This window comes from Helianthus annuus, chromosome 14 (assembly GCF_002127325.2).
Source record: "Helianthus annuus cultivar XRQ/B chromosome 14, HanXRQr2.0-SUNRISE, whole genome shotgun sequence".
Classification (NCBI taxonomy): Eukaryota; Viridiplantae; Streptophyta; class Magnoliopsida; order Asterales; family Asteraceae; genus Helianthus; species Helianthus annuus.
The window spans coordinates 87,411,084-87,483,172 of record NC_035446.2 but is presented as its reverse complement, the minus strand read 5'-3'; the positions used below and the strand labels follow the sequence as shown (position 1 = coordinate 87,483,172).

The 72,089-nt window shown below is 38.5% G+C and overlaps 2 pseudogenes; both read right to left on the bottom strand.

Annotated features, from left to right (window-relative positions):
• Positions 1-4,633: 4,633 nt before the first annotated feature.
• LOC110905561 lies at positions 4,634-5,841 on the bottom strand (annotated as a pseudogene).
• Positions 5,842-43,226: 37,385 nt separating this feature from the next.
• Positions 43,227-44,402, bottom strand: LOC110905560 (annotated as a pseudogene).
• Between the last annotated feature and the right edge of the window lie 27,687 nt (positions 44,403-72,089).

Sequence of the window (72,089 nt, the reverse complement as noted above, 5' to 3'; positions counted from 1 at the left end):
GGTTTGAGTGATGTGGAGGGTGTAGAGAGTGGCTTGTGAGGCTCGGTTTATATAGTGAATCGAAGGCGTCTTGTAAGTTTGGAAATGGTCTCGTAATCTTGGAAAGTCGATCGTGATTGATTCGAATAGGGGAAACGCGGAAACCTCCGCCAATTCTCGAGAAATCAGAGAAGAATTGGAAACAGATTGGGTCAACGCATCTTGCTGAATTTCTGGGCGGCAAATAAGTTCAAATGGAATTCGCTTAATCGAGTATATAATTAAATAGATAGAGAGTTTATACCAGCAAAGCGATGATGGTAGCCCATCTGGTTAGTGCGCGTGTGTGTGAGATGTGGGACGGCGGTTCGATCCGGGCTTAGGCTCTTCTTGCCGATTTTTATCCTTTTTAAGTTTTATTAATTGCAGTTTAGTCCCTGAAGTTTCATCAACTGAACTAACTGTGTTAACTGACTTTATTAACTGATTTTTCTTAATTAATTTAATTAACTTAGATTTAAACTAAAAATATTAATCTAAATCCATTAATTAATTTAAACAATAACTAAATAAATTATAACGAATTAAATTAGGATATCTTTCCACAGTTTTCACAAGTTTGAACTTGTTTAACGTGTTTTCAAATGTAATAAGTCGTGCGCACATAACATAGAATTATAACATGAATATGATCAACACCAATAAGTTTTCATTATGATTTCAAGTCTCGGATTACAATTTGAAACAAAATAGGATATAACGAGAGTACAAATGTCAAAATAGGGAAAGTATAATACGACTAGCTATAATTAGAAGGTACGAAAATGCGAAGCGTTATAGAGGGCAAGCAGGGGCATACTCACATAGAGTGGGTCGGGGGTCCTTGGAACCTAATGTTTTAAAAAAATCTTATAGAACCGCTATATTAATTTTTTAAGGACCCCATAAAAATAATAAGATAGACATCATATTTTTCAAGATTATGCCTTACATGGTGGTAAATCCCTTTATTTTCCAACAAAGAGGTCAGAAGTTCTAGTCTTATAATACCTGCTTTATTGGTATTTGTAAATTCAAAGTAACACTAATGGTTTTTAAAGAATGCACAACAGCCTCTCTAAGCATTTTCCTAGTGCATAGCATGTCTCCAAAGTAGAATCTTGATTTAAATGGTTGAAGAAATGAAGGATTTTTGTGCCTTTCTTGTGTGAAGATGGTATTAAGGAAGTGAGGCTTGTATTTAAGAGAGTTTTTAAAGAATGCACAACAGCCTCTCTAAACATTTTCCTAGTGCATAGCATGTCTCCAAAGTAGAATTTTGATTTAAATGGTTGAAGAAATGAAGGATTTTTGTGCCTTTCTTGTGTGAAGATGGTATTAAGGAAGTGAGGCTTGTATTTAAGAGAAGGACAAATTCAAAGGTAATCTCGGTTGTTTGTTTTGACTTTTGTGGGGGTTAAATTTTCAATGCAATAAAGTTATTAGGGCTCGAATAAAAGAGTATTAACCATCAAATAGGTAATATTTTTTTTTCCCAAAATAATCTACACACTAATATATAATTTTTAATGACAAACTCACATACCAACTAAGAGCATTCTCATCGAATCCATCAAATTATACATACATTCCACTAAAAAACAACTCCTATATCAATATATTTCCACTAAAAACAAATACTTTTTCTCTCTCATTTTCAATTAAATGATATTATCATCACATTTTTTCTCTTTCATTCACTCACAACCACTTTCAATATATATTAAAAAAATTATACTGGGTGAACAGTGTCCCCCCAAATATACAAATGAACAGTAACATTTTCTCTCTCCTCCACTCACAACCACTTTTTAAACCCTTTACAATATAAAAACTCACCCTCACAAGTTTTGATGAATTGGATGAGAATGCTCTAACTCTTAAATTTACACCATTTGATAGAACTTAAACAATATCCACTTGATAAGTGTACGATCACATCTACACATTAATTAAAAGAAGTTAAAAACGTTACAACGTTCATCACTGGGTATTAATATCAGTTGTTTGTTAGTGTAAATAACACAGACATCATATATACCATATAGACTCACACTAACTACCATACATATGTTACGCATCAAAATTTATCAAAAGATTGTAAAATCAAAGATAAATCAATTAAGCCAAGATCTAAACATTTACTTTTTTTCAACTTAAGCATTTGAGATTTCATATGTGTTTATATCTAACTGCTTATGTGTGGTTAGTGACCATCATGGTCGCACCACCAAGACATGTTAAAACCTCTCCTTTATAAGGTGCACCATCATAGTCATTAGGAAAAGCAAATGTATGATGTAAACTAATACAAATGCAAACTCAAAAAAAAAAAAAAAAAAGAAACAGTTATGTTACTAAATATCACAACATTGAGGCAAGTAGGGGCAGACTTATATAGAGTGGGTCTAGGTCCCCGTACCCTAATGTTTCTAAAAAATCTAGTAGAACTGTTATATTTTTTTTAAGGACCCCATAGAGAATTGGTAAATCATTTTGCTTTCCTAACATGGTGGTAAATCCTTTTTTTTTCAAACAAAGAGGTCAAGAGTTCTAGTCTTATAAAACTTGTTTTTTTTGGTCTTTTTAAATTCAAACTAACATTAATGTTTTTAAAGAATGAGATTGAAAAGAAAAAAAACAAACACACGCATGCGCAACAGCCTGACTAAGCGTTTTCCTAGTGCATAACAGGTCTCCAAAGTATAATCTCGGCTGTTTGTTTTGAGTCTAAAGGATACAACCAAATAACTGAATTCTGATGGAAGTAACTTTGCTTGGTTTGTTACTTGTTTAAGGAAAGTAGGCAAACATGTAATCATGTATCCTTACGCAGGGAACAACTTATAAATGTTTTTTTATTGTTTTTGTTTACATTTCGAATTTTGGCATTGTACTTTTATTGTGTGTTTAAAAAATGAGTAATGATCATACGTTTTTATTATGATATTGTGTTTTATTATGTTCATCGCCCTGCCCCGACCCGATCGCCGACCGACCCAAAAGTTCTAACGTCAGTTGGTGAAAAGTCTTAACACTGAAAATGAGGACCCGATTGAAAAAAAAAATTAAAAAACTTTGGTCAGCCAGCCCACTGAGGACAAGCGATCCAAAGTCTAGAAAAGCAATAATAATGGTACCTAAATATGAGTATTTGAAACAATGATAGGGCTCAATGATCGATTTATAGTGTGTTTCTTAGTACCTCTAGCTATATTGCTAGTGGTAAAAATGGTGTCGAACTATAAAGACTTTGTGGTTAGTGTCTAGATTTTGATTGCAAAACTATGACTATCGGTTGCTTGACCTCTCCGAATATGAACATGAGCGTACGAAAGCTCTTCATCATCATTATCATTATTCGGGACACTTTTTGATCTTCTTAGCCGATGATTTAACTAATTTGTTCACAGGTGATGGAACTAAACTCAATTAGTCAAAACTGAAACAAGTGTGTATGAGTGTAACAATGGTGAATGAATTCATAAAACAATACAAACATATTTCTCTCGTTCCTTCCGCTTCGTTGATTTTGATACAACCAGATCTCACAGATTCGGTGACGAATTATGGAGCAAATCGGATTCAGACGGCTCCTGTTTTACCAAATTGGATGTTGTGAGTGATAAATGGGTGGTGAGTGATAACCACCCCTACCCCCCTTAGGGCTGGAATAAAAGAGTAATACCCATCAAATAGCAAATATTTTTTTTTTCAAATTATCTACACACTAATATAGAGTATGATTTTTAACCATAAACTCACATAACCCTAAACCAACTCTTAAATATATTCCATTCCATAGAACTTAAACAATATCCACTTTATAAGTGTACGATTGCATCTACACATTCATGACTAAGTATTAATATCAGTTGTTTGTCATTGGGCATTCAAAACGTCATTCAATATTGATTAACTAGAACAAACGTCATTCAATATTGTTTGTCAAGTGGCGGATATGCATATACATGTGCGACAAGTGGCAAAGAGACTACGCATCCGCGACAAGTGGCGATGCAAGTGTGCATGCGCAACAAGTGGCGTAGCACAGGTGCATGCACGACAAGTGGCGAGATGAGTGTACTTGTCTCACCTGGTCCATGTACCCGTCTCTCAGTTAATACCCGCAACAAGTTTATTAATAATAATAAATAAATAAATAAATCCCACCCCCACCTCCAAGTATAACGAGTTATATAATAACGAAAACCCGTTTTCGTTATTTTTGTAACGCCGTGATGGTTTTTTTTGTGAGTGTACTGTTGGTTGGGGGGAAATTGTTGGGTGTACGGTGGTGAGTGATGACCACCCCCACTAAATAAGGTTGTGAGTGATGGAAAAATGGTTGCTGACATGACGGAAGATGATTGGATATTGTGAGTGATGGAAAAATGGTCACTAGTGACCACCCCCCTCCCCTAAGGAACAAGTCTTTTTCGAACTACTCCACCACTAAAAAAGAAGTTAACAGCTACTCACAAATATTGTTCAGTTCCGTATGTTTCTGGACAAGTAAACTCACAAATTTTGTGTACAATTCCGTATGTTTTACATTTTAAGTGTCATCAAATCTTCTAATAAAAAAACACATGTACTAAGCATTCAAAACGTCATTCAATATTGATTAACCAGAACAAATCCAATACAAATTAAAACCCTATACACAAAGTTAACCTCAGTTCCATATACGTTCAGGGTATTTCGACTCTATTATATCCAAAACATCTTTTACTTCAAAAACACAAATGGATTTAACAGGAGCTTGTGAATCGGATCTTCACTTGCATCCACTCTTTCTGACCCACTCACACAACTTCTTAAGCTTCTTGTCTCCTTCAACAGCTCTCGTTGCCTAGCAATTCTGAACACGAGTGGTACGGAATTAAGAATGTTACAACATGTGTCTTCAAGGTGGACGGTTGGAGGCATGCGATAACACCCATGAAAGAAAGGATGTTGGAGCGCTTGCATGGCTGTGGGCCTTTCACAAGGACACCATGAAAGTAGTGAAGCAATAAGATTAACCGCATCAGAGCTTGCAGTCGGCAATAGTTCAGAAAACCGCACACCAGGGAAATCAGGAAACCGATAACATATGTTTCTAGCAAGATCAAGTCCCGAGAACCATGTACTTTCAGTTGGGGTGCCTAGCACTCGGCAGATTTTATACATTACATCTGATTCAAAAGAACCTTGAAACAATGGTTGGTTGGTAAATAACTCAGCCATGATTGCACCAGCTGCCCACATATCAACCGAAGAATTGTAATATGGCGCACGTAGAAAGACCTCCGGGGCACCATACCACAACGTTGTAACATTATGCGTATATGGCGGTTTACCATTCATCTTGCGTGCCATACCAAGATCACTGATCTTTACCAGATTGTTAGATACAAGAAGGTTCTCCGGTTTGAGATCACGGTGAAAGTATCCTTTGTGGTGCATGTGTGCAAGTCCTTGAAAGATTTAGAAACACAAGTTCCTGATTTCTGTTTCGGAGAAAGGTTTCATTCTTGCAGCCGTAAACTTGTAGAGATCGCATTCCATGCATTCGAATATCAAGAACAATGTGTTGTTTTCTCGTATGATCTCCTTGAGTTTTACGATATTCGGATGATTGGCCATCTTGATGAGTGATTTGACTTCCCTCAGGTTCATGCACTCTTCCGCTGTGTGATATTCTTCGATGAGTTTCTTGATCGCAACAAGTTCACCAGTTTGCTTATTCATGGCTTTCCACACAACTCCATAAGCCCCACGTCCAATTTCCATGATTCTTTCGTATTTCTCCATAGCGTATAGATAGTGAGTTTTGAAGCAATTTATTTAGTAGTATGGTGAATATGAAATTAGGGTGTGTTACTTATTTATACGAATTTTATTGTGTACAGAATGTCGGTGTTTATAAAATAAGTTCTATTATTTGTAACTGAAAATTATTACTGTTTAATATAAGTTCTCTAAATACGTGATAAGTATATCTACAAAATTCAAATTTACAATCTGAGTCGTTGTTTCATTTATTTTTCAAGATTTTATACTGATTCGTTGATTAATATTACGTGCGTAGAAAGGTGAATCCCGTGATTTGTCATTAAACGATTTGAATTGAGGGAACATTACTTGCACTAGTTCGTTTAAGAAAATAAATAATCTGATTTTTAAAATTAGTTCATAATGACTTTTATTAGGGCTAAAAGGGTGTTTAAAAAAGGCTTTGGTTATCCACACATCCCCTCAATTTATCCACACATCTCCTAACCCTATACACCCGTCATTGCCCTATACGTCTGAAAATGGACCCACCTGATAATCCCCCTCATTGCCCTATACGTTTACTTTTTGGTTACTTTTTCACACATCCTATTAATTGTCAATGAGTGGGTGTCAGCCAATGATTGCCCAATCATTGGCTCTTTTATGTGGAATTTAAAGGGTATGGAGGGTTTTCAAGTGAGTGAAATATTATTTAAAAAAAACTTTATATATATATATTTTTAAATTGTTGTTAAAATAAAAAAAATATAAACATTTATATTTATTATTATTTATTGTTATAAGAGGAAGGTATATAAATGTGATTTTTTATTTAATATATTTAAAAAAATGGCAACATTTTTATTTGTTAATTATTATTTAAAACATCAACATTTTTTTTAATTAGTATTATAAAACTTATACATTTTTTATCAAGTGTTAGTATAAAACCTCAACATTTTTTTTAATTAGTATTATAAAACGTCAACATTTTTTTTAATTAGTATTATAAAACTTCTACATTTTTTTATCAAGTGTTAGTATAAAACGTCAACATTTTTTTTAATTAGTATCATAAAACTTCTACATTTTTTTATCAAGTGTTATTATAAAACTTCAAATTCTCTATAATCCATAACGCAAGAAGAAACGTAATTACAAAATGTAAGTGAACATTGTTTGATAAAATAACACAAAACACAACACTTTCGTAACAACCCGCACTTTCGTGCGTTGTTACTGCTCGTTACACTCGTTACGCCTAACACCAGAGATTCGGATCATAATGTAACAATATCAGGTACATCGCTATATCGAAGTATAACCGAATAATTACGCATATTCTATCGCTATTACAAGCTATTTTCGTAACTAACAACCCTCACGATGATGTTGAGTGAGGGCTTAATCCACCCTCCTCGATAGCCGTGAGGTGTCAAAACATAAACAATCAACGCTAACAAAGACTATCGGGTGAGTACCATGTCTCCAGCCATCGTGACGATGACGGCAATACGAGCAAGTAGTGCCCCGATAATCATTGTGGCACATCACATCGAAGAGCGCATTCGAAGGCACGCGTAACTCGATCACCGCACCGAATATCAGAAATATAGATACGTATATACGACCCTTTTGTGATTAATAATAATAAATAAATAAATAAATAAATAAATAAATAAATAAATAAATAAATAAATAAATATGAATGAAATAAGTGCCCGAAGCTATCGCGACGCAAAACACCCGACGAAACTGGCCAAAGCACATCCGAACGGACAGGTCGTCCGAACGGATGGCCTAGCCGATCGGATGGGCCGTCCGAACGGACAGGCCAGCCGATCGGATGGGCCATCCGATCGAACAGGTCGTCCGATCGAACGGGCCAACCGACCCAAATGCCCCTTTCCCTTTTCCTTCCCTCTCCTGCCTATAAATACCCCACTCCACTCACCTTTCACTCTGATGAGAAGCTCCCACTCGACCAACAAGCTCTTGGACTATTTTCTCTCGATTTCTCGTGATTTCTTGTAATTTTCTAACCTAAATTTTGTACTTCTCTAATATAAACTCAATTCTACACCTTTCTATCTTTCAAATCTCCACTTTTAACCGTGAAATCTCTGGATTTTGGGTATTCTAGGGTGATGTCACCATTGAGTTCTTATGAACTTCAAGGGTAATGTCATCCCATTAAGGAACGACCTGGATCTGGGTGATTTCCATACGTTTTTACTCAAATCTAGTCTAAATCCATGTTTCCTAATCAAGAAGTTGTATGATTCCACGAATTTGAGGTGGTTTGAAGATGATGTCATCATAAGTTCACAAGAACTTCAAAGAGTGACCTCATTTTCACCATAAGCAACACGAATCCAAGTAATTTCACCTGTTTTATAACAAATCTCACCAAAATCATGTTAACTAGCCAAGGTGTGTGTGTTTTCGGGTTAAACATGGGAAAAGCAGTCAAGAACGGCCAGATCTGATGGAACGGGGTGGTTCCCGGCCGTTAGAACGGGCCGGAATTGATGAAATTTCAGTTGTAACGCCCGGCTCTTTTGTACTTTCCATTTATAGAAAGTTTTGTTCGTACTTCTATTTTTGGAAACTTTATGTTCTTGTAATCGTTCCATTCCTTGTAATCATTATCAAACCGAGACTTGGATCATTAATGAAGCTTGTATTTTGTTACATTTATGTTATACACATTCTATGTATGCTCGTATGTTCGACTTCGTGAATCAATCGATGTTTAATCGTTATTCTTGGAAACTATGTGCGAAACTTGTAATTAATCTAAACTTATGCATGAAACGTGTTTTGAACGAGAACGACACTTGATTTGATACTTATACGCTTGATTATACTTGGTTTATACTCCTCATACTTAATCATATCTTAAACTATGCCTTTGTGGCAAATATGGCCCTTAAAATACCTTAAAAGCATCAAATACACAACTCCATGGGCCAAATTGTAAAAAATGAAACTTATATCCGGAACCACAAAGGGCTCGCGGCCCGCGTGGACTTAGCCTGATACCTCAGGTGGGCCGCCTGGGCCTCATGTCTGCAGAAAAGATGGACAGTCGCGACCAGCTTCATTTTTGGGCGGGATTCCTTTGTTTAAACCGAGTTTTAGCCATAGTTAACCCCTCAAATCAACCCTAATCACTCTCCTATAAGTACCCAAGGTCCTCCAAGCACTTGGACACTTTCATCACTCTCAAATCTCTCCAAACACTCTCAAATTCAAGCAAGAATCTGCATTTTCGGACAGATTCATACTCTTGCACTAAACTTGGTATAACTTGCTCATTTCTTAACGAAATTACTTGATTCTTCTTCCTACTTGCTTGGTTAATCATGGAGTTTGATTCCTTGGCTTCTCCTTGGAGAAATCAGACCTGGAATTGCTCTGAAATTGACCAAAAACTTTCTGTTTTGTTACATACTTGTTTAAACTTCATCCAACTTGTGTCTAACACATCTCACATCAATGTCCTAATGCTTACAACCCCTCTTATGGTTGGTTAAGCTTAAAAACATGGTTGAGACACTTAAATCAGAGGATTAAACCTCATAAACTCTCTGTTTTGTTAGGGTATTTAACCCACAAGTCATGTCAAGCTTAGACTTTGATGAATGAGTGATTGTGGAACAACTTGGGTTGTTCCAACATAAAATCCTCACATGATTTGATGATTTCTTTTAGTTTAGATTATTTACATACTTGTATTAACCCTAGTTCGTGACCCTCCTTGGTTGTCTTTACATCAAGTGAAGTGGTGAACATTCAAGGGGTCCCTAAATGGAAGCATGTTCTTCCTACCCCATACATGACATTCATGAATAACTCGAGGTGCCTAAACAAAGATCTTAATCTTCTACCTCCTACTTGAATTATTGAACTTAATAATATGTAATACTATACGTAAATATATATATATATATATATATATATATATATATATATATATATAACTCATTCGAACCTTTAATATTAAACTTGTGTTTATATGTTAAGGTAGTAGAATACCATCTAAGACTCAACACTCCAAGTATGATTCTAATGGGCATACTACCCATGAAATACAATATAAGCCTAGTGGTTACGTAGTGTCATATAAGAGTGTAAGTTAAAGATGATTATTTTGATATCATACTTTATGTTATGTTAAACTCCAAATTTATAATCTTCCGTTGTACGCCAAACTCACACACCTACGTTTCCTTGTGTAGAAGGACTAGGTGCTCCAACTTAATCCATCCACCAAACTCGCTCGCGGGATTTCAAGTGGGAAAGCTTGCAACCACCGTGAGTATACTCGATCCCTTTTTCCCCTTTACACTTTGGGATGCAACATGTATAATTATGCAAACATCTTTAAACTAAACTAAACATACTCAATCCTTGTACAAACATGAAACTAATGTGCTTTACTTATGATCCTTGTATGCTCTATTTGAACGATTTGGAACGTATATGCTCATTAACTTTGCTAGCCCACCTTAACAATTATAGCGCTACGGGATTTACGCACCGCCCGTTAAACTTGGGGTATTGTTAAGTTAAACATTTACCATCCCGCTATCAATTGGGATTAGGTTATTTTATGCGTTGGATTCTTGGGTTTGATCATAGTGTACGCCAAAATTGCATACTAGTAATTCACATATTATGAATCATGTTGGATTTGAGCTTTTATTCTATTATGCTATGTAAACAAACTTGTATACTCGCTCATTGCCTTTGCATTGAAACTCTATTTTAATACATGTTGCAGGTTGATTAATGAAGTATGGATGATTGATGAAACAAGTTTAGGGTGGACTAGATACACACCTTTAATCTATTTATCTTTTAATGTTATGTTATTTGTTGAAACAATGTGGTATTTTGTTTTGAATATTGTATGACAAATTAGCACTTGCAATGAAATTTGAATTTAATTAAATATTGTCACATAGTGTTATGAAGTCTCTAGCAATCTATACACACTTCGTCTCATCCCAATGTTTTCGCCATCGGTTGGGGTGTGACACCTTTCACTCTGATGAGAAGCTCCCACTCGACCAGCAAGGTCTTGGACTATTTTCTCTCGATTTCTCGTGATTTCTTGTAATTTTCTAACCTAAATTTTGTACTTCTCTAATATAAACTCAATTCTACACCTTTCTATCTTTCAAATCTCCACTTTTAACCGTGAAATCTCTGGATTTTGGGTATTCTAGGGTGATGTCACCATGGAGTTTTTATGAACTTCAAGGGTAAGATACCGTTAATCGCTTTTCGACGAGAGTATCTTACTTATAGGCCAAAGCACAATATCTCTAATTCGAAAGAACTTTCGACCCACTTTGGAATAGTCGACGTTTCTCTACCCGAAACAATCCAATGTTTTATTGAGCCTCTCTTTTATGCGTCTCAATTTATATGTGATTTTTATACTTGAACGTTCATTCATTTTCAAATGTCGTTTTAATCATTTCGCACGTTATCGCAATCACAAACAATAATAATCCCTCGTGAACAAACTAAGTTTACAATGCTTTCGTTTATTCATGTTATGCTATGTGGAATTCATGACTATGCTATATGAAACGTTTAAACTTTTATGCTATGTGAATCAAATTGAACCTTTTATGCTATGTAAATCAAATTGAACCTTTATGCTATGTAAATCAAGTTGAACCTTTTATGCTATGTGAACCTTTATGCTATGTGATCAATTTCGTTTTCTTAAACAAACATTATGACCAAGTCTCACCTATTCGTTCTTTTGAATCTTAGATGTCTTCTCGTCACTCCAACGCGTCTAAGAAGTCAAAGTCTCGCTCCACAAAGAAGATGATGGCTTTCATGGCCGATCAATTTGCTCGCGTCATCCCAAAGGTCATTTCCGAGATTCGAGCCTCTGAAACTCCTCACTCTTCCGTCGACTCTAAGGTTGAAACACGCAAGCCCGTCTCGTTCAACTTCAAGCACTTTTCATCGTGCAATCCAAAGCCATTCACTGGCAATGATGGGGTGACCGCCATGCTCGAGTGATTTGACAGCATAGAGGTCACATTTATCAATAGCGAGTGCCCCGAAGAGCTCAAGACGCGCAGCGCGACTGGGGTATTCCAAGCCCGAGCTCTCTAGTGGTGGACGAATGAAAGAAACATCTGTTCGAACGAGTTGGCATATGCATTGACATGGGAAGAGACCAAGGCCCTGATGATGGATGAGTTTTGTCCTCCGCATGAGCAACGAAAGTTGGAGGAAGAATTTTGGGTATTAAAGCAAATTGGTGACGACAACCTAGCCTACACCACCCGTTTCAAACAACTCTGTTTCATTGTCCCTCACCTTGTCTCGACCCCTGATCGCAAGAAAAGCAAGTATATCAATGGTTTACCCCCTAGCATGCATGATACGATCGAGGCAGCCAAACTCGATAGCATCGAAGCCATTTACCGTCTGGTCGTGTCCTTGAACAACAACCGTGTTCGCGATAAGCAAGCCGCAAACCCCGTTCCTTCGAAGCCAGCCCATCAAATCACCCAACAATCGAATAACAATAGGGGAAAGAAGCGAAAGCAATCCAACCCCGTTTGTAACGCGATTGTGCCGCCTGTTAACCCGAACCCTGTTGCTCCTGTGCTTTTCGTTAAAAAGAAAGATGGTTCTTTCCGCATGTGTATCGACTATCGTGAGCTCAACAAACTCACCGTTAAGAATCGTGATCCTCTTCCGCGTATCGACGACCTCTTTGACCAACTTCAAGGCGCTACCTGTTTCTCCAAAATCGATCTTCGTTCTGGTTATCACCAACTTCGAGTCCTCGAAGAGGACGTTACCAAAACCGCTTTTCGCACACGCTATGGACATTACGAGTTCGTGGTTATGCCTTTTGGCTTGACCAACGCACCCGCTGTGTTCATGGATCTCATGAATTGTATTTGTAAGCCTTACTTGGATTGCTTTGTGATCGTCTTCATTGATGATATCCTCATTTATTCTAAATCTCGAGCCGATCATGAGCGTCATCTCCGCCTTATACTTGAACTTTTGCGTGTTGAACGTTTATATGCTAAGTTTTCTAAATGCGAGTTTTGGATCAAAGAAGTTCAGTTCCTTGGGCACGTTGTTAGTGAAAAAGGAATCCATGTCGACCCTTCAAAAATCGAAGCCGTGAAGAATTGGACCGCGCCTAAATCTCCTTCTGAAATCCGTTCTTTCTTAGGATTGGCGGGTTATTACCGTCAATTCATCTCGAACTTTTCAAAGATCACCGTTCCTCTCACTTCGTTGACTCAAAAAGAGAAACCTTTTACTTGGGGTTCTGAGCAAGAGGAATCTTTTCAAACTCTCAAGGACTTACTTTGCAACGCTCCTATCCTCGCACTCCCTGATGGGAATGATGATTTCGTGGTGTATTGTGATGCATCGAATCGTGGTCTTGGTTGTGTGCTAATGCAACGAGACAAAGTCATCGCTTACGCCTCTCGCCAACTCAAAATACATGAGAAAAATTATACTACCCATGACCTCGAGCTTGGCGCAGTTGTTTTTGCGTTAAAGATTTGGCGACACTACCTATATGGTACTAAGTGTGTGGTTTTCACTGACCATAAGAGCCTACAACACATCTTTGACCAAAAAGAACTCAATATGCGACAGCGACGTTGGGTGGAGTTGCTCAACGACTACGACTGCGAGATTCGCTACCACCCTGGTAAGGCGAATGTCGTGGCCGATGCACTTAGTCGTAAGGCTCATGTAGATGTCATTCGTTGTTTTCATATCTCGAGTGATCTTCACAATCGCATTCGTGAAGCGCAGTACTCATCTATCAATGAAGGTTCCATGGCTGTAGAAATACGTGGAGCATCTGAAGTCAACTCATTTCGAAACCTGATGGCCTCCTCTATTGTTGTGGTCGCGTCTGGATCCCAGATCGCGACAATCTTCGTGACCTTATCATGAACGAGGCACACAAATCTAGGTACTCAATTCATCCTGGCGCTGACAAGATGTACCATAATCTACGTACATCCTATTGGTGGCCCGGTATGAAGAAGTACATTGCTGTGTACGTTTCCAAGTGTCTCACCTGTTCGAAAGTCAAAGCCGAGCATCAACGACCGTCTGGCCTACTCGAACAACCCGAAATTCCCGTTTGGAAATGGGATAGCATTGCGATGGACTTCATAACTAAACTCCCACGTACACCTTCTGGTTACGATAGCATTTGGGTAGTTATTGATCGTTTGACTAAGTCCGCGCAATTCATTCCCATTCGCGAGGATTTCAAGGTTGAACGACTTGCTCGTGTCTATAGCAATGAAGTCATACGTGTAACAACTGTCACTAAAATCATTAGTTAGGACAATAATTAGTCAATAAGAAAACCTTAATTAAGACACCCAATTAATTCTGCACTAGCCCTAAAATTTTCAGAATAATCGGAATCAGGATCAGGGCCCCTAAAACTAAAGGGGGGCAAACCCTAGCTGATAATTATCTAAATTAAAACGTTGCACAGTCCTGATTGGTTAAATTCTTGAGTCACCAAGGCTAGTCCCGAGTCTAGCACAGATAAAGCACGGTTATCCGACGAGAACTGCACTTACAGACTCCTGTTGATGCATATTTGTGTGGATGCAGCTCGGTTCAGTTCAGTTCGGCTCGGCTCAGTTCAGCTCGGTTCGAGACTGAAGTTGACGACATTCCTCCATCATACGACCCGACATTCGCGATACGAGAACCAAGATAACGGAAGATGTCACACCCCAACCGATGTCGGAATCATCGGGGTGCGGCACTGAGCGAAACAGATTGTTCAGGAGAAATCCATAACAACTAATATTACCAAATACTTTTAAGTTACGTCCCATACCATAACATATCAAGCAATTTAATTATTAGAGACCAAATATCTCAAAGACAAATAAAAAGCTGTTCCGACAACTCATAATTATAAATTGTCTGTTTCTAGACTCTTCCTACTTGATTTCCACATAGCAAGCATCCTAGCATCTCAAACACCTGTCACATACGTTAAAATAGAGGTCAATACACATAGTGTAAAGGTGAGCATACAAGTTTAATAGTATAATAGATAGCGAAAACGTTTTACGCATAACCAACATGTAACATGTAGCAAAGTGAAGCTAGTAGGTTATCGAGAATGAAATATGCACAGACGTGACTGCGAGTTGTAGAATACGCAACACATATCACCACTGTGACACGTGAAATAAAGCCCTTAACAACCCTTATCCACGACAGGTGTTGAGTCCAAACTATAGTACTATCGTTGCTAAGGTGTCAGGAAACAATCACTGTGTAAACATAACGTACAAGCATTCATCGAATAACACGTATAACATGCAGTTGAGGTCAACGTATAAAAGTGTTTGCGTTGTGTGTCGATTGTGATTTAGATAAGTAACGTATGTAACACCCAAAAGTGCGTAAAGCAAAAAGGGTTCGAGTATAGTAACAGATTGTGTTAAATGAATAACACAATCTTGGATTGGACTGAAGGGAGCGCTGGAAAGTTAGCTTGATTACAGAACGATAGCGTAAGCGATGAACAGTGCGGAAAACGGTGTCACGTGAACTGAGTGACTAAGTGTCATTCGATCGGATGACAATCCGGACGGATGGTCATTCGGTCGGATTGTCATTCGTTTGGGATGGATGTGTTTGTGTATGATAGCTTTGAAGTTTTCGTTGTAGCATTTTAAAAACAGAGAAGTATCTCTACCTTTCAGGTCGTTCGATCGAACGGTCATCCGGACGGATGGTCGTTCGATCGGATGGCGATCCGTTCCAGCGAGATATTTCTAAAACAAGTCCACAAAAGAGGAAAGGCGGTGCAGTGTAACGGATATAGGTGACAAAAGAGGAAAGGCGGTGCAGTGTGACGGATCGGAGGAAAGTCCGATCGGATGGCCATCCGGACGGATGACCTTTCGATCGAAGGGCTCCGGCGAGTTAGGTTTCGATGTTTCGTTTCGTGCGTTGAGCGTTGCGATGCGTTTAAGCGAGTGTCGATTAAGCGATGAGATAGGTTTAATTTATAGTCACACAAATACCATAACTAACATACAACAACATAAATAAACTTGCATTTCCAATTCACGATGAGATTGCGTTGCGATAGAGTTGTGATTGCATTTTCGATTAATCACCACCAACATATAATAAACATGCACAAGTAACATGTAAATGGCACACACACGTAAAACAATATTCAGAATCTACGATTCAAGTTGCGATGCGATAGCGACGCGATTAGCGATAAGGCGATTAATAGATTAATGATAAACATGCTTGCAGACATCCCCTTGCCAGATGGTGTGTATATTGAACCACAAAAAGATAGTATGCTTGCAGACATCCCCTTGCCAGATGGTAGTAAAAAGGTTGATGTGACCACAAATGCACTTGCTGATGCAAAAGTAAGTGTAAAAAAGGATAGGGAGGCTAAGGCTAAAGCCAGGTGGGAACAGGAGAAAAGAGCTTTTATGGAGCTGAATGAGCAGGGTATTTTTGAGCCTAAGGATGATGAAAATCCTGAGCCGAAAAGAAAGCAGCCCAATATAAAAGTGAGGCAACCCAAACACACACCATCCAGACCCACAAAGAAAACTTCCAAACCTACCAAAAGCTCCTCAAATCAATCTTGCCCCCAAACAGCTATTGCAACACCTGCTGTATCAACAACTGTTGGTACTTCAGTGGTTTCAGCAGTTGTTAACCAAACAACCACCATTTCAAATACAACAACTGCTCCCACTGCCCCACCAAAAACAACCTCATCACCACCATCACATCCTGCCAAAAAGCAGAAGACAGCTAATGACACATCATCAGTTGTAATGACAACAGAGGTTGAAACACCAGTTGTTTCAACAGCTGTTAGTCAGCCAACCACCACTTCAATCAACACCACTTAAATCACCATTTCACAACCATCCAAAACACCACCAGCCTCTCCTATACCAAAACGGAGAAGGCTAATTTTAAAAGATGATGATTCTTCACCACCACCAACAACTTCACAACCTTTGTCACTTGTTACTATACCAAGCCCTGTTCCTCTCTCTTTTATCCAAGTTTAAAAACCAAACACTGCCATCACTCCTGCAGGTGCTTAGTATCCTTTAGAGCTTATAGCAGTTAGAGAGGAGATCAAATCCTTCTATACTGAAGATGACCCTGCTAAAAGGAGTTTACCATCTGTTCAAGGATATCCAAGGCCTAATAATATTGAAGAATACTTGAAGGTCAAAGCTCAACAAGCAGAGGATATCTCTAAAAGAAATTCACATGGTAAATCTGACAAGCAAATTCAAAGGCACTATCAATTCCTGCTCACACAAGTCAGAACTTTGGAGCAGTTTGCAAAGAACCTTTGTCAGCAATTATCAGAAAGGGCAGATGAAACCTTGAGAAAAGACTATCTTGATAACATCATGGCTTACAAGAAATACAAGGGTGAAAAGTACATGTACAAAGAATGAACCATTCAAGAGCTTGAAAGTGAAGCAGCCAGGATTCAAGATATGATCAAAAACAAGGTTAAACATACTCCTCGAGATTGGGCAAAATACAAGAAGAATGTGCCAGATAAAGTGTTAGAACTGAAGAGAATGAAAGAGGAACTCATCACAGCAGATTTTGGGTCAAGAAACCAATTGTTAAGGTGGAAAGAAGACAAGGTCAGGGCAACTTACAAAAAGTTGGAAGAATTTAAAAAGAAAAATCTAAATGTTCCACAAAAGCCTGACTACCCTGAAATAGTGGCTACAGAAAAGCCACAAAAGCAACAAGTCAAAAGATCCATAGCTCCACCTACTGCCATCCTTTACCAAAGAAGGAAACAAAAACAAATGGATAAAGAAACTACAGCAGATAAAGAAGCAGGGGATTTTGTTGTGAAAGAAGGGCTTAAGCTTATGATTGAAGAAAGACTTGAGTCTACACAAACTTCAAACACTGCTCAACCAATTATTACAAGGCCACAATCTCCAAACTCCTCATCCAATAAAAATCTCCCAAGAAACCCACTGGACTCAAAAATACTAAAGTGGAAAACTGACAAACAAACCCATGTATTGACTCTGATCAAGTCTAGTGGAGAAGTGAAGAAAATATCAAGGCAACAAGCACTAGGCCTGAGTGTTGAAGATCTGCAAGATCTCCTTGATCTTACACTGTGCAGGGATGAGGATGATACAGATGCCTTAGACTTTGAGTTACAACTCAAAGGGCAAATAAGGGAACTGTTGATGAGGCAATAAAGTTCCACAATAATGAAGGGTTTTAGCATCATCTGTTCCATGGGGAGATTGTCGAGATTGAACCCTACCAGAGGAACAATTGATTAAAGCCAAAACCGGATCAGAGCAGTGGATCCAGAATAAGCAGAGGATGTATACAAGTCTCCCCCCTTAAAAGTGATTCTAACAACTGATGGCCTCTATACACTGTCCATATACAAGTGTTGTTCTACAAACAATTGCTGTTCATATAAAGACTGATGAAGATTGAAGACCTGTTGATTAATCTACTGTTATGGGTCAAGCACTGCTGATAATACAAGTACTACTGGAATCACAACAGTGGAAGGAGAAAGCAATAGTTTAGTCTTTTCATTGTAATGTATTGTTTATCAGTAGTTAGCTAAACAATGTTTGTATTAGATCAGTAGTTAGAGTTTGTTAGGAGGTAAGATGTCACTTTCATGTTGACGTCGGCCAAGATGCTTCAGTGGTTTGAGCGTGCCTATAAATAGAACAGTACCCTGTACTGTTCTATTAACTCTTCATCACTTTTCTTCCTGTACGAACAAACATTGTGAGCTCAGGCTGAGGGGGAGTTTGTTACATGCATGCAAAGTTGTAATCGGTGATTGGAATAAATTTAATCATTCGGTTCAATGTTCAAAATGTGTGTTGAAAACATTTCTCCTGTTTGATTGTGTGCAAAGTTTACTTCCATTTATTTCCGCTGCAATTACTTGTTCATTTTTCATCTTAAATCAAACGTAAAACACAATCAATCAAAACTCAGATCCTAACAAAAGGTATTCACCTTTCTCTCGAATTTGGGTTTAAACACCTCGCCTGGAGCGTAAGTTATCCGGGGATAGTTCAAGATAGCGGGACCAGTCCATGTAAAAGTGGCTGACGATTTCGTTATTGTTGGCTATATCCTGGATCCTAAAGGTATATGAGGATTGATCACCCTCTCTCGCGAAAGGGTATTTTCATACTCTCTAAGGTTTAAAGGTTTTCACCTTTCTAAGTCTTGGCGTTTATACACTCCCGCCTGTAGCGCATGAAAACTTGGGATTTTCCCCAGAATACCTATGGGTTTATCCCCAGAACACTAAGGATTTATCTCCAGGATATTTTAGGGTTTATCCCCTGTAATACAAAAAGTATATAAACGGTTACAATTGATGTCCAGAAAATTTCTACGTATTCAAAGACATAATGCACAGGGGACATTCCTACTGAGGCAATTGTGCAAAGTTCGAAGGATCAAGCTTGGACCTAGTACACTAAGTGTCCCAGACTGGGGACATCTTCTTTGAAAAGATTGCAAGAGGATTGAAGTTTGAGAATAGGGTTGCACTCTACCTCTGGTATGATCTTTCCTTTAAAAACCTTATCTAAATCGTTTAAATTTTTGAAACTATCTTTGACAAAAGCATGATTATAACATTTATCAATATCCTGATTAGGATATGTTCTCAGGATATATTCTCAAAATATATTTTCAGAATATGTATCAGGATATTTGGTTGGAATGTTTGGGGCATGTTACTTGGATTAAAAATTGAAACTGTATTCGTGTCAAACAACTGTTATCAAAACAAGCTTTGTAAAAATAAAATTGAACAACAATAAATAAGGCCAAAAGAAGGTTATATTATTAACATAGCAAAAATTGTGCATTTTTGGTTTCATCTCAAACTGAGATCCATCCACCAAAAGCACGATTACTTTCTAATCATATTTACCTAAAAGTTGAAGGTTTCATCTCAAACCGAGACCCATCCGCCTCCAACTATTATATTGTTCAAAACAAACCATACTAATTGATGACCAAGGGCTTCATCCTGAAACTCAGGACCCATCCACCTTTGGCCATCATATTGTTTTAAGTGCAGGAAAGTAAATTGTTTAAAGGACGAGAAACGAAATTGTTCAAACAAATACAACCATCAAATTTAAAAAAAGGGCTCCGGCCTCGGCATCACCATCCATCATTGCCCATTTTGCTGCTCTTAAGGGGCAGCACCCTCTTCTACCATAGCTTCATCAGCAGCATCCTTCCCAGCATCCTTTCCAGCATCGCCACCAGCATCCTTTGTAGCATCAGCATCAACCACCTTCTCGACTAGCAGGCTCCTCCGCAGCAGACTTCACAGGAGGCTCCACAGGGTTACCACTAAGATCTTTCAACCTAATCTCCCAAGCTTCGACATTCCATAAAGGGCATTCGAAGCCCAGGGTCTTAGCCTCAAAGGCCATTTTCAGTCTAGCCTGGAGGAGGGAGACGACGACAGAATTCTTGAGGCCTTTTCGATATGAAGCCAGAAACCTGCTCGTGTTGAACTTGGGCAGCATCGGACTTGGCTTGGGCTTCGTGGGTGATCTTCTTGATGGTAGATTGGTGCTCTTGGGTCATCGCTTTATACTAGGCTTTGTAGTGCTCTGATTTGGTGGTGGCAATCGCTGCTTGGTTCGCAATGGTGGCTTCAGCCTTTTTCAGCTTGCTCTCTAGCATCGTATTTAAGCCACATGCGTCTTCATAGAGGAACACTAGGCATTCCAAACCCTGCGATCAAAGGGACATGCATCAATATATAGATATAGAGTATGTGTGTGCAGGATACAGGATAAGAATACCAACCTAATTAAGGAAGCCGGTCATGAATTTGCTGGACTCGATAAACCCGTGATTCTCAAAGGGGAACACGTCGGATGAGGCTGGAGAATCTGCTTCCTTCCTCTTACGAGACCTGGAGGCTCGAGACTTGGGTGCTGTTGGAGCTTTGGGTGCAGTAGCGGTTTTTGAACGAGTAGGCTTTGACGTAACTACTGGCTTAGGGTTGGTTTCTTGCTTAACAGGCGTAAGGCCAGAGTAACTATCCAACTCATCAAGCTGGAAGCCTTCAAGGGTGATAACCGGCACTATAAAAAGGGAGAAATACTTAACTCTTAATGCTCATATTATGTAATTAGTCTAACAATATACTTACCAGACATTTCTGAACTTGATTTTTGACTCGAACTTATGAGCAACAGGGAGAAGGTTCTTTCAATGTCAGGAAGTCGATAGATCTCTTTAATCCTGAGCTCCGATTCTGCACTTGGAGGGGCTAGATCTTTGAAATTTGCTGCACAAGAAATGAAGATGTCAGTTAAAGATATAGTTTTAAGATATATTTGGGGATATATTCCTAAAACCCTAAATCCTACCCGAAGTCAACCATTCAACTGGCATGTCAAAACCCTTGACGATAGAATCCCTTTTTACGAAAAAGAACTTTCGTTGCCACTTATCTTCGTTCTTAGTGGCCTTGAGGATTAGCGGGTTCTTAGAAGTGGAGAATAGAAGAAAATGGCTATTACCATGAGACCTCAGTCGATATGCTATGGGGAGATCTTCGACACAAAAATCAGGGACATGACGAGATTTAATTTGATCTAATACCATTAAAACTCTCCAAACCATTGGCATGGTTTGAGCATAGCTAAGACCAGTGAGTTCGAAAAAGCGGGAAATGAAGGCTGGAAAAGGATACCGGAGTCCCAAGGAGAAAGGATAGGCTAAAAAAACACACCCACTCGTTTGATACTGCGTCTGAATGGACCTCCCGGTCGAAGGGACGAATGATCACCCAGGCAGGAAAGGCACTGGAATCTTTTAAGGCGGAAATATCGGCGTTATTAAAAGAGCAAATCTCCTTTTCGGGTTTTTCTCGAAGAAGGTTTTGGCTTTCAAGGGTTGGGGTTGACTTGTTTGAACGTGATCTTGTTCGTGAAGCCATGGAAGATTTCAACTAAAAAACGAGAGATTTAAACGAAGAAAAACAGAGAAGAGAAAGTATGAGAATACCTGAAAAATTGCTTGAAGAGTGATGATCAAAATGCAAAATAATCTGGCTAAATATAGGCTGGATGTAGGGGGTATTGAGTAAATATCGCATGGGGAGTTGTAGCGTGTCACTTCAACCGTCGTTTCAACTTAATAACCTCAATTCACGAGATAAGCTTTAAATATTCGTTGGAATTGGTACACCAACAGATATATTTTGGGGACAATTGTTATGGGTGGTTTTCTGCTCATATATCCTGAATAATATTCTGACTATGTTTCTTTTGTTGTGATCAGGATACCGAATCAGGATATTGGTAACATCCTGATACAGTATCCTGGTAGTGACTAATTAATTCACGTGTAGATTAATGGTGCAAGTCTAAATGGACTTCGTCTCCCAAAGACTCGGGCAAATCTGTTGGAATATGAATGTTGAAGCCGGAAGACGTGGACTACAACGTTCACAAAGGGAACATTCGTTATATCCCGGATTTGTAGGCTAGTTAGTTAGTTTTATTATACTATAAATAGGATTGATCGGATCAGATAAGAACACATACAATCTCTCGAACTCTCTTGCTCTCTAGCTGCAAACACTCACAACACACTTACACTTGTATTCAAATCGCATTGTAACACTTAGTTGATCCACATCATATCCTACACTGTATCTTGGTATTTGAAGTAATAAGAAGAACAAGGCAGCTGCGATTGTCAGCTCCCGAGGTTTTGTTCCGGCGATCTAGATTGATCAAGGGCTTTCCTCGTACATCCCGTGTCACCCTTTACCTTTTTTGATCATTGTTTGATTATAGATACAACTCGATACCCTGAGATGTATCCTGAAAACTGTTTTTACAAACAACTAAATTAGCATATTTTCGATACACATTCTTAGCACACTACCTCACTTAACTAATTTGATCACTTAATTGCTTCGGTAATTTTTAACCAAAACATCTGTCGGTTTCATGAAAGCAGTATCCTCCAGGTCCGAGGGTTCCATTTGGATCTCTTGGAATCCTGAGGAGGCATCCATGAAGGTCAACATCTCGTGGTTGGCAGTAACATCCACCATTAAATCAATATGAGGTAGAGGAAATGGGTCTTTGGGACACGCTTTGTTCAAGTCTGTGTAATCTACACAAACTCTCCATTTCCCATTTTTCTTTTGCACCACAACTACATTTGCTAGCCATTTGGGAAATTTCACTTCCCTAATCATCTTGCTCTTTAATAATCTTTCAACTTCTTCCTGAATGATCATGTTCCGTTCTGGAGCAAACTTCCTTCGTTTCTGTTGGACATGCTTGAAAGACCTATCAATTCTGAGCTTGTGAGTTATAATATCCTTGGAAATACCTGTCATATCCTCATGTTTCCTGCGAATGTTGACATCCTGCATTTCAAAAAGTTAGTTAATTGATTCTCAATATCCTGAGGGATATTGGTTCCTACGAGCACTGAGATATCTAGATTATCCTGATCCAGGATAATTTTCTTAACATCCTGTTCTGAAGCTTCCGCGATATCCTGGGCTTACATCTTTAATTGCTATGCTGCATTGGGCATTGTAGAGGATTTCATCAAAGAAGAATAACACTCCTTTGCTTCCTGCTAATCACTTTCCACCTTGACTACTCCCCAAGGGGTAGGGATCTTGATGCATTGATGATAGGTTGACGTCACAGCTTTCATATCATGGATCCACGACCTATCCAATATAATATTATAGCAGGATAAGGAGTCCATCACACAAAAGCATTGCATTGAGTTGACCCCTTCAACATAAACTGGCAATTTTATCTCTCCCACAGTATTCCTGGCTTCTCCACTGAACCCAACAAGCACAATGGATTTCGAAGTAATATCCATCGGGGATACATTCATCCTCTTCAATGTTTCCAGCTGAATTATGTTGACGGATGTAACACCCCAAAAATATAAAACTTTATATTTTATTATAAAGTATTAATCAAACAAGAACTAACTAACTAGAAGCCCATAACCTCGTTAGCTACAAGTCTAGAAGTAACTTATAATAAGGTTAACACTTAAAATTTATAGTTAAATGATAAGTGAAGGACCAAACTAGTCAAAAAACTAAAAGTTAAATGCTAAAAAAGTAAACAAAACACACCAACCACACACTTGTGGGTGTGTATCGATCGAACAGAAGGAGGGGCGACCAGGAGCTTTCTCCAAACCCTAGTTTCACACAAAAAATTCACAAATTGAAGCCTCTAACGAACATAAATTAGTGATCACCTCATAGTAGGGATCAAAAGGTATGTAAAATTACGATATTTTGTTTCATCTTGAATCCTAGGTTAATGTGAAAAACGAAAATTTAGCTTGATTACTTGATGCATGGATGAAATTAGAAGTGATATGAGTTTTAGGAACAAACCCTAGATGATTTCTTTACAAATCTTGCATGATACTTGTAGGATTTTGAAATCACCATTGTAGGTGATTGAGGAGCTTGAAGAAACTTGATAAATACTAGAATTATAGCTCTTGTTCTAGCACCATTTGAATTTAAGAAGTAATTTCAGAAAATATTGATGTTAAGACAGGAGTAGAATTGATTAATTGAAGTGAAATTAGATGATAATTACAAGTCGTGATCTTGGTAATGATTATGTGAAAATCTGACCCGCTAGGTGTTTGTTGAAATGCCTAAGTGGGGATTTAAATGTAAGAAAAAAAATAGAATGAAAACGCAGATTTGATTATTGTTTATAATGATGCATTAATAAACATGAAAAGAGTTCTAAACCAATTGTAAATTGAACTCTCTAGGCAAAGAGTCTGGATTGTCAAGCGGATAAGCTGGAGGGAATACGCGTAGGAAATGTGTGCTCTAAAGGTACGAAATTTACCGTTTCGTCACATTATGTTTAATTGTTAGTCTTATGTCGTCATAGCGAAACATGGTAAACAAGATAGACCAATATGTCACGGAAGTGACTAAGTGTCTTAAACAAGTAAAACGGGTCAAAACAAGTGATAGAAATGGATTTTTAAAATATCTTGAATGGTGGCCTTAATTTTGGCATCCAAACGGATCAAAACAAGTTGAGTAGTAAACTTTGAAGTTAGTTACCATTACTTGATGAATGGTTATAAACAAAGCCTAAGCCGTGTAGCGGACACGCTAAACTAGTTGAGAAATTTAACCCCTAATACGGGAATTAAAGTTCCGAAACTTAAGCATGTCAAGTAGTATTAAAAGGCAAGTTTGAAACCTTGGAAATAAGCATGTAGATTATTGCGTAAGCAATCCCTCGAGAGGGAAGCGAAACGCCATAGTTGGTAAAATCTAGATATGAGTAATTAGCCTTAGTCATGTGATAAACGTGTTAGAAATTAAATTACGGTGACGTAGGAAAAGAATCGGCAAAACTGCAAAACAAGAAAGAATGCGTAGTACCGTAACTTACGGTAGCAAGAAAAATGTTACGGTGGCTTTCTACTGCCTTACGGCAGACCATTGTTACCCCGCTGCCACCGTAACTTACGGTGGCTACCGTAAGTTACGGTAGCGCCCGATCATGAATGCTGAATTTTATATTCTTGGTTAGTCGAATTTGTTTTTGAACATAGTTTCGATTATGTTAATTTCCAAGGACTCTAGTACTAATGTTTATTCAAATTTTTAGTTTCTAGGTAATACAAGTATGTGGATGAAGATCAAGCAAATGCCTCCGAACCGAACACTCAAATCAAAGCTTCCGCACTTGATCTATTTTGTTTTTAAGAATATGTAAACGCTTGTAGTTCTGTCATGAATATTAGATTAGTAGGGTTATAACTTGAATATTATGATCATGTATGGTCTTAAAATCTTGAAAGTTTTTTTGTAAACTCTAAACTTTTGTACTAAATGCAAATTTTATGTCATTAAACTAGTTATATTAAGCCGGGGTCTTACAAGTTGGTAATCAGAGCTAAAGGTTGTCAATAAAGTGTTCGGTTCAAGCTTGTTCAAGCATCCGGTAAGAGTTAATCGTTTAAGTAGATTTAGAGAATATAGAAATAAATCATGAACAAATATGCATGTAAAGAGTGTGTAAGCTCACTCAAACACAAGAAATGCATGAAACAAGAACGGTTGAATCAAGTTATGAACTTGATTAAATCAAAACAAGTAAATCATGTATTATAAATGAAATGTTTAACAATTAATGTAAACATTTCAGTAATAAAGATGGCGGATGGAGGTAATGATGATGCGGTGCCAAGAGTCATCGAACAAATGAGAGAAGTGATTGCCGAAGAGGTTGGAAAGGCGATCGAAAATAGTTTGTCGGGCTTTATTGATAAAATTCAAAACACGGTTCTATCGATAGTAGACGAGAGAATCAAGAAGTTGGAAGATAGTGCTAATCTAGCAAAGGAAAAGCCCGGAGGACGAAAGCCTTGTTCATACAAGGAATTAATGGCGTGTAAACCACCAATATATAATGGGGAGGTTGACCCAATAATGTGCCAGTGATGGCTGAGCGATATTGAAGGGGTATTCGAGAGGACCCGTTGCGATGAAGATGACTACGTAGCCTATGGTACGGGTCAATTAAGGGGTCAAACGAAAGATTGGTGGAATAACAAAAAGAGAGAGATTCGTAGTGAAGCGGCAAAGGTCATGACATGGGAGGAGTTTAAGACGCCATTTCTTAAACACCATAGCCCCAAGGCGGTCGTTAATAAAATCAAAGAAGAGTTCATGCAACTTAGGCACAAGGGCGAGACCATAGACAAGATCACGGCAACGTTTATGGATAAGATGAAATTTTGCAATGAATTGGTGCCTAACGAAGAACAAAAGATATACTACTACTATAACATGTTGAGTGCCGAGTATAGGGAGTTTATGACTCCTTCGAAATACGAAACCCTTACCGAAATCATAAATGTTGCTCGGGAACGGGAGATTGAACTGAAAAAGCAGGTTGAACGGGGTGAACGAAGGGCACATGATGTTAATCCAAGCCCTACCAAGAAAGCACGAACAAATGAAACGGTGAAGAAATCGGATGTAAAAGGCGGGTCGCCAAGTTGCAAAATCTACGGAAAGGGTCATAAAGGCGAATGCCGTTTCAAGGATAAGCCTTGTCCCATATGTCGAAAGACGGGACATATGGCTACATCATGCCTGGAGAAAGTGACGGTTTGCTACAATTGTTACCAATCAGGTCACAAAAGGTCTAAATGTCCAGAGCTAGTTGGAAAAAAAGAGGGGCAAGACGCGAAAGGTGAAGCCCCAAAAGCAAAGGCAAGATCTTTCCAATTGACTGCCGCCGAAGCAAAGGTTGAACCTGAAGTGGTCTCAGGTATATTTGCTGTAAACTCAATTCCTGCACGTGTATTTTTGATACGAGTGCGAATAAATCCTTTATTTCATATGGATTTATTCGACATCCTTCATTTGTTCTAACAAAATTACCTATGCCCTTAGAAGTAGAGATAGGTAATAACAAGAGTTTTATTGTTTGTGATGTATGTGAAAACTGTAAATTGAGCATTGATGACGAAGAATACACAATAGTTCTGATCGCAATGTCGATGGGAGAATTCCAAGTGATCGTGGGGATGGATTGGTTGTCCCGATTCCACGCGAAGGTGGTTTGTTTCCGAAAGGAAATAAAAATGACGTCTCCTAGCGGAAAGCACGTTAAGATATAAGGTGAAAAAGGGGGTAACACGGTGGTATGCTCAATGCTAGAAGCCCACAAACTTATGAAACATGGATGCAAGGCCTACATGTTATACGCAAGCGAGTCGGAGGAAGAATCCCTCAAAATTGGAGACGTGCCGGTGGTACGCAATTATGAAGACGTGTTCCCGGAAGAACTACCGGGAATACCACCAGAACGGGAGGTAGAGTTCGGAATCGAATTGATTCCGGGCGCAAAACCTGTAGCCAAGGCGCCGTATCGGCTCGCGCCATCGGAGCTACAAGAATTAATGTTTCCAATCCAAGAATTGCTCTACAAAGGGTTTATCCGACCGAGTGTATCCCCGTGGGGCGCACCAGTTCTATTCGTGAAAAAGAACTGGCAATTTTATCTCTCCCACAGTATTGAGTTGACCCCTTCAACATAAACTGGCAATTTTATCTCTCCCACAGTACTCCTGGCTTCTCCACTGAACCCAACAAGCACAGTGGATTTCGAAGTAATATCCATCGGGGATACATTCATCCTCTTCAGTGTTTCCAGCTGAATTATGTTGACGGATGTAACACCCCAAAAATATAAAACTGTATATTTTATTATAAAGTATTAATCAAACAAGAACCGACTAACTAGAAGCCCATAACCTCGTTAGCTACAAGTCTAGAAGTAACTTATAATAAGGTTAAACACTTAAAATTTATAGTTAAATGATAAGTGAAGGACCAAACTAGTCAAAAAACTGAAAGTTAAATGCTAAAATAGTAAACAAAACACACCAACTACACATTTGTGGGTGTGTATCGATCGAACAGAAGGAGGGGCGACCAGGAGCTTTCTCCAAACCCTAGTTTCACACAAAAAATTCACAAATTGAAGCCTCTAATCTGCTCTAAATCAAGTCTCGAACATAAATTAGTGATCACCTCATAGTAGGGATCAAAAGGTATGTAAAATTATGATATTTTGTTTCATCTTGAATCCTAGGTTAATGTGAAAAACGAAAATTTAGCTTGGTTACTTGATGCATGGATGAAATTAGAAGTGATATGAGTTTTAGGAACAAACCCTAGATGATTTCTTGACAAATCTTGCATGATACTTGTAGGATTTTGAAATCACCATTGTAGGTGATTGAGGAGCTTGAAGAAACTTGATAAATACTAGAATTATAGCTCTTGTTCAAGCACCATTAGAATTTAAGATGTAATTTCAGAAAATATTGATGTGAAGACAGGAGTAGAATTGATTAATTGAAGTGAAATTAGATGATAATTACAAGTCGTGAACTTGGTAATGATTATGTGAAAATCTGGCCCGCTAGGTGTTTGTTGAAATGCCTAAGTGGGGATTTAAATGTAAGAAAAAAAAAATAAAATAGAATGAAAATAGAATGAAAACGCAGATTTGATTATTGTTTATAATGATGCATTAATAAACATGAAAAGAGTTCTAAACCAATTGTAAATTGAACTCTCTAGGCAAAGAGTCCGGATCGTCAAGCGGACAAGCCGGAGGGAATACGCGTGAGAAAGGTGCGCTATAAAGGTACGAAATTTACCGTTTCGTTACATTATGTTTAATTGTTAGTCTTATGTCGTCATATTGAAACATGGTAAACAAGATAGACCAATATGTCACGGAAGTGACTAAGTGTCTTAAAAAAGTAAAACAGGTCAAAACAAGTGATAGAAATGGATTTTTAAAATGTCTTGAATGGTGGCCTTAATTTCGGCATCCAAACGGATCAAAACAAGTTGAGTAGTAAACTTTGAAGTTAGTTACCATCACTTGATGAATGGTTATAAACAAAGCGTAAGCCATGTAGCGGACACGCTAAACTAGTTGAGAAATTTAACCCCTAATACGGGAATTAAAGTTCCGAAACTTAAGCATGTCAAGTAGTATTAAAAGGCAAGTTAGAAACCTTGGAAATAAGCATGTAGATTATTGCGTAAGCAATCCCTCGATAGGGAAGCGAAACGCCATAGTTGGTAAAATCTAGATATGAGTAATTAGCCTTAGTCATGTGATAAACGTGTTCGAAATTAAATTACGGTGTCGTAGGAAAAGAATCGGCAAAACTGCAAAACAAGAAAGAATGTGCAGCAGCTACCGTAAGTTACGGTAGCTATCGTAACTTATGGTAGCAAGAAAAATGTTACGGTGGCTTTCTACTGCCTTACGGCAGACCACTGTTACCCAGTTGCCACCGTTACTTACGGTGGCTACCGTAAGTTATGGTAGCGCCCAATCATGAATGCTGAATTTTTGTATTCTTGGTTACTCGAATTTGGTTTTGAACATAGTTTCGATTATGTTAATTTCCAAGGACTTTAGTACTAATGTTTATTCAAATTTCCAGTTTCTAGGTAATACAAGTATGTGGATGAAGATCAAGCAAATTCCTCTGAACCAAACACTCAAATCAAACCTTCCGCACGTGATCTATTTTGTTTTTAAGAATATGTAAACGCTTGTAGTTCTGTCATGAATATTAGATTAGTAGGGTTATAACTTGAATATTATGATCATGTATGGTCTTAAAATCTTGAAAGTTCTTTTGTAAACTCTAAACTTTTGTACTAAATGCAAATTTTATGTCATTAAACTAGTTATATTAAGCCGGGGTCTTACAACGGCGCTGCCATTACCCACCAGTATCCTGCGCACAAAATGATTAGCAACATATAAAGTTATTACCAAAGCATCATGGTGAGGATCCTGGACAGTATCCCTGTCATCACTATCGAACGTGATCAATTTATCAGTCGTGAGGGTTGACATCCTGGTTGGCTTATCTCCCTTTTCTGCCTTAGCCTCCTTCGCGTGCCATTTTTGCCGCAGAATATGATGTTCCGCAAATGTCGGATCCTCCTGAAATGAAGTTAATTATTTTGGCATCCGTAGGAGGTGATGCTGCTCGTTCAGGATCCTTCTCAGTATCCTGACCCTTATTCTTCTTTCTTCCCAGGAGATCCTTCAGATATCCCTTGCTCAGGAGATAGCTTATTTCTTTCCTTAGAGCAATGCAATCCTCAGTAACATGTCCGAAATCCTCATGGAAGGCACACCATTTGGACTTATCCTTCCAATCAGCTTTTTGTTGATTCTTCCGGGGCCACCTTGCTTTGTCTCCTAAATTCTGCATAGCATACATCAGTTCAGGTATATTTACAGAAAAACAATATTCTGACAACTCAGGATACTCCTAAGAATCCTCGTCTTCAACAACATTCACTTTCTTGCTGTCATTCCTGCCATATGGCTTAGAGCGATATGGTTTGTACGAGGATTCTGATTTTCTGTTGGTTGACTCATAGGTTGTGGATGATTTCATCCTCTCTTGCATCTTTTTGTCATCCTCCAGTTGAAGATATCTTAAAGCCCTTTTTCGAGCTTCATCCAGGTTCCTGCAGGGATTCATTACAAGATCCTGGTAAAATTGAGAATCTTTTTACAATCCCATCTGATCCTGTATAATACCAAGCAAAGTTAGAATGTCATCATTAGAGTCCAAAACAGGAGCAGAACCCTGAACATTCTGAGTGGGAATAACATCCTGAGCCACATGAATTTTGGTTCCTTGTGAAGAGACTTGCATTCTCGGAGGAGGTGGTGGAAGCACCGAACCAATTGTTGCAGAGGTTGTAGCAGTCATGGTAGAAGAGCTCATGTTTGATCTCGAGGCCATTGAAAATAGTGTAGCAAAAAGTTTTGAAAATAGAAAACCAAGTAATGATTTTGCAAAAGCTTTTAGTATAAATAGCACCACTTGCCCCAAGGTGGGCGCCAAATTGTTTTGGTCAAAAATTACCGAAGCAATTAAGTGATCAAATTAGTTAAGTGAAGTAGTGTGCTAAGAATGTGTATCAAAAATATGCTAATTTAGTTGTTTGTAAAAACAGTTTTCAGGATATCGAGCTGTATCTACGATCAAACAATGAGCAAAAAGGTAAAGGGTGACACAGGGTGTACGAGGAAAGCCCTTGATCAATCTAGATCGCCGGCACAAAACTTCGGGAGCTGACAATCGCAGCTACCTTGTTCTTCTTATTACTTCAAATACAAGGATACAGTGCAGGATATGATGCGGATCAACTAAGTGTTATAATCCGATTTGAATACAAGTGTAAGTGTGTTGTGAGTGTTTGCAGCTAGAGAGCAAGAGAGTTCGAGAGATTGTGTGTGTCCTTATCTGATCCGATCAATCCTATTTATAGTAAAATAAAACTAACTAGCCTACAAATCCGGGATATAACGAATGTTCCCTTTGTGAACGTTGTAGTCCACGTCTTCTGGCTTCAACGTTCATATTCCAACAGACTTGCCCGGGTCTTTGGGAGAAGAAGTCCATTTGAACGTTACAGACTTGCACCATTAATCTGCACGTGAATTAATTAGTCACTACCAGGATACTCTATCAGGATGTTACCAATATCCTGATCCGGTATCCTGATCATAACAAAAGAAACATAGTCAAAATATTGTTCAAGATATATATGAGCAGAAAACCACCCATAACAGATACCACTGAAGGGATTCGTGGTACAATAATTTTTTTGAACCCGGTTCATATATATATATATATATATATATATATATATATATATATATATATATATATATATATATATATATATATATATATATATATATATATATATATATATACATATATATATATGTATATATATACTTATATATATTTATTATTACAAAGATTAGTCAAAACACTTTTCACAAATATGTATCCATGCATATTTGTTTGTTAAATAAACTTTAACTATTGATGTGTCTTAGTTTGAATTTTCAAAGTCTTTATTTATAAACTTTGACTTTAATTATATATTTTTTGTGTTATATAAAACTTGATGAAAATTAACCCGATAAAAACACTTGTAAAACACACTCAAATCATATAACTTTCATCAAGTATTATCTAACACAAACAAAATTATTTAAGGTCAAAGTTTATAAATAAAGACTTTGAAGATTCAAAATAGGACACTTTTAATGGGACGAAGGGAGCATATATATATATATATATATATATATATATATATATATATATATATATATATATATATATATATATATATATATATATATAGGAACAAGATCAGGAGAGAAGCCCTCAAAGTGTGAGAACGATTCTCAGCCACAAGATCTCAGTGGTTTGTGGCTGAGATTGATGCGGTGACATTTTTCTAAATAATAGGGACCTTGGAACTTCCAGGAGGGGTAAAATAGGAATATCCAAACAAAGGTGCACATGCCATTTTCCCCCATCATATTTAAACGACAATAACTTTTTTATACGTTATTATTTTTCAAAAAAAATTACACAATAAAACTCAGCATTTTTTATCTTTCCAACGAGTATACTATTGATATACTCTTCGAAAAAAAAATTAACTTGGTTTTATGGCATTTTTCTGAACTGGGTGTTTTATGGCATTTTTGACTAGTTATTTTCATGGCGTTTTTATGAACTAGGTGTTTTTATGGCATTTTGTCACACCCCCAAAATCCACATGCGGAGTACCAACGCTTGGAGGCGTGACTGACCAGGATCTTAGCCACCAATCACGTTGAACTCATGAGTATATCGAAATAAAACTTTCATTTATTAACAATAGTGTTACAACGTTACAATATTTCACAGTTTACAGCGGAAGCATATACTATTCGTTAAATGTTTATAAACGACATATAAAGGCTCTTAGTCTTGTGTTGCGTTTCCATGTATCTCGACCCATGACCACTCCAGCTTCCCAGACAGCAAGTTCCATTGTTATGCACCTAGAGGCCTTAAGGCATGTAACAACAAATCAACAACAAAGTTGAGCGAGTTCACAGGTGGGTGTTCTTTTTAAGTTGCTTACGAAAACATAGTTTGTCTTTAGTTGGCTTAGTTGCCGTGGGGTTTACCCCATTGTTGAAATATGATTAACCAGTTTACCCTGTTTCCCAAACATATCCATAGATGGTGGGGGCTTCCCATGTGAATTACCAGTTACCCTGTTTCCCAAACCTTAACCATAAGAAGTGGGGGGCTTCCCCTGTGAACCACTAGACCATACCATATCGACTACTAACGAAATATAAGTTGTGCCCTGCATCAGTGTCTATCATCACTGACAGTTTGCCATAGTCCATTAGTACACGCCCGTTCGAACGACACGGTGTGAGGTTTGTTAAACCTAATAGCGCTATTAACTAATGACCCGCTCGCCATCGGCCTCGGCGATTAAGTCGATATAAAGAGGAGGGACTTCATGATAGAGTTTTGTCTAGTAAGTTTAAGGTTGTTGTCCTACCCAAGGAGGACGAACGTACGTAGTTCTACTCAAGGAGAATACGCAGGATTTATAGTGGCATCCTACCTAAGGAGGATGGCTGTAGATATCCTACCCAAGGAGGATATGTAGATTCCGTTTTAGTTTATTAACCCATTCCCAACCCTTGGGAATCCCATGCCTTGTAGAAAGTGTGAACTCACCTCGGTTTGCTCGGTTGATTAACTACTTGTTTCCAATTAATCAGTCAAAGCCTATTGTGATTCATGTATACAAAAATCAGTTTCATTCAAAATATCTCTGTATCATTAAAAGTCATAGAGTGTAATCAATCAGAAATCATCACATAGTACATAGAAGTTATACCAACTCATTCAGAACTCATAATTCTCATGCACGACTCATATCAATGCTTAACAGTTAAGTGTGCCATTCAAGAAACCAAGTCATGTTATTTGATAATTCCATATAGTATTAGCAGAAGATACCATCACCTAGTCATTCAATATCTTACATGCAATTTATACAACCATTACAGTTCACTGTTCGTGTAAAGTCCTTCGGAGAAAGGAGCCCTTCAACGAAACCCTATGTGACAAAACCACACTTGTTTCGTCGGGTCAGCAGGTGGTGAAACCCTTCAAGTTTCATTGGCGTCAGAGTTCGACGAAACATAAATGTTTCGTCGTGCCGGAATATGCTAAGTTTCGTCGAGAGTCAAGTTCAGACGGCTATAGTGTGTTTACAGCCCTAATCATCAGATCATCATCATCATCAATGATTATTATACATTCATTACTCAATTAACAGTTTTCGTCTACGCATCTATTCGATCAAATCACAAATTTATTCAATGGTTTAAAGGGACCCAAATCATGCACTACCCTAATTCACATAACATACGATCATGGATTATAATGCAAACCCTACATTCACAGAACTTCATATCATCATTATTATCATCAGTACTCCAACTAGGTTCATGGATTTCATATAGTGGCTGACAACCATACACCTAGTCCTAATACTATTGGGGCGAAACCATCAGTGAGATTACATTTAAATTGGATAGCTGAATTTATCATGCTGATTGCATTTAGTAGGCCAACCACTTTACTTGTTCATCGAGACACACAACTCAAGATCAAAGAAACCAATACATAAAAATCATCACTGTATAATCTAGTAATTTAATAATGAACGATCATCGATTAGGACAATTATTAACAAGAAAATCATGCTGACATCACATATACTCCACATCAACAGTTAACATGAATATAGAATTACTAACCAAAGACTTAATCGGCCAAGATGATGTCTCGAATTGGGAGTTTGTCCATAGCCGTCGCACAAATAGGTGGGGAAGTAGGGTTTGGTTTGCTATACAATAGTTATAAAGCCAAGGGATCACACAAGAGGGCCGCATAATTGGGCCAAAGCCCATTCTCAACGGAATTAATGAAGGCGACGAAAACACGGTGTTTTCGTCGAGTGGGTGTTCGTCGGGTGGGGGTGGGTGTTTTCGTCGAGTGCATGAATGTAAGGTTAGCTTTTACAGTTTATACACCAATCATCTTAAAACCAACATTTTAAAACATAGGCACGCACAACTACAAACATCTCCAGTATATAATATAAACACATATAATTACAAAGCATCTAAGTCACACAAGCATCATCGCAAAACAGGTTACGTGTTTGGAAACTCGAGTTGTTACACGTTTTAACTAGGGCTGGCAAATCGTGTCTTAGCAGGTCTAACAGGTATCTGATAACGCGAACAACAAAAATTTTAAACATGAATATGACTCGTTTAACTACTTTATATCCAATGTCTATAAGGCAGATGTATATTGTGACAACCATCAAATTTGCATGCATCCGTACGTTTATTTAATAATTGATTTATGCTTAATGATTGTGCTACATTACAACCGATGACTTAAACTGCTTTATGATTTCTTTATCATACATACATATGCATCATAATCATACAGTCACTCCATTCATTGCATACAAACTTTAGTGACATACTTGATGCACATAGCACAGTTAGCACACCTAGTGGATAACTCATAAATATACAGACAGTGCCAGTAAAAAGACAGACAGTGTTTTGAGGCCCAGGAACAAGGTATTACACTAGTATGATGTGTAGGGAAGTGAGGACTATAAAACTGCGTCACTAGGTGATAGTGTGAGTGCCGGGAAGTGCCTAAAACACACTTTAAGTGCAGAATTCTGCATTTTCAGCAAAAATTCAGCATCTAATATGCCAGTAAGGTGCCAAAAATATGGCAGAATGGTCCTATATGTTTCCCTAAGTGTCGGGAATTAAAAGTGTTACAAAGATATATATATATATATATATATATATATATATATATATATATATATATATATATATATATATATATATATATATATATATAAGACACTTTACGGTATAATTAAGCACTTTAACAGAACGGTTTCTAACCAAATAACCGGACATTACCAGGGACACCAAATTTTGGCCAAACACATGTAAGTATATACTTGTAAATTAACTAGTATTTACCAACTTCCATCAAAATATTACATCTAACTAACACATGTAAGTATATACTTGGAAATTAACTAGTATTTACCAACTTCCATCAAAATATTACATCTAACCCCCCCCCCAATTACCCATTTTTAGTCACAAGGACCCACCCAAATCACCAACAAATCTCACTAGATCTCATTCTAATATTTTATTTGATATCTTACTTGATCTACTGGCCATAATATTGAGTAACAATCTTACAAGTATGGTGCACTAGATATCTTTATCATTCCTTCACAAGTTCACACTCCATCTCCTCTAACTCTCTCTCTCCCTTCTCGGCTCACTCCATAACCGCCACCACCGCCACCTCAACACCACCATCTTCATCCATTTTCAAGCTTGAGTCAAGTATTAGGAGGTGCCTTGTGAAGGTGGAAACTTGAGGAACTTGAAGGAGCTTCATTACTTGCTTTCATCATCCATTTTCACCATCTTTTTCACTAGAAATCTTCCATAGAATTTGAGCTATTTGTAAGTCCTTGTTTAACCCTTGATTATTTCTATTTTGAGTAGTTAAAAGTTATAGTATGATGAAATTTACAAGAACACTAAAAGAGTTAAACAAGAAACTTGAACATAAAGTTTACATGAAGATGAAATGTTACTAGTAGGATGTTGATATGAATATGTTGCTAATTTCTTAGTGATTCTTGGGTATGTGATGTTAATCACCATATGGAGCTTGTTAAATGATGTTTAGAAACTTGATTTAACAAGACTAGGAAGGTGATTATGTGATACATGAAGTAATCACCTTCTAATTTAAGCATTAACTTGAATGAAATAGATTTCTTGAAATATGAGTGAACAAAGTAAGTTGATGATCATGTAGATCCGAGTTCTACAAAAGACTTTTCTAAATAAACCAAGTTTAAAAATCGATTTTAAAAGATTATGGCTTTTACATACACTTACACCATTTTTGGAAATGAAATAAGTGTAGAAACCTTTTATTTACAAGAAGAGTTCAAAAGATTAATTTTTTTAAAAATTGTTTACAAGTTGTAAACACTAAACTTTTGTAAGAAAATGATTTTTAAAGAAATAATTACGCTTTGAAAGGTAACTAAGTCCACTAAAAGCTTTACCAAGTTACTACGCATTTTCGGAATGTATCAAGTTCATGATTAAGATGTAACGCACATAGTTTTCGCTCTTGATGATGTAAAATTGTTTAAGGATTGATTGTTGATTGATTTTGAAAAGAAAATGATATGCTTAATAGCATGGACACCTCCGTTTTTAGGAGAAACTCTGGCGAAATTTTCTAAAAATCCCAAGACTTAGAAAATTATTTTCTAACAAGTGTTTACAAATGTGTTTAACTTTGTTTTTCCGAAGTAAACTTCGCCATAAGTTTTGTTACAAAATTTCAAAGTGTCGGAGGTGGGTTTTCGTAAGTAAAAGCGGACAAATATATATCTAGAATATATATTCTATACTAAAACGCTTGTGTGAATAATTGTTTGATTTGTGAACTACTTATATTATTTTAGGGCAAAATAATGTTACTTAGCGAAATACCATCACAATTATAACTCCAGAATAATACCAAAAATTACAAGGAATAAATATTTAAGTTACACGCTCGTTATTGTGGAACCAAACGCTAAAACATAACTTACGAAATATTCCGAAAGACGTCAATACACTATATTTTTGGTAAATACTATTTTGGAAAACGAAAGAAGTAAAAATATGATTTTTGTACATATTACCAGGTATATCATATTTTCGACAAGGAGAAAATATATTATTTTTGGGAAATAAAAATATACTTTCTTAGCATATTATAAGATATATGATTTTGGGAAAATATATATGTTTTCTGGACGATACATTATTTATGGGACAAAATGAGTTATCATATATTATCTAAAAGTGGGACTTGAAAATATATTGTTTCGGAAAAATATAATTGGGAATACATTGGCATATTTATATTTGGAATACTACACCGGAATACGACGCCAATACATGGCAAGTTTCTCGAACATAAAAATATGAATACACAAGTATGAGATACTTCCATCCTTGGGAAGGAAATACGAATAACAATACTTGAGAAGTATTATTACAAAAATATTGAAGACACTTTAAAACGTAACTCAAAGGCACTAATCAATACTAGGACAAGGCACGAACCGTTCGTCTAATAGACCATAGTACGCATGTAGGTAGTCGTGCGTTCTAGAGGGAGCTTCGAGTTACATTGGATACGAAGACACAAAACAGTGAGTTCATGTCCCCCTTTTCTCTTAACTATTTTCAGTTTTATACTTCGGGGGTGAAATACATGTTACAATTATTACAGACATTTTATACATGGTATCGTTAGCTTAAGGAGGGTTACTACTTAGATCATGTGAGTGGGTAGGCGGATACTTAAGGCCATTAATCCTCGTTGTAGGACCGAGGGACATGAGTGATAGATCTATTTAGGTGTAGCGAGCCCCACTCCTGAGTCCGCTGAGTGGACAATGTGGTGACTATGTCTTACAGCCGGAAGCTCGATGCGAAATCTGCTAGGTTTGAGTTTTCCTACATCACTTCACACATATAAATGGCCTTGCAAACCATTGGTGATCTCTTTTTCCTTATTGCTACATACCAGGGACTTACTTATATACTTACAACGTTTCAAAGGTTTATACATACACACAAACGAACACATGAACTCGCTAAACTTTTGTTGATGTTTTTCAAAGTACATGTATTTCAGGGAATCTGTAAAGAGGATCTGGTGGGCGTTGGAAGTTTTTATGCTGCGTTAAGAATAAAGAAGTCATCCATGGTCTTTGAGTTTGGTCAGTGTGTCTTATTCCTGGACGAGACACGTCTTCCAAACCTTGGTGTTATGCATTAACTTTTTGACAAGTCTTTAATGAACTCAAAATCAATTTGTAAGATTTGTAAAGCTGGAATCTGAAGTCGACGTTTTAAAATGATTTTGTTATGTTTTACACTTATGTAATGGATGGCAAATCTATGGTTTATCATATAGTTGATGTTATGATTGTTCCTGTGGTATTAAGAAGTCACACCAAATAAACCACGCTTCCGCAAAAGTCAGGGTGTGACATATATTTTATGCACCTAGAAGGAGAAATAATGGATCCTAACTTTCAAATTTTGATTATTTTTAAAAACGTAAAAAATCACATGGTGTACTTTTCTGTTATCGTGTCTTAGCAGGTTAAATACAGGTTACCTATTGCCATCCCTAGTTTTAACTAGTTATTTTATGGCGTTTTTTCTGAACTGAGTGTTTTATGGCGTTTTCAACTGAGTTTTTTCATTGTGTTTTCTGAAGTGGGTGTTTTATGGCGTTTTTACAGTACAAATTATGATTTTTCTGAGCTCAAAAGATATTAATTTAGGCAGTTAGACAAAAAAAAATGTTTTTTGAGCTATATGGCTCAAAAAATGTTTTTTTTTTTTTTGAGCTATTGTAAATTATAGCTAAAAAATAGTTTTTTTTTGGCGTAGCGTTTTAAGTGGGATCTTATGGCGTTTTTTGAGCTACATGGCTAAAAAAATGGTTTTTTTGAGCTGTTGTAAATTATAGCTAAAAAAATGGTTTTTTTGAGCTGTTGTAAATTATAGCTCAAAAAAATAGTTTTTTTTTTTTTTTTTTTTTTGTTATGGCGTTTTAATGGGAGCTATTTGAGCTGTTGTAAATTATAGCTTAAAAATAGCTTTTTCTGGAGTGGCGTTTTAACTGTAGTTTATGGCTTTTTTTTTGAGCTGTTGTAAATTATAGCTAAAAAAATAGTTTTTTTTTTGTTATGGCGTTTTATTTGAACACCCAGTTAGTTCACGTGAGTGAGTTTTTTGACAATATTACCCCTTAGTGTAATTTAACATCAATGCCACATGTCATCACCAAAATTGTTCTCACCGTTCTCACACTTTTCACCGTTCTCTCTAAATCCTGACCCTATACACACACACACACACACACACACACACATTTTTAAGCAACGGAAGCATAGGTAACAATATATAAATAATATGAACACTTTTATAACAAGGAGTATTCTCAATGGAACAAGATCACCGACATGCAAACACGAAATAAAAACACAAACCATAGGGGGTTTAGATATACCTTCGGTTAGTAAATAACCGGTTGAGACATCGAGGTTCAACAAACAGGTGTTAGTTACACGAACTAACGAAACGCGGGTATAGGCCTGTGTAGCGGCGACGGTGGCCGGCTGTAGGTCCAGGTTTCGGGACTGAAACCGTGATTTTATGTTTATGTTCAAAGATGGAAGAGATAAGAGAGATGATAACAAACAAACTTTGTATTAATCCGGTAGTAAACATTACAAGTCGGCCCGATTACATGATAACCGAACTAATACCAAAGAAGTATACATCCAGGGAGAAATCAAGTGGTGATTTCTCCCGGTGAGGACTCAAACCTCCATTCACTCTCTAGCACACACTTGTGCTCTCACTCTTATGTTTTACAAGACAAGGTGTTGGTATTTATACCAAACACAGGTTGCACAGTCGAAGGATCAAGCTGACTGGTCGACAGATCATCTGTCGACCATCCAGCTTTCGAAAGACACATACATACCTCGAAGGATCACATATCCTTCGAGGTCCATCCTTCGATGGATATCTTTCGAGCTCATCGAAGGATACACAATCCTTCGATGCCTTATCCTTCGACACCAACATTAACAACCATAACTTGTCTTGCAACAACACACGGTCAACCGAATAACCCTCTCGTTTGACCACTTCAAACGAGCGGGTCTATACACGTTCGATAGACCGTTTCACTAACTATTACAAATTCAGCGTAAAATAATAACTAATCTATTCGACAAGCATCGGACACAAAATCTGCATCAACAAATTCCCCCTTGTCCGTTGCTGTCGAATGCTGAACATGCAACTGCAATCGATCTTCAGTCAAGTATTCATCTTCTCTGTGTTAACCAATTCCCCCTTGACCGATGATCCAGGTAAGTAGTATCTTGATGCTCCTTGTATAATGTTTCCCCCTTAAAGTACGCGTATCCGTGTTGAGTGTTGTGCAATTTCCTCAAAGGACTCAATTGACCGATCTTCCGCTGATCTTCCAATACTCCAACCGGCATTTGATAAGGGTTCCATTCTTTAAAAGCTGCATCAAGTCTTGATCTTCAAGCATACTACATTGATAGAGATTTCTGGTGAACTGTCTTCTGTAAACCGTCTTTGTGAAATCGACCAAGTAATGCACTTTAATCTTCAGCATCAACACTCAGGAAAGTCAGCTTGACCAAGTGTATCCCTTGCAAGCTCAACCAAACGGCACGCTTAGTTGAACTACATCCAGATCTCATTGTCTCGCCTTTGTGAAGTCGACCACGTAATGCACTACGGATCTTCAGCATCAGTACCCAGGAAGTCAGCTTGACCAAGTACATCGTTTGCAAACTCAACGAATTGAGTTACCCCCAGATCCCTGTAAAATCCCAAAGAAACATCAAACCCAAAACTGAATCCTGCAGGTCTTCAGCCTTGAATTATCAACTTCCATAAAGATTCCCCAGGTCTTCAGTAAACAGCGCTTTGAAACAACTGTCGACTTTAGATACCTGTATGTTTCCGTGCAAAACCCTTCACGCTGGCTGGAGAATTAATTAAAATCCTCAAATATGTGTCTGTGCAAAACATTCCACGCAGAACCCCCTTGTCTCACCAGAAAATCACAAACTCTACCACCTGTGATTGCGTTTAGAGATTTACCGAAGAAATTCAACAAATGAAAATTTTATCCCCCCATTTCTTTGGTAAAATCTCTAAACCTTAACAGATTCTTTCCACTTCAAAGAAACTGTCGTCAAATGTTCACCAATTCCCTCCACTGAGCGGAACTGTCATCAATCTTCATTGAATATTCTCGGTTCCGAAAATTCACGAACATGACTTTCTTCTTTGCATAATCTAGTTGAATAAGAGCGTCCCCTGGTACCCCGTAGGATCTGAATTGTATCCCTCCAAAGAATTTGTGAACTCGTTAGGACCGATATTGACATTCTAGGTTCATTCATTCGTTACCAAATGCGAGAATATGACAATAAACAAAAAGATTTCTTCGTTGCATATTCTAGTTGATAAAGAAATTTCGCCTAGTACCCCGTAGGATCCGACTTGTATCCCTCCAAAGACTTTGTGAACTCGTTAGGATCGGTATAGACGTTCCAGGTTCATACGTTCGTCTTCAAATGCGAGAATATGACAATAAACAAAATCCTTTCGAACATTTCCGAATAACCGGTAACAATCATAAATACTGATGTGCGGAAGCGAACATACCGTGTTGTTTTTGGCCCATAATAGTCGCGTTACCATTTTTGTCATTGCATCGGTAACCGTGACTACCCCACATTTTCAAACATCAAGTCTTCATCATCTCTTGTGTTCATCATGCTGCATCACCCCGCGTGTTCCCAAAGCCCGTACGAATTTTGATGTTGAAACTTTGAAGCCCGGTTTGAATAATCCTTGCGAACACCCGACCCGACTCCAAGTGAATTAAATGATTAACCCCAACAAACTGTCTGAGCTCATAAAATTCCACAACATCTGGATCCTTCGAAACATCTGCATCAAACGAAAGATAAACACCAAGACAGCTTCGAAAGATGATCTTTCGAAGTCTTTCGAGCACATGTCACATATCTTTCGAGCATCTTTCGAGCACATGTCACAGATCTTTTTGAACACCTTTCGAAGGTCATTCAATATTGATTAACCAGAACAAATCCAATACAAACTAAAACCCTATACACAAAGTTAACCTCAGTTCCATATAGGTTCAGGGTATTTCGATTCTATTACATCCAAAACATCTTTTACTTCAAAAACACAAATGGATTTAACAGGAGCTTGTGAATCGGATCTTCACTTGCATCCACTCTTTCTGACCCAGTCGCACAACTTCTTAAGCTTCTTGTCTCCTTCAACAGCTCTCGTTGCCTAGCAATCCTGAACACGAGTGGTACGGAATTAAGAATGTTACAACATGTGTCTTCAAGGCGGACGGTTGGAGGCACGCGATAACACCCATGAAAGAAAGGATGTTGGAGCGCTGGCTGTGGGCCTTTCACAAGGACACCATGAAAGAAGTGAAGCAATAAGATTAACCGCATCAGAGCTTGCAGTCGGCAATAGTTCAGAAAACCGCACACCAGGGAAATCAGGAAACCGATAACATATGTTTCTAGCAAGATCAAGTCCCGAGAACCATGTACTTTCAGTTGGGGTGCCTAGCACTCGGCAGATTTTATACATTACATCTGATTCAGAAGAACCTTGAAACAATGGTTGGTTGGTAAATAACTCAGCCATGATTGCACCAGCTGCCCACATATCAACCGAAGAATTGTAATATGGCGCACGTAGAAAGACCTCCGGGGCATGATACCACAACGTTGTAACATTATGCGTATATGGCGGTTTACCATTCATCTCGCGTGCCATACCAAGATCACTGATCTTTACCAGATTGTTAGATACAAGAAGGTTCTCCGGTTTGAGATCACGGTGAAAGTATCCTTTGTGGTGCATGTGTGCAAGTCCTTGAAAGATTTGGAAACACAAGTTCCTGATTTCTGTTTCGGAGAAAGGTTTCATTCTTGCAGCCGTAAACTTGTAGAGATCGCATTCCATGCATTCGAATATCAAGAACAATGTGTTGTTTTCTCGTATGATCTCCTTGAGTTTTACGATATTCGGATGATTGGCCATCTTGATGAGTGATTTGACTTCCCTCAGGTTCATGCACTCTTCCGCTGTGTGATATTCTTCGATGAGTTTCTTGATCGCAACAAGTTCACCAGTTTGCTTATTCATGGCTTTCCACACAACTCCATAAGCCCCACGTCCAATTTCCATGATTCTATCGTATTTCTCCATAGCCTACAGATTGTAGTACAGTGAGTTTTGAAGCAATTTATTTAGTAGTATGGTGAATATGAAATTAGGGTGTGTTACTTATTTATACGAATTTTATTGTGTACAGAATGTCGGTGTTTATAAAATAAGTTCTATTATTTGTAACTGAAAATTATTACTGTTTAATATAAGTTCTCTAAATACGTGATAAGTATATCTACAAAATTCAAATTTACAATCTGAGTCGTTGTTTCATTTATTTTTCAAGATTTTATACTGATTCGTTGATTAATATTACGTGCGTAGAAAGGTGAATCCCTTGATTTGTCATTAAACGATTTGAATTGAGGGAACATTACTTGCACTAGTTCGTTTAAGAAAATAAATAATCTGATTTTTAAAATTAGTTCATAATGACTTTTATTAGGGCTAAAAGGGTGTTTAAAAAAGGCTTTGGTTATCCACACATCCTCTCAATTTATCCACACATCCCCTAACCCTATACACCCGTCATTGCCCTATACGTCTGAAAATGGACCCACCTGATAATCCCCCTCATTGCCCTATACGTTTACTTTTTTGTTACTTTTTCACACATCCTATTAATTGTCAATGAGTGGGTGTCAGCCAATGATTGCCCAATCATTGGCTCTTTTGTGTGGAATTTAAAGGGTATGGAGGGTTTTCAAGTGAGTGAAATATTATTTAAAAAAAACTTTATATATATATATATTTTTAAATTGTTGTTAAAATAAAAAAAAATATAAACATTTATATTTACTATTATTTATTGTTATAAAAGGAAGGTATATAAATGTATAAATGTGATTTTTTATTTAATATATTTAAAAAAATGGCAACATTTTTATTTATTAATTATTATTTAAAACATCAACATTTTTTTTTAATTAGTATTATAAAACTTATACATTTTTTATCAAGTGTTAGTATAAAACCTCAACATTTTTTTTAATTAGTATTATAAAACGTCAACATTTTTTTTAATTAGTATTATAAAACTTCTACATTTTTTTATCAAGTGTTAGTATAAAACGTCAACATTTTTTTTAATTAGTATCATAAAACTTCTACATTTTTTATCAAGTGTTATTATAAAACTTCAAATTCTCTATAATCCATAACGCAAGAAAAAACGTAATTACAAAATGTAAGTGAACATTGTTTGATAAAATAACACAAAACACAACACTTTCGTAAAAACCCGCACTTTCGTGCGTTGTTACTGCTCGTTACACTCGTTACGCCTAACACCAGAGATTCGGATCATAATGTAACAATATCAGGTACATCGCTATATCGAAGTATAACCGAATAATTACGCATATTCTATCGCTATTACAAGCTATTTTCGTAACTAACAACACTAACGATGATGTTGAGTGAGGGCTTAATCCACCCTCCTCGATAGGCGTGAGGTGTCAAAACATAAACAATCAACGCTAACAAAGACTATCGGGTGAGTACCATGTCTCCAGCCATCGTGACGATGACGGCAATACGAGCAAGTAGTGCCCCGATAATCATTGTGGCACATCACATCGAAGAGCGCATTCGAAGGCACGCGTAACTCGATCACCGCACCGAATATCAGAAATATAGATACGTATATACGACCCTTTTGTGATTAATAATAATAAATAAATAAATAAATAAATAAATAAATAAATAAATAAATATGAATGAAATAAGTGCCCGAAGCTATCGCGACGCAAAACACCCGACGAAACTGGCCAAAGCACATCCGAACGGACAGGTCGTCCGAACGGATGGCCTAGCCGATCGGATGGGCCGTCCGAACGGACAGGCCAGCCGATCGGATGGGCCGTCCGAACGGACAGGCCAGCCGATCGGATGGGCCATCCGATCGAACAGGTCGTCCGATCGAACGGGCCAACCGACCCAAATGCCCCTTTCCCTTTTCCTTCCCTCTCCTGCCTATAAATACCCCACTCCACACACCTTTCACTCTGATGAGAAGCTCCCACTCGACCAACAAGCTCTTGGACTATTTTCTCTCGATTTCTCGTGATTTCTTGTAATTTTCTAACCTAAATTTTGTACTTCTCTAATATAAACTCAATTCTACACCTTTCTATCTTTCAAATCTCCACTTTTAACCGTGAAATCTCTGGATTTTGGGTATTCTAGGGTGATGTCACCATTGAGTTCTTATGAACTTCAAGGGTAATGTCATCCCATTAAGGAACGACCTGGATCTGGGTGATTTCCATACGTTTTTACTCAAATCTAGTCTAAATCCATGTTTCCTAATCAAGAAGTTGTATGATTCCACGAATTTGAGGTGGTTTGAAGATGATGTCATCATAAGTTCACAAGAACTTCAAAGAGTGACCTCATTTTCACCATAAGCAACACGAATCCAAGTAATTTCACCTATTTTATAACAAATCTCACCAAAATCATGTTAACTAGCCAAGGTGTGTGTGTTTTCGGGTTAAACATGGGAAAAGCAGTCAAGAACGGCCAGATCTGATGGAACGGGGTGGTTCCCGGCCGTTAGAACGGGCCGGAATTGATGAAATTTCAGTTGTAACGCCCGACTCTTTTGTACTTTCCATTTATAGAAAGTTTTGTTCGTACTTCTATTTTTGGAAACTTTATGTTCTTGTAATCGTTCCATTCCTTGTAATCATTATCAAACCGAGACTTGGATCATTAATGAAGCTTGTATTTTGTTACATTTATGTTATACACATTCTATGTATGCTCGTATGTTCGACTTCGTGAATCAATCGATGTTTAATCGTTATTCTTGGAAACTATGTGCGAAACTTGTAATTAATCTAAACTTATGCATGAAACGTGTTTTGAACGAGAACGACACTTGATTTGATACTTATACGCTTGATTATACTTGGTTTATACTCCTCATACTTAATCATATCTTAAACTATGCCTTTGTGGCAAATATGGCCCTTAAAATACCTTAAAAGCATCAAATACACAACTCCAGGGGCCAAATTGTAAAAAATGAAACTTATATCCAGAACCACAAAGGGCTCGCGGCCCGCGTGGACTTAGCCTGATACCTCAGGCGGGCCGCCTGGGCCTCATGTCTGTAGAAAAGATGGACAGTCGCGACCAGCTTCGTTTTTGGGCGGGATTCCTTGGTTTAAACCGAGTTTTAGCCATAGTTAACCCCTCAAATCAACCCTAATCACTCTCCTATAAGTACCCAAGGTCCTCCAAGCACTTGGACACTTTCATCACTCTCAAATCTCTCCAAACACTCTCAAATTCAAGCAAGAATCTGCATTTTCGGATAGATTCATACTCTTGCACTAAACTTGGTATAACTTGCTCATTTCTTAACGAAATTACTTGATTCTTCTTCCTACTTGCTTGGTTAATCATGGAGTTTGATTCCTTGGCTTCTCCTTGGAGAAATCAGACCTGGAATTGCTCTGAAATTGACCAAAAACTTTCTGTTTTTTTACATACTTGTTTAAACTTCATCCAACTTGTGTCTAACACATCTCACATCAATGTCCTAATGCTTACAACCCCTCTTATGGTTGGTTAAGCTTAAAAACATGGTTGAGACACTTAAATCAGAGGATTAAACCTCATAAACTCTCTGTTTTGTTAGGGTATTTAACCCACAAGTCATGTCAAGCTTAGACTTTGATGAATGAGTGATTGTGGAACAACTTGGGTTGTTCCAACATAAAATCCTCACATGATTTGATGATTTCTTTTAGTTTAGATTATTTACATACTTGTATTAACCCTAGTTCATGACCCTCCTTGGTTGTCTTTACATCAAGTGAAGTGGTGAACATTCAAGGGGTCCCTAAATGGAAGCATGTTCTTCCTACCCCATACATGACATTCATGAATAACTCGAGGTGCCTAAACGAAGATCTTAATCTTCTACCTCCTACTTGAATTATTGAACTTAATAATATGTAATACTATACTTAAATATATATATATATATACTCATTCGAACCTTTAATATTAAACTTGTGTTTATATGTTAAGGTAGTAGAATACCATCTAAGACTCAACACTCCAAGTATGATTCTAATGGGCATACTACCCATGAAATACAATATAAGCCTAGTGGTTACGTAGTGTCATATAAGAGTGTAAGTTAAAGATGATTATTTTGATATCATACTTTATGTTATGTTAAACTCCAAATTTATAATCTTCCGTTGTACGCCAAACTCACACACCTACGTTTCCTTGTGTAGAAGGACTAGGTGCTCCAACTTAATCCATCCACCAAACTCGCTCGCGGGATTTCAAGTGGGAAAGCTTGCAACCACCGTGAGTATACTCGATCCCTTTTTCCCCTTTACACTTTGGGATGCAACATGTATAATTATGCAAACATCTTTAAACTAAACTAAACATACTCAATCCTTGTACAAACATGAAACTAATGTGCTTTACTTATGATCCTTGTATGCTCTATTTGAACGATTTGGAACGTATATGCTCATTAACTTTGCTAGCCCACCTTAACAATTATAGCGCTACGGGATTTACGCACCGCCCGTTAAACTTGGGGTATTGTTAAGTTAAACATTTACCATCCCGCTATCAATTGGGATTAGGTTATTTTATGCGTTGGATTCTTGGGTTTGATCATAGTGTACGCCAAAATTGCATACTAGTAATTCACATATTATGAATCATGTTGGATTTGAGCTTTTATTCTATTATGCTATGTAAACAAACTTGTATACTCGCTCATTGCCTTTGCATTGAAACTCTATTTTAATACATGTTGCAGGTTGATTAATGAAGTATGGATGATTGATGAAACAAGTTTAGGGTGGACTAGATACACACCTTTAATCTATTTATCTTTTAATGTTATGTTATTTGTTGAAACAATGTTGTATTTTGTTTTGAATATTGTATGACAAGTTAGCACTTGCAATGAAATTTGAATTTAATTAAATATTGTCACATAGTGTTATCAAGTCTCTAGCAATCTATACACACTTCGTCTCATCCCAATGTTTCCGCCATCGGTTGGGGTGTGACACCTTTCACTCTGATGAGAAGCTCCCACTCGACCAGCAAGGTCTTGGACTATTTTCTCTCGATTTCTCGTGATTTCTTGTAATTTTCTAACCTAAATTTTGTACTTCTCTAATATAAACTCAATTCTACACCTTTCTATCTTTCAAATCTCCACTTTTAACCGTGAAATCTCTGGATTTTGGGTATTCTAGGGTGATGTCACCATGGAGTTTTTATGAACTTCAAGGGTAAGATACCGTTAATCGCTTTTCGACGAGAGTATCTTACTTATAGGCCAAAGCACAATATCTCTAATTCGAAAGAACTTTCGACCCACTTTGGAATAGTCGGCGTTTCTCTACCTGAAACAATCCAATGTTTTATTGAGCCTCTCTTTTATGTATCTCAATTTATATGTGATTTTTATACTTGAACATTCATTCATTTCAAATGTCGTTTTAATCATTTCGCACGTTATCGCAATCACAAACAATAATAATCCCTCGTGAACAAACTAAATTTACAATGCTTTCGTTTATTCATGTTATGCTATGTGGAATTCATGACTATGCTATATGAAACGTTTAAACTTTTATGCTATGTGAATCAAATTGAACCTTTTATGCTATGTAAATCAAATTGAACCTTTATGCTATGTAAATCAAGTTGAACCTTTTATACTATGTGAACCTTTATGCTATGTGATCAATTTCGTTTTCTTAAACAAACATTATGACCAAGTCTCACCTATTCGTTCTTTTGAATCTTAGATGTCTTCTCGTCACTCCAACGCGTCTAAGAAGTCAAAGTCTCGCTCCACAAAGAAGATGATGGCTTTCATGGCCGATCAATTTGCTCGCGTCGTCCCAAAGGTCATTTCCGAGATTCGAGCCTCTGAAACTCCTCACTCTTCCGTCGACTCTAAGGTTGAAACACGCAAGCCCGTCTCGTTCAACTTCAAGCACTTTTCATCGTGCAATCCAAAGCCATTCACTGGCAATGATGGGGTGACCGCCATGCTCGAGTGATTTGACAGCATAGAGGTCACATTTATCAATAGCGCGTGCCCCGAAGAGCTCAAGACGCGCAGCGCGACTGGGGTATTCCAAGCCCGAGCTCTCTAGTGGTGGACGAATGAAAGAAACATCTGTTCGAACGAGTTGGCATATGCATTGACATGGGAAGAGACTAAGGCCCTGATGATGGATGAGTTTTGTCCTCCGCATGAGCAACGAAAGTTGGAGGAAGAATTTTGGGTATTAAAGCAAATTGGTGACGACAACCTAGCCTACACCACCCGTTTCAAACAACTTTGTTTCATTGTCCCTCACCTTGTCTCGACCCCTGATCGCAAGAAAAGCAAGTATATCAATGGTTTACCCCCTAGCATGCGTGATACGATCGAGGCAGCCAAACTCGATAGCATCGAAGCCATTTACCGTCTGGCCGTGTCCTTGAACAACAACCGTGTTCGCGATAAGCAAGCCGCAAACCCCGTTCCTTCGAAGCCAGCCCATCAAATCACCCAACAATCGAATAACAATAGGGGAAAGAAGCGAAAGCAATCCAACCCCGTTTGTAACGCGATTGTGCCGCCTGTTAACCCGAACCCTGTTGCTCCTGTGCTTTTCGTTAAAAAGAAAGATGGTTCTTTCCGCATGTGTATCGACTATCGTGAGCTCAACAAACTCACCGTTAAGAATCGTTATCCTCTTCCGCGTATCGACGACCTCTTTGACCAACTTCAAGACGCTACCTGTTTCTCCAAAATCGATCTTCGTTCTGGTTATCACCAACTTCGAGTCCTCGAAGAGGACGTTACCAAAACCGCTTTTCGCACACGCTATGGACATTACGAGTTCGTGGTTATGCCTTTTGGCTTGACCAACGCACCCGCTGTGTTCATGGATCTCATGAATTGTATTTGTAAGCCTTACTTGGATCGCTTTGTGATCGTCTTCATTGATGATATCCTCATTTATTCTAAATCTCGAGCCGATCATGAGCGTCATCTCCGCCTTATACTTGAACTTTTGCGTGTTGAACGTTTATATGCTAAGTTTTCTAAATGCGAGTTTTGGATCAAAGAAGTTCAGTTCCTTGGGCACGTTGTTAGTGAAAAAGGAATCCATGTCGACCCTTTAAAAATCGAAGCCGTGAAGAATTGGACCGCGCCTAAATCTCCTTCTGAAATCCGTTCTTTCTTAGGATTGGCGGGTTATTACCGTCAATTCATCTCGAACTTTTCAAAGATCGCCGTTCCTCTCACTTCGTTGACTCAAAAAGAGAAACCTTTTGCTTGGGGTTCTGAGCAAGAGGAATCTTTTCAAACTCTCAAGGACTTACTTTGCAACGCTCCTATCCTCGCACTCCCTGATGGGAATGATGATTTCGTGGTGTATTGTGATGCATCGAATCGAGGTCTTGGTTGTGTGCTAATGCAACGAGACAAAGTCATCGCTTACGCCTCTCGCCAACTCAAAATACATGAGAAAAATTATACTACCCATGACCTCGAGCTTGGCGCAGTTGTTTTTGCGTTAAAGATTTGGCGACACTACCTATATGGTACTAAGTGTGTGGTTTTCACTGACCATAAGAGCCTACAACACATCTTTGACCAAAAAGAACTCAATATGCGACAGCGACGTTGGGTGGAGTTGCTCAACGACTACGACTGCGAGATTCGCTACCACCCTGGTAAGGCGAATGTCGTGGCGATGCACTTAGTCGTAAGGCTCATGTAGATGTCATTCGTTGTTTTCATATCTCGAGTGATCTTCACAATCGCATTCGTGAAGCGCAGTACTCGTCTATCAATGAAGGTTCCATGGCTGTAGAAATACGTGGAGCATCTGAAGTCAACTCGTTTCGAAACCTGATGGCCTCCTCTATTGTTGTGGTCGCGTCTGGATCCCAGATCGCGACAATCTTCGTGACCTTATCATGAACGAGGCACACAAATCTAGGTACTCAATTCATCCTGGCGCTGACAAGATGTACCATAATCTACGTACATCCTATTGGTGGCCCGGTATGAAGAAGGACATTGCTGTGTACGTTTCCAAGTGTCTCACCTGTTCGAAAGTCAAAGCCGAGCATCAACGACCGTCTGGCCTACTCGAACAACCCGAAATTCCCGTTTGGAAATGGGATAGCATTGCGATGGACTTCATAACTAAACTCCCACGTACACCTTCTGGTTATGATAGCATTTGGGTAGTTATTGATCGTTTGACTAAGTCCGCGCAATTCATTCCCATTCGCGAGGATTTCAAGGTTGAACGAGTTGCTCGTGTCTATACCAATGAAGTCATACGTGTAACAACTGTCACTAAAATCAATAGTTAGGACAATAATTAGTCAATAAGAAAACCTTAATTAAGACACCCAATTAATTCTGCACTAGCCCTAAAATTTTCAGAATAATCGGAATCAGGATCAGGGCCCCTAAAACTCAAGGGGGGCAAACCCTAGCTGATAATTATCTAAATTAAAACGTTGCACAGTCCTGATTGGTTAAATTCTTGAGTCACCAAGGCTAGTCCCGAGTCTAGGCAGCCTATGAATTAGACTGCTTAGCTTACGGACCGTAAGGGGTCAGGCATACGGTCCGTAAGGGAGTCCCAAAAATTACTATAAATAGCAGACATTGGGACTTGCACAGAGAAGTTGAAACGACGTTTATACCTTCTGTATACGTCGAGTTATAGCTGTTATATCACAATAAACACACACACGATCACGAGGTGCTGCCGCAATCAGGGTAATAACTCGATCGCTATTACGATTCAACGTCCGATCGATTATAACTATCCAACGATTGTCCGAGTGCTGCTCAAATTGAGCTTGTACTTTATTATTCATTATGATTTCAACTTGAATGTTTGAGTGTTGTTCGAATTCGGACTATGCTCTGTCATTCGTTGTGAATCCATTGAATTGTTAAGTATCGCACTTGATAATAGTTGTGAGGGTTTAATCTCGTGAATTGACGTAACTGCTGAAGTAGTTACTAATCCCGTTTGTGTGTGCATTGTTATTTAAATAAGGTTAGAAGGCTAATCAGTAAAGCTTATACTCTGCTCATAAATCTGCAATGTGAGTCATTCTCTTTTTATCAATTGTTTTACAAAACTCCAAATTATTTTCAAAGTTATAGTTACAGTGATTAAGTCTATGTAATCACCAAGTTACAGCCGGTATGTGGGGTTTTGTATACATTACTTGTTTCCCGTCACACTTGGACAAACGGGTGGCCAAGGGGTGATCTGACCACAGTCACAGACACCATTGGACAAATGGGCTAGCCAATGGATGGTCGAGTGACAAATACTGTGGGTAGTTGGTTTAATATCAGAAACATTGTAATTCCCCTTAATACTGTAGATTATAACCAATGTGTCATTTTCAGTAAAATGAATGATTCACTCAGTATTTCCCCGCTGACAAAACCTTTTTCAAACATGTTTCAGGTGATCTGGTATGAGCAAAGAAAAGTGCCGTGGAGCACTCCCAGCTTAGAAAAGTGGCTCAATGTAAATAAATAAATGAACATGTTTTGAAAATAAAGATTTCCCTGAGAAATCACATTATTGTAAATTTCGGGAATTTATCCCTAAGTTATGAAACGAGCAGTTTAAATTATAAAAAGATCCTGTTTTAAAAAGACTTCCGCTGTCGCCTAAATTAAATACCACGGGAATCCTGTCCCGCGGCTCCTGAAACCGGTCAAACCGGGTCGGGGGCCGTGACAGGAAAAGGTGGTATCAGAGCCACTGTTTTAAGCTTACTGATTAAGCTCACTGGTCTAATTAATTTAAGCCTATTACAATTAGGAAAATGTTTATTTGTCATTCTGTGAATATATGTGCATTAACTTATTAATTGTTGAAATTACAGTATGGGTAAACAAAAGATTTCTGCTATCTATCGCAAATTAGATAGTACACCTAAAGAACAGGGAACCTCTTCCTCCAAATCTCCCATCGAGTTAGAGGAAGGAATCTTTGTTCGTAAGGCAAATTATGAAAACCCACTTACACCGGAGAAAAGAAATTTGATTATTAGGAAGGGTCAAGAGAAAAAGAAACCCCAAACCAAGAGAGTGAGGTTTAACCCGGAAATTCAGGAAATTAACAGTAATCCACCAGGGGAAAATAACTTAGATGAAAAATGGGCAAATCTGTATCTGCTCGCTACTGTAGCAGAAAATGCAAATCTTTAAACTCTAAATCTAGAAATAAGTACTTCCCAGTAAATAAAAAAAAAATAGATCTGAGTGTGTTCTGTTTGCTGTTATGTTGTACAAATTGGTGTGCAATAAAAATGTTTATTTGTTAAGCTTTGTTCCAAAGTTTTAACTTAGCATTTTGTGCATTTTGCATATATGCCGTACAGCATGAATGAGATGTCGGAAGCATTTCAGAACCTCAACCGCTATCCTGTGCCACTTGAAGTCTCCCACAACTTCATTGGTTACATTGCTGACATAGAGGAACCGCTAGAATTCCAAGCTCCACCGCTGGAAAAAGCAAAACCTAAAAAGAGGAGAAGATATGTAGGTGGCGAAAGGTGCGCCGAAGGAAACCTAGGAGACTCCTTAAAATAGAAAATCCTGTGAGTGTGAGCAAGAGAAAAGAAGTAGAAACCGGAGAAAGTTCCAAGCCAGCAGAAATAGGGATAGACCTAAAGCAAAAGGGAATAGAGATCGGAGAAAGCTCTAAACAGCCTGAGGAAATCACATTCCAGGATGAAATAGACCGCCTACTGGATAATTGTGATGTTCTAGAGCCTATCAACGATAATCTCTTCTCTTATCCTGCTACAGCCCAATTCCCAATAAACCTAGGACCAGCTATTCCAGACCCACTAGTTCACACCCGACCATTAGGCCAAATGGAGGAATGGTGGACCAATGACTGGCAATTCCAAAATATAGTTAATAGTCCCTATAGTTTTCTCCCACAGTTTGATCCAGAACCTATCCCTAATCCGCCAATGAACTATGAAAATTTAGCTGAACTGCGTCAGTTTGGTGAAGAACTGATAGGCATCGGGAATAGGATTCGGGAAATGGGAGAACAAATCTCTTGGAAGTACGATGAGAGGGAGCGTCGTTACTGAAACTGCCAGTGAACCAAAAGATAGGAGGGGTTTGGAGAAGTTTGTTTGTATTATAACTAATATAGTAAAACTGACTTTGTAAAATGGGCAATAAAACAATGTAAGATAAACAGTGTGTATTGAAGCAGGTATAATATATCAAACAAAACAGAAGTCGAGGCATCGACAATTTTGGCTATGCTTGCATGTTATAATGATCTGTGTATTTATCTGTGATTTTGTTATCAATAATTAGACACTAATAATTCCTATTAATACTAATTAGCAGATGGAAAACGCTAATAGTGAACCAGTTAATGAAGTAAATCAGTCTGAGCAAAATCAGGAAGATCAATATATAACTAGACAAGATATTGAGCACTTTATTGCTCAAGGGATAGCCAACGCTATTCCAGAAATTGTGGCTGCTGTTCAAAAACCTGCCAAACCACAATTAATTCCTAGTAAACATACTCCGGAAGATAACGGCAGTAACAGCATAAATGGAGGCGGCAATCATGATGATCATGATCCGCAACAGGCCCCACTCCCTAAGAAAATGAAAGCTGCAACGCCTGGTTGCACTTACAAGGAATTTCTTGCCTGTAAACCAGCAGAATTTGCAGGTAATGAAGGGGCAACTGCAACACTGCGATGGTTAGAGAAAACCGAAGCAGTAATCGCAATAAGTAAATGTGCTGAAGCAGATCAAGTTATGTATGCTTCAAACCTGTTCAAAGAAGCGGCGCTAGAATGGTGGAACACGGTGCTACAAGCAAAAGGAAGAAGAGTGGCCTATGCGATGAATTGGGACGAATTTAAGAGTCTTGTCGAAAGAAAATTCTGTCCCGAATACGAAAAGGAACAAATGGCAAACAAGTTCCTGAGTCATCATATGATAGGTGTAGATTGTCGAGGATATACTTCGACATTCTTCGAACATGCTTCGCCAGAACTGGTACTCATTTCCCGTTATATTTGGGGATTAATCGGAGAAATCCGTAACATCGTTAAAGCTGCGAGACCACGCACGATTGACGATGCTGTGGAATTAGCTAATACCTTAACCGATGAACTAGTCCGCACCAGAGAAGAAGATCGCAAGAAGGAATTGGCTCAGAAGATTACCCAAGGATTTCGTGTGGGTAATAATTTCAAGAAAAGGGGAACCGGGCAATACTCGTCACCTCCTTTCTGCAGAAATTGCAAGAAGAAACACTATGGACAATGCAATGTAATTTGCAACTTTTGCAAGGCAAGAGGACATCGTGAAGAAGACTGTAGAAGGAAAACAAGAATTTGTTATAACTGAAGAGAAACGGGACACTTCCAATCTGAATGTCCTAAGTTAGCTAAACCAGCAGACAGTAGAGCTAAAACGACCGAAGGAACTACTAAGAAAAATGCACGAGCATTCCAGCTGACCACTCAAGAAGCCGAACTCATTCCAGACGTGATAGCGGGTACGTTCTTAGTGCATAACGTCTATGCAAAAGTATTATTTGATTCTGGTGCAAACCAAAGTTTCATTAATACTTCATTCTGCCAAGCTCTTAACTTACCTCTAACTACCCTTAGGCAGATTTTTACAGTCGAAACGGCAGATGGAAATTTTGTCAACATAGATAAGGTATTGCAAGAAGGAAAGATAGAACTGTTAGGCCATAAATTTTCTGCAAACTTGTTACCTATGAATTTAGCCGGATTCGATGTAGTATTAGGAATGGATTGGTTAGTCGCCAACCATGCTTGAATCCTGTGTGATAAGAATTCCATAGAAATCCGTACCCCCACAGGAGAAGTAATCTTAATTACAGGAGATAGACCTCGGAAGCCATTAAAATTCATTTCAGTAATGAAATTGGCTAGTTATTCAAGGAAACAAGAAATGGTGTACATGATTTCTGTAATCATTAACACTAAAAGTAAGGAACTCCAGGACATCCCTATAGTTTCAGAATACCCAGATGTCTTTCCAGAAGAATTACCTGGGTTACCACCGGATAGGGAAGTAGAGTTTAGAATTCATCTAATTCCAGGTACTACACCAATAGCTAAGGCACCTTATCGATTAGCACCTACTGAAATGCTAGAATTGAAAAAGCAGTTAGATGAATTACTAAGCAAAGGATTTATACAACCTAGTTCATCCCCTTGGGGTGCACCAGTGTTGTTTGTGAAAAAGAAAGATGGATCGATGAGAATGTGTATCGATTATAGGGAATTGAATAAGGTTACAATTAAGAACCGATACCCATTACCTAGGATTGATGATCTTTTTGATCAATTGCAAGGAGCTAGGTATTTTTCTAAGATAGACTTAAGATCTGGATATCACCAGCTGAAAGTGCAAGAGGAGGACATACCTAAAACTGCTTTCAGAACTAGGTATGGTCATTATGAGTTTACAGTCATGCCCTTCGGATTAACAAATGCTCCAGCAGCATTTATGGACATGATGAATAGAATTTGTAAACCATACTTGGATAAATTTGTAATCGTGTTCATTGACGATATACTCATTTATTCCAAAAGTCAGGAGGAACATTGTGAGCACTTACATGCACTCTTAACTTTGTTAAGAAAGGAAAAGCTTTACGCCAAATTCTCGAAGTGCGAATTCTGGCTACAAGAAGTGCAATTTTTAGGACATATGGTGAATCACGAAGGAATTCACGTAGATCCTGCTAAAATAGAAGCAATCACAAATTGGAAAGCTCCACGAACGGCTATGGAAGTTAGAAGTTTTCTAGGATTAGCTGGATATTATAGACGATTTATTAAACATTTCTCTAAGATAGCTGTACCTTTGACTAAGCTAACTTGTAATGCAGTTAAGTTCGAATGGGGAACTAAACAAGAAGAAGCCTTTAGGATTCTAAAGCACAAATTAACGAATGCTCCAATTTTAGCTTTACCCGAAGGAACCGAGGATTTTGAAGTATACTGTGATGCTTCAAAATTAGGATATGGATGTGTATTGATGCAACGCAAAAAAGGTAATTGCGTATGCCTCTAGGCAATTGAAAAAGCACGAAGAAAATTATACAACTCATGACCTAGAATTAGGAGCCATAATTTTTGCCCTTAAGATTTGGAGGCATTATCTGTACGGAAGTAAGTTTACTATCTATACAGATCATAAAAGTTTAAGGTATGTATTTGGGCAAAAAGAGCTAAACATGAGGCAAAGAAGGTGGATGGAAATCCTAAGTGATTACGACTGTGATATTCAATATCACGAAGGGAAAGCGAACGTAGTAGCAGATGCCTTAAGCCGTAAGTATCATGAAAAGCAAAAACGAGTCCGTGCTCTTAGGTTAAATCTACAATTAGATTTAATGGAACAATTAAAGAAAATTCAAGAAACGGCAATCAAGGATGATGCCGAAGGAATGAAAGGTTACCTAAAGGAACTAGAACAAGGAAAGGATGGAATTTGGAGATTCCACAAGAAACGAATTTGGGTACCTAAGCAGGGAGAATTAAGAAATAAAATTTTAGAAGAAGCACATAAATCTAGGTATACTGTACATCCAGGAAACAATAAGATGTACCAAGATTTAAGAAATAATTTCTGGTGGATAGGAATGAAAAATGACATAGCGGAATATGTAACCAAGTGTTTACTTGTTCACAAGTTAAGGCAGAACACCAGAAACCTTCAGGACTACTACAACAGTTAGAAATGCCTGTATGGAAATGGGAACTCATAACAATGGACTTTGTTACTAAGTTACCCAAAACCAGAAAAGGTAATGATGCTATTTGGGTAATTGTGGATCGATTAACCAAATAAGCTCATTTTCTACCAATGAGGGAAACCTTTAGCATGGAAAGGTTAGCCAAGTTGTATGTAGATGAAGTAGTATCCTTACATGGAGTCCCACTCTCCATTGTATCGGATAGAGATAGTCGTTTCACTTCCCGTTTCTGGACAAGTTTCCAGGAGGCAATGGGAACTCGACTCAATTTAAGTACTGCATATCATCCTCAAACGAATGGACAAAGTGAAAGGACGATACAAACCCTGGAAGACATGCTCCAAGCATGTGTAATTGACTTTGGTGGTAATTGGGATAGCCATTTACCATTAATTGAATTCTCCTATAACAATAGTTATCATTCGAGCATCGAAGCTGCTCCATTCGAAGCACTGTATGGACGCAAGTGCAGAACTCCCGTTTGTTGGGCAGAAATAGGAGAAAGTCAGTTATCAGGTCCAGAGATTGTACAAGAGACCACATATAAAATAACTCAAATTAAGGAAAGACTGAAGACTGCTAGAGATCGTCAGAAGAGTTATGCGGACAATCGCAGTAAGCCGTTAGAATTCCAAGTCGGAGACAAAGTACTATTAAAAGTATCTCCTTGGAAAGGAGTAGTACGATTTGGTAAGAAAGGAAAACTGAGTCCAAGATATGTTGGACCATTCCCAGTGATCCAACGAATCGGACCAGTAGCTTATCGTTTACAACTACCAGAAGAATTAGCAGGAGTACATGATGTGTTTCATGTATCCAATCTCAAGAAATGTTTATCAGACGAATCCCTGGTAGTACCTCTTCAAGATATAGAGATAAATGAAAAGCTAAAATTCGTAGAGAAACCCTTACAAATAGAAGACCGGAAAATCAAGTTTCTCAAACACAAACGACTAGTGCTAGTAAAAGTCAAATGGGAATCCAAGAGAGGACCAGAGTATACCTGGGAACTGGAATCAGAGATGAAGCGAAAGTACCCTCATCTATTTTAGTAAATCTTGAGGACGAGATTTTTCTCAAGGTGGGGAGGATGTAACAACTGTCACTAAAATCAATAGTTAGGACAATAATTAGTCAATAAGAAAACCTTAATTAAGACACCCAATTAATTCTGCACTAGCCCTAAAATTTTCAGAATAATCGGAATCAGGATCAGGGCCCCTAAAACTCAAGGGGGGCAAACCCTAGCTGATAATTATCTAAATTAAAACGTTGCACAGTCCTGATTGGTTAAATTCTTGAGTCACCAAGGCTAGTCCCGAGTCTAGGCAGCCTATGAATTAGACTGCTTAGCTTACGGACCGTAAGGGGTCAGGCATACGGTCCGTAAGGGAGTCCCAAAAATTACTATAAATAGCAGACATTGGGACTTGCACAGAGAAGTTGAAACGACGTTTATACCTTCTGTATACGTCGAGTTATAGCTGTTATATCACAATAAACACACACACGATCACGAGGTGCTGCCGCAATCAGGGTAATAACTCGATCGCTATTACGATTCAACGTCCGATCGATTATAACTATCCAACGATTGTCCGAGTGCTGCTCAAATTGAGCTTGTACTTTATTATTCATTGTGATTTCAACTTGAATGTTTGAGTGCTGTTTGAATTCGGACTATGCTCTGTCATTCGTTGTGAATCCATTGAATTGTTAAGTATCGCACTTGATAATAGTTGTGAGGGTTTAATCTCGTGAATTGACGTAACTGCTGAAGTAGTTACTAATCCCGTTTATGTGTGCATTGTTATTTAAATTAGGTTAGAAGGCTAATCAGTAAAGCTTATACTCTGCTCATAAATCTGCAATGTGAGTCATTCTCTTTTTATCAGTTGTTTTACAAAACTCCAAATTATTTTCAAAGTTATAGTTACAGTGATTAAGTCTATGTAATCACCAAGTTACAGCCGGTATGTGGGGTTTTGTATACATTACTTGTTTCCCGTCACACTTGGACAAACGGGTGGCCAAGGGGTGATCTGACCACAGTCACAGACACCATTGGACAAATGGGCTAGCCAATGGATGGTCGAGTGACAAATACTGTGGGTAGTTGGTTTGATATCAGAAACATTGTAATTCCCCTTAATACTGTAGATTATAACCAGTGTGTCATTTTCAGTAAAATGAATGATTCACTCAGTATTTCCCCGCTGACAAAACCTTTTTCAAACATGTTTCAGGTGATCTGGTATGAGCAAAGAAAAGTGCCGTGGAGCACTCCCAGCTTAGAAAAGTGGCTCAATGTAAATAAATAAATGAACATGTTTTGAAAATAAAGATTTCCCTGAGAAATCACATTATTGTAAATTTCGGGAATTTATCCCTAAGTTATGAAACGAGCAGTTTAAATTATTAAAAGATCCTGTTTTAAAAAGACTTCCGCTGTCGCCTAAATTAAATACCACGGGATTCCTGTCCCGCGGCTCCTGAAACAGGTCAAACCGGGTCGGGGGCCGTGACAATACGCCATCATGGTGTTCCTCTCGACATCATTTCTGATCGTGATGGTCGATTCACTTCGCGTCTCTGGCAAACTTTTCAGTCCGCTGTGGGTACTCATTTGAATCTCAGTACGGCTTTTCATCCTCAAACGGATGGACAAACTGAACGTACTATCCAAACCCTAGAGGACATGCTCCGTTCTTGTGTCATCGACTTTGGTGGTAGTTGGGATGTGCATTTACCTTTGATCGAGTTCTCGTACAACAATAGCTATCACTCCAATATTCAAATGGCTCCTTTCGAGGCATTGTATGGTCGCAAATGCCGATCTCCTTTAAGCTGGCACGAGATTGGTGACAAACATTTTACTGGCCCTGAGATCATACAAGAAGCAACGGATAAGATTCTTCAAATCCGTGACAATCTACTCAAGGCTCGAAGTCGTCAAAAGAGCTACGCTGACAAGGGACGCAAACCTATGGAATTCAACGTTGGTGACCATGTCCTTCTCAAGGTGTCTCCTTGGAAAGGAGTGGTTCGTTATGGTAAAAAGGGAAAACTTGCCCCTCGCTATGTTGGTCCTTTCAAGATACTCGAAAGGATTGGTATAGTGGCTTATCGACTCGATTTACCTCAAGAGCTCAACAACGTTCATCCAACGTTCCACGTCTCTAACCTAAAGAAATGTTTCGCTGATGAAGGACTTCAAGTTCCTCTCGAAGATCTTCAAATCAACGATACTATGCATTTTGTGGAAAAGCCGGTGGAAATCGTAGAGCAAGAAGTCAAGTTATTAAGGCGCAGTAAAATTCCGATCGTCAAGGTTAGATGGGAAGGAAAACGTGGCGCCGAATTTACTTCGGAACTCAAAAAGGATATGAAATCAAAGTATCCTCATCTTTTCCCTACGTCTTCCTAAATTTCGGGACGAAATTTCCTAAAGTAGGGGAGACTATAACGCCCGGCTCTTTTGTACTTTCCATTTATAGAAAGTTTTGTTCGTACTTCTATTTTTGGAAACTTTATGTTCTTGTAATCGTTCCATTCCTTGTAATCATTATCAAACCGAGACTTGGATCATTAATGAAGCTTGTATTTTGTTACATTTATGTTATACACATTCTATGTATGCTCGTATGTTCGACTTCGTGAATCAATCGATGTTTAATTGTTATTCTTGGAAACTATGTGCGAAACTTGTAATTAATCTAAACTTATGCATGAAACGTGTTTTGAACGAGAACGACGCTTGATTTGATACTTATACGCTTGATTATACTTGGTTTATACTCCTCATACTTAATCATATCTTAAACTATGCCTTTGTGGCAAATATGGCCCTTAAAATACCTTAAAAGCATCAAATACACAACTCCAGGGGCCAAATTGTAAAAAATGTAACTTATATCCGGAACCACAAAGGGCTCGCGGCCCGCGTAGACTTAGCCTGATACCTCAGGCGGGCCGCCTGGGCCTCATGTCTGCAGAAAAGATGGACAGTCGCGACCAGCTTCATTTTTGGGCGGGATTCCTTGGTTTAAACCGAGTTTTAGCCATAGTTAACCCCTCAAATCAACCCTAATCACTCTCCTATAAGTACCCAAGGTCCTCCAAGCACTTGGACACTTTCATCACTCTCAAATCTCTCCAAACACTCTCAAATTCAAGCAAGAATCTGCATTTTCGGACAGATTCATACTCTTGCACTAAACTTGGTATAGATTCTTCTTCCTACTTGCTTGGTTAATCATGGAGTTTGATTCCTTGGCTTCTCCTTGGAGAAATCAGACCTGGAATTGCTCTGAAATTGACCAAAAACTTTCTGTATTGTTACATACTTGTTTAAACTTCATCCAACTTGTGTCTAACACATCTCACACCAATGTCCTAATGCTTACAACCCCTCTTATGGTTGGTTAAGCTTAAAAACATGGTTGAGACACTTAAATCAGAGGATTAAACCTCATAAACTCTCTGTTTTGTTAGGGTATTTAACCCACAAGTCATGTCAAGCTTAGACTTTGATGAATGAGTGATTGTGGAACAACTTGGGTTGTTCCAACATAAAATCCTCACATGATTTGATGATTTCTTTTAGTTTAGATTATTTACATACTTGTATTAACCCTAGTTCGTGACCCTCCTTTGTTGTCTTTACATCAAGTGAAGTGGTGAACATTCAAGGGGTCCCTAAATGGAAGCATGTTCTTCCTACCCCATACATGACATTCATGAATAACTCGATGTGCCTAAACGAAGATCTTAATCTTCTACCTCCTACTTGAATTATTGAACTTAATAATATGTAATACTAAACTTAAATATATATATATATATATACTCATTCGAACCTTTAATATTAAACTTGTGTTTATATGTTAAGGTAGTAGAATACCATCTAAGACTCAACACTCCAAGTATGATTCTAATGGGCATACTACCCATGAAATACAATATAACCCTAGTGGTTACGTAGTGTCATATAAGAGTGTAAGTTAAAGATGATTATTTTGATATCATACTTTATGTTATGTTAAACTCCAAATTTATAATCTTCCGTTGTACGCCAAACTCACACACCTACGTTTCCTTGTGTAGAAGGACTAGGTGCTCCAACTTAATCCATCCACCAAACTCGCTCGCGAGATTTCAAGTGGGAAAGCTTGCAACCACCGTGAGTATACTCGATCCCTTTTTCCCCTTTACACTTTGGGATGCAACATGTATAATTATGCAAACATCTTTAAACTAAACTAAACATACTCAATCCTTGTACAAACATGAAACTAATGTGCTTTACTTATGATCCTTGTATGCTCTATTTGAACGATTTGGAACGTATATGCTCATCAACTTTGCTAGCCCACCTTAACAATTATAGCGCTACAGGATTTACGCACCGCCCGTTAAACTTGGGGTATTGTTAAGTTAAACATTTACCATCCCGCTATCAATTGGGATTAGGTTATTTTATGCGTTGGATTCTTGGGTTTGATCATAGTGTACGCCAAAATTGCATACTAGTAATTCACATATTATGAATCATGTTGGATTTGAGCTTTTATTCTATTATGCTATGTAAACAAACTTGTATACTCGCTCATTGCCTTTGCATTGAAACTCTATTTTAATACATGTTGCAGGTTGATTAATGAAGTATGGATGATTGATGAAACAAGTTTAGGGTGGACTAGATACACACCTTTAATCTATTTATCTTTTAATGTTATGTTATTTGTTGAAACAATGTTGTATTTTGTTTTGAATATTGTATGACAATTTAGCACTGGCAATGAAATTTGAATTTAATTAAATATTGTCACATAGTGTTATGAAGTCTCTAGCAATCTATACACACTTCGTCTCATCCCAATGTTTCCGCCATCGGTTGGGGTGTGACACCTTTCACTCTGATGAGAAGCTCCCACTCGACCAGCAAGCTCTTGGACTATTTTCTCTCGATTTCTCGTGATTTCTTGTAATTTTCTAACCTAAATTTTGTACTTCTCTAATATAAACTCAATTCTACACGTTTCTATCTTTCAAATCTCCACTTTTAACCGTGAAATCTCTGGATTTTGGGTATTCTAGGGTGATGTCACCATGGAGTTTTTATGAACTTCAAGGGTAATGTCATCCCATTAAGGAACGACCTGGATCTGGGTGATTTCCATACGTTTTTACTCAAATCTAGTCTAAATCCATGTTTCCTAATCAAGAAGTTGTATGATTCCACGGATTTGAGGTGGTTTGAAGATGATGTCATCATAAGTTCACAAGAACTTCAAAGAGTGACCTCATTTTCACCATAAGCAACACGAATCCAAGTAATTTCACCTGTTTTATAACAAATCTCACCTAAATCATGTTAACTAGCCAAGGTGTGTGTGTTTTCGGGTTAAACATGGGAAAAGTAGTCAAGAACGGCCAGATCTGATGGAACGGGGTGGTTCCCATTAAGGAACGACCTGGATCTGGGTGATTTCCATACGTTTTTACTCAAATCTAGTCTAAATCCATGTTTCCTAATCAAGAAGTTGTATGATTCCACGGATTTGAGGTGGTTTGAAGATGATGTCATCATAAGTTCACAAGAACTTCAAAGAGTGACCTCATTTTCACCATAAGCAACATGAATCCAAGTAATTTCACCTGTTTTATAACAAATCTCACCTAAATCATGTTAACTAGCCAAGGTGTGTGTGTTTTCGGGTTAAACATGGGAAAAGCAGTCAAGAACGGCCAGATCTGATGGAACGGGGTGGTTCCCGGCCGTTAGAACGGGCCGGAATTGATGAAATTTCAGTTGTTTAGCATGAAGAAACGCCGCCTCGGTCAAACCACCGAAAACCTTCAAAAACTGGTCGAAATCAGTTGGACGGGCCAGCCGATCAGACAGCCCATCCGATCGGACAGGCTAGCCGATCGGACAGCCCATCCGATCGGACAGCCCATCCGATCGGACAGCCCTTCCGATCGGACAGCCCATCCGATCGGACAGCCTATCCGGACGGACCAAGCCTTTGCTCAGATTTTGGGAATCTCGATCTCGTTTAACACACTATCAAACGCTCATGTAATCAGTCTATAAACAGGGCATTCCCAGACATTATCCCCCAAATCCAATACGCACTGTGAGTATACTTGACCCCTTTTTACCGAATTTTGGGTGTAACATACGTTCCTTATAAATCGAACTTATCAAACGAATAATACAATCAGTCAATTTATCACTTGCGAATAACTGTTTGCATAGATATACGTGATGCTAGTTGCATGTATGCTAGGACTTATATACTCGTGACGTCCCACCACGACTAGTATAGTACTATTGTGCCCGACGGGGTCTAGTTATGCCATCGAAGAATCGAGCATCGAGGACTTAGCTAGTAGTATCAGTTTGTGAGTATATATGCCGTTTATTACGTTTATGCATGTGGAAATTCGCAGCACCTTTTAATCTATTATTCTTGTACATATCAAACCTGTATACTCGCCAATACTTTTGTATTCACATTATTTTAACGTATGTTGCAGGTTTAGTTGGAGTCAGCATCAAACCAAGCTAGGAAGTCTAGAAGCTCACCTAAAATCTAGGTTGTCGGATTTGAATTGTTCGAGAGGACAAGAAATCTGTGATGACTTATGTGATTGTATTGTTTGTTAGTATGGGATAACGGATGTAATAAATATTATCGCAATACAGTTGTTATGGATTCTCTTGAGCAATCTGATTCGCCTAGTGTCGCGCCCCGATGATTCCGCCATCGGTTGGGGTGTGATAGATTGGTATCAGAGCCATGACTATAGCAAATTAGGCAAGACTCGACCTAGTCCAGGTCGACGTCTTAGAAATAGACATAGTCTATAGTCTAAGCACCCACAGGCTGACTCGTACGAACCCAGTAGGGTTTGTATTGTGCCTACCTAATGCTTTCGATCGAAATTGCAAAAACTACAACTTTGTGTGAACACCGATACTACAACTTCACACGAAGAAGCCTTTCCTAAGGATGGAATACTACTTAGCCTTTCCTAAGGCGGACACAATACACATGTTTTCAAATATACTCGCATCTCACATCCGAGTGATCCAGTCGAGATCAGGTGTGAAAACCAATAACTCTCGATAGGATCGCTCACTCAGCGCATTTTTCTAGCACGAGGATCTTTCGTCAAGTTAGGAGTGACATCCATACCTCGACGAAAGCCTCCATTTCGAAATTCTAGTGGAGCTCTCGGATTCATTCGATGAGCATAACCACAATTGGGAACGAAACTGTTAAGTCAAGGGTGAAACCCGTACCTTAATGAACCGTTCCACTCCCTAAAATAGTTTTCAAAAAGCTCTCACCAAGGACTCGACCACCACAATGACTCGAACCACGCGATGACTAAGAGGACGAATGCCATGAGCTGCATCCCAGTGGAGGCATAAGTCTCCAAGGTCAACGTGCGTGCACGAATTTGTTGGGTGTGATTGGGTTACCTTGGGTAGTCAACGCCTAAACACCCGAGGCACTCCGAGTACTTTATCAAGCGTACGAATCGCCGATTTCACGATTTGATGAACTTAGTTACGTTTTATGTGTTTAATTACGATTATCAATTTTCGCTCCCTGTTTTACAAAACGCACAACTCGCACAGCCATCGCAATCCAAAACAAAGACCGAATGTTCGCAACAAAACTAATGACTAATTGTCTGATTTCTCCCGCATTCCCTCTCTCTCAACGCGTCCTCGCGCATTCGAAACCATAATATATGTGTGTAAATATAAACTACAACTATCTATATCTACGTACAACCCAAATCATTGTGTGAGAATCTAGGAAGTTTCGTGTCTCCTATGTGAATTTATTTATATTGCACATTACAAATTTCGATCGCGCTCAATCCCATCGTAAACTCAAAATCATTATGATCGGATCTCATTCCAAATCTCTCCCTGTCTAGATGCCTTCCAACAACTCTACCTCGAGACGAACAGCTAGGAGAAGAGCCAAACGAAGCGCTGATAAGAGGATTGCCTCACTTGTGACCAAGGAAGTGATCAAGCTCATTCCTCAAATTGTCGCTTAAGTGCAGTCTCTCAGCAACACTCGAGCCTCGAAGGACTCTAAGACGGAAGCGCCGCAATCTACTTTTCGATACAAACACTTCAGAGCCTGTGACCCGATGGAATTCACAGGTGAAGGAGGTGTGACCCAACTACTCCAGTGGTTCGATTCTATCGAAGTTACCCTTCGTCAAAGTGGGTGTCCCGATAGATTCCGTACTACTTGCGCTATCGGAGTATTTCAATCACGAGCACTCGACTGGTGGACCGCTGAACGCAACAAACGTGGGATATCCGCAGCTTATGCCATCTCTTGGGATGAGCTGAAGGAACTCATGAAGAAAGAATATTGTCCTCCTCACGAAGTCCAGAAGCTAGAAAATGAATTTTGGGAAATCAAGCAAACCGAAGGTGACAATGCTGGCTACACCGCAAGGTTCAAACAGCTTAGAATAATCTGCCCAAGCCAAGTCAACACTTCAGAAAAAGCCATTCCAAAGTACATATGCGGCTTGCCTGAGTGTGTGGATGATTTTGTCGAAGCTGCGAGACTTGCAACCATCGAAGAAGCTTACCGCTTAGTCGTAGAAATCAACAGCAAACGAGTCTTGGACGGATTCTTCTCCAAGAAGCCTGTCAAACAAGCTCATCAAGCAATCATCATCAACTCTTCCGACGGTTCCTCTGGCGAATCGGTCGATGGCTCATCCGACAACTCCTCTGAAGGTTCTTCTAAGGATTGCTCCGACAATGCCCCCGTCAAATCATCCGGCGAATCCGACGACGACACTGCATCATCTCAGGAAGCACAACCTAGCTGCAAACGAAAGACCGTGAGCCCAGACTCTTCAACAACTGGACTGTCGCAACTAGAACCTCTCCGAGCAGTCCCAGTTCAACTGTAGCGCACTTACAATGGGCCTCATCCCCTGTGTTTCATGTGCACGTATCATCACCTGCCTGAAGCAAATTGTCGCTATTGCACAAATTGCAACTGGTATGGTCATCATACACAACACTATCGCGCAGGACCGCAGCTTTGAGGAATTTCAGCAACAACCGCAGTCTCCGCAGAAGTACTCCCCAGCAACGTTATGTTGTTTCTAATGTTGTTGTAATAATACGACTTATCGCCGACAATTTCTGTTATGTGTGGAACTTGTTTCGTCTATCAACGCATGTGAATTCTATTTCTCTCATAATTGCGCACCATCTAAATGCTAGCACTATGTATATACTTTACCCCTATCATGCGTTCTTGAGATAAGGTGCGATAAACGTGCAAGAGTCAGGTTAATCACGGGTGCACATGAGATTATCTTGGTTAGTGCACGGAGATCGTAGTGAATCTCAATGATGCCTAACGAAATATGACACCTAATCACGGGACAGAGACGCATGGTTGAAACATGGCGGTGTTTCGTTGTGCTAACCGAAGTTTCGTGTAGAAAGTGCCATGTGGAGTTGGACGTTATTAGACCTATTATATAATCGTGGTTATTTTCGACACGCTACAAATCGATCGCAAGGCGTAACAAACTAAATCGCATCGCTGCGAGACCTTTCGTAAGTTTTGCGAACGCAACGCAATTGCCACATCGATGGACTTAGGTAATTTCACCCTGAAGAGCAATTGGAGCAACGCAGGACTGGTCGTAAAGTGGATATCGTAACTCAATAGCAGTTTTGCTAGATCTATCTCGCAATCTAAATCGTTCATTATGTGACTCGAAATCGCAATCGCATCTTGTGCTGATCTCGCAATCTCTACCCCTGGTTACTAACTACCGTGTGAACCTCTATCGCCTGGTGTGGATCGCTTATCGTGGATCGCTGGACGAGTATCGAAAAGCACTCGCCGCTTTTCGCTCTAACGCATTTCGCGCCTATGTCATCAACTCGATCCTCTTATCGCATTCGATGTTCGTGTTATTCGTATTATGTTAGCCAGCACGACCTCGCTTCACGAGACAAAACTAATAGGGCTGAAACATGGTGTTGTTTTAACCATATTAGCAGACTTTCGTGGAAAAGGCCATGCAGGCTAATATTAGTTAATGTTATGGTGTATTCAACTCAATCGAATCGCATATTGCTCGCAACGCAACAATTGTCACTTATCATTTATTAGAGTCTATTGCTTATCGCTATTCAGATCATCGATTATCGCTTAGGAATCATCGCAGTTTGTGTAGTACATGACATCGCTTCACGAGACAAAACTAATATGGGAAACGTGGTGTTTGCCATATTAGCCAGCACTCGTGGAAACATGCCATGTGGGTTTTTACGTGGGAAACAAATCAAAATCGCATTATTCACAATCGAAATCGCGTCAATCGCCATCGCTTATCGATCATCGCCTAATCCAAATGCGCCACACCAAAGTTTCGTGTCATCGAACTACTCGTACTCGCTATCAACGCTTGTCCGCATCCGATTCGCTTCTATTTACGACTCGGTCTAGCACTCTATCGCTTGGACCAAGGGAACAAAATTCTATCTGTGTCTTAGCGGCACGCGTGACACCGCCTCACGAAACAGAGGTAATATGGGCAAAACATGGTGAATACGCCGCTGGTACTTCATATATATAAGTGTTTTAATCATATTAACAAACTTTCGTGGGAAAGTGCCATGTGGGGCTCGATGTAAGTTATTTTCCAATAAAAGAAAACCAATTTTATAAAGTTTTATTAAAACCGTTGGACAAGTGAAATTTCCTTACGACATGGAGAAAACATCGAAACAGTTTAGCTCCATGCCCAATGGAAGTTCCATAAGTCCAGTTTTCCTTAAAACTTTTTGCAATAACTAAAGGAAACCTTCCCGAAAGCGATGGTTCGACAATCGAGTTTCCGCTCGAACCCACGTTGAAGGAGAGTTTTCCTAAAAACTAAATTTTAACCATCAAATTCTTTTAAGATGTATAACTCAAAATCTTTTATTAAACTAACAAAAACCCTTCCCATAGCGCTGGTGTGGACATCGATGCAGTCAACGCCGCGCCATGAGGAGATTTTCTTAAGTATCTTCGAAGAGTAATCGACTATCTGAAAGTTTAAAACGCTATGGAATCACTTTTGTGTGTGTTACCGCTTTTGGTTGTTCGAATCATATCTTCTCACTGCTCTCGCTCGTCGAATCTTAATCGATCACTCGCTAATCTAGATGCTTTTAATCGCTACTCTCATTCGCATCAACTCTTACGACCCTACTGGTGGATTAATTTCGGGACGAAATTTCCTAAAGCAGGGGAGACTGTAACAACCCGCACTTTCGTGCGTTGTTACTGCTCGTTGCATTCGTTACGCCTAGCACCAGAGATTAGGATCATAATGTAACAATATCAGGTACATCGCTATATCGAAGTATAATCGAATAATTACGCAGATTCTATCGCTATTACAAGCTATTTTCGTAAATAATAACACTCACGATGATGTTGAGTGAGGGCTTAATCCACCCTCCTCGATAGCCGTGAGGTGTCAAAACGTAAACAATCAACGCTAACAAAGACTATCAGGTGAGTACCATGTCTCCAGTCATCGTGACGATGACAGCAATACGAGCAAGTAGTGCCCCGATAATCATTGTGGCACATCACATCGAAGAACGCACTCGAAGGCACGCGTAACTCGATCACCGCACCGAATATTAGAAATATAGATATGTATATACGACCCTTTTGTGATTAATAATAACAAATAAATAAATAAATATGAATGAAATAAGTGCCCGAAGCTATCGCGACGCAAAACGCCGGACGAAACTGGCCAAGGCACATCCGAACGGATGGCCTAGCCGATC